General features: G+C 30.3%; 2 protein-coding genes and 3 pseudogenes across 2 annotated transcripts; 4 read left to right on the top strand and 1 right to left on the bottom strand.

The window, feature by feature from the left end:
• Positions 1–1,042: 1,042 nt before the first annotated feature.
• On the bottom strand, positions 1,043–2,114 carry LOC100803233 (nematode resistance protein-like HSPRO1; annotated as a pseudogene).
• A 2,866-nt stretch (positions 2,115–4,980) lies between these two features.
• Positions 4,981–12,002, top strand: LOC100802709 (2-oxoglutarate-dependent dioxygenase citB-like; annotated as a pseudogene).
• An 8,100-nt stretch (positions 12,003–20,102) lies between these two features.
• Positions 20,103–24,121, top strand: MYB180 (MYB transcription factor MYB180). Its single transcript, NM_001251693.2, has 3 exons — positions 20,103–20,629; positions 22,588–22,796; positions 23,254–24,121. The coding sequence occupies exons 1-3, from the start codon at positions 20,338–20,340 to the stop codon at positions 23,752–23,754; spliced, it is 1,002 nt and encodes a 333-aa protein (NP_001238622.2). The 5' UTR covers positions 20,103–20,337; the 3' UTR covers positions 23,755–24,121.
• A 3,905-nt stretch (positions 24,122–28,026) lies between these two features.
• LOC100802178 (peroxisomal acyl-coenzyme A oxidase 1-like) lies at positions 28,027–34,156 on the top strand (annotated as a pseudogene).
• A 14,509-nt stretch (positions 34,157–48,665) lies between these two features.
• Positions 48,666–50,067, top strand: LOC100812293 (ethylene-responsive transcription factor ERF039). Its single transcript, XM_003549877.5, has one exon. The coding sequence runs from the start codon at positions 48,967–48,969 to the stop codon at positions 49,663–49,665; it is 699 nt and encodes a 232-aa protein (XP_003549925.1). The 5' UTR covers positions 48,666–48,966; the 3' UTR covers positions 49,666–50,067.
• Positions 50,068–59,787: the final 9,720 nt, after the last annotated feature.

Here is a 59,787-nt window from a genome sequence, read left to right as displayed (position 1 = left end):
TTTTCAAATTTTGTGTTTGGATGAAATTACAAAACATAAAGAGACTAAATCTAATTAGCAAATAAAACAGCCAAAGTCCCAAAAAGAGCAAATCAACCAATCTACGTCACCTTCGCTACCTCAACAGGTTCAGCAAAAGGATCAAACAAGCCAAATACCAACATTCACACATCACCATCCACAACCCCCCCCCCCCCCCCCCACACACACAAACAAAAACAACTCCATCCGTAACTTATAATTCTAACATTTCATAGAAGAAGACAGAACATTCATTCATACCTCTAAGGGCAGCAACCTTAGATCTATAAGGCCGTTTGCAAACCTCAAGCACCAAGGCAACCTCTTTCCTGAAATTCGACGTCGTCACAAACTCATCTTGAATCTCCTCAACAACCTCGTGGAGATCCCTGGTGCCATGTGCGAACAAAGTGGTGACGCTGCTCTAAACGGAAGAGTCACTGTCCATTGTCGTAACGGTCGCTTCATCAATCTCGAAACTAACCCCTTTCTTCGCACCACGCTCTTCGGAAGCAATAGTGTCGGGGCTACGAAGAGAGAGATTGAGTGTTGTTGCAAGAGAGAGATTGAGCACACAAAGAGATTGAGGTCAGAGAGATTGAGCACAAAGAGAAAGAGAAGAGTGAGAAGCTACGAAGGAGTACGAAGGAGAACATGTTTCACAAAAGAATTTCAAATTCTTTCATTTTTGAAAGAATTTGAAATCCTAATATTTAAGTTAATTAAAATACCTGACCAAAATGCTAACATTTTAATTTTTTTATCCAAACACCTTATTTAACTGAAAAGCAATTAAAATACTTTAAAAAATTGAATTACTTTATTAAATTTCTCCATCAAAACATATTCTTAGAATCTATTTGGATGAAGTATTTAAAACAGGGGAAGTAATTTTTTAGAGGATTTAAAATTTCTAAGCCTAAAATTTTCTGTTTAGATGTCCTGTTCACTGAAATTTGAAATTTCAGTATTTTAATAGATAATTCTTAATTAACTAAAATTTTGAAATTCTAAATTCTGTCTATAGAGAGGGAATTCTAAAATGCATTGCATGCAACAAGTGAACCTTCTCGAACCCGTTCTTCGAAACATAGAGCTTCATTGCCGCCTCTTGAATCCTTGGTCCTCCCTTTGGATCCACCTCCACCTCCAATATCTCTGGCACCTTGTGCCTCAGATCTTTGCACATCTTTGTCGGTTCAACCAACTCCTTCGACCTGAAGCAGAACGAAGCCGTTTCACCGTTGGAGGATTTCACCGAGAGCTAATTCTTCAGCCTCCGCGAGAAGCTTCCAGATCCTTTCCACAATGAAGCAGTCCTCCCCCACTTTCTTGAAGGTTCTGAGAGGACTACATCTGTGATCCTCTCTAGAACCTTTCGCGATGCATGGATCCATGACTTGACGATCTGGTGCGTCGTGTGCAATGCATGGCTCTTGTGATTCTTCATGCGCTCATCGTACGATGTTGTCTTCAGCTCGTGGATCTTGTTCAGCTTGCACATGAGGTCGTAGAGCAGGCTCGATTTCCGGCTTGGTTCGGCTCACCCATACCTAGTGTGTAGGAACACTTCTTCATTTGGCATTCAATTGAGAGAAGGATCCTTTGCACTACGTCCTTGGATTTGTATCAAACACAAAATTTTGAAAATGAAAAAAATTAATTTCTTTATCCAAACACAATTTTAAAAATGAAGGGATTTCAATTGAAGCATTTGGAATTCTTTAATTTTAAATTCCCTCATCCTAACACACTTTTAGAGATTTATCTGAAAGACTTGCGATATAACTAGGAAGACGTTTCAAATACCACACATGAGTTACTAGGCATGCCAGTTTTATATAGCTCATTTGATATCTACGTATCCCGAGAATCAATAAATTCTACTTCACATTGTTCACAAATTTTTTTCGTCCTTTTTTATCTCTGATTACTCAATAATTTCCACAAGCACAAATCCTACTTTTTATAAGTCCAAAAATTCTTTCACAAAATAATCCATCCTTTTCGGGTTTATTGGTTTTGTAATAAAAAGTATAGGGTTTTGTTACCTCTCTCATTATCTCTCCATTAGGGCAAAAGTTAATTTTCATGTTTTGAACAATGATAATTTAAGGTATGATATTATATGAATGTATGATATATATGTTTAATTTCAAGAGAATGCTTGGGGTGAAGTTGTTGAGCACTAATGTTAAGGTGTGTCCAAGGCAATTAGAGACTTCAAAAGATGTGGTAGCTAAGTACACCACACGTTGAAGATATTTATTTTTTAATTTTTTAATTATGTGAAGTATCTATCGGCGTTATTACTTATCATCTTTATTAAGATTTTTTCTTTCAACCATATTTTGTCATGTACAAGAATCAAATCTAAAACTTTATTTAAGAGATATAATCTGAGTGTCATTTGAACTAACAATATATGTTGAAAGTATTTGACTTTATTTTATTTTTCATTTTTTATTATTGTTACTTTGTGAATTTAGTAACTCAATTTTTTTAAAATAAATAATATTTACTATTTTGACCCATTTGTAACATCAAAGTATTACATTAACTTGAATGTGCTAACATGATAATCAAACAATGTAATAGAGTGTAACATTGAAATGACAAGGAAAATAAACTGACAATATATGGAGAGAGGGAGAGAGAAAATGGACCTGTCACGCAAAAGCCCTAATACAATAAAACATGCACATGTAATAGCAAAAATAAATACTGATTTACAAGATATCATTTATTTAGATCAACAAGACAAAAAAACACACTCAATATGAAGTAACAGACAAAAAAACATGATCAAACATTTTTTTTCATTCAAGTATATTATTCCTATATGAAAATATAAATTAAAAAATAATATAAAAATATTTGAATATATAATACAATATAATTATTAAATTTGACTGTTTATTTTCTTTATTATCAATATGTAGTAATTTTAAATGCATTTATCATCAAAATTATTTTTTAAAAATAGTATAATTTTTATTAAATAGATATAGTTGTTAATTATTTGAAAATAATATTTTCAATGATTTTAGAGATATTAATTTTAATTATGTGATATTATTGAAGATTTCAATTAACTAACATCATTCCATCATAAGTTGAACACTCCTATTTATTATAATTAAAATTGTATAATATTATTATCATTATTGTTGTTATTGATGTTCAAAGAAATTAGCGGAATAAAATAGTATCAATGGAGAAATGAGAACAAATATTATTTTGTAATAGTTATATTATGCACTAACAATATAACAAGTTTTATACACTCATCCAATTAAAAAGACTATGCACTCACAATATATAATAAGTTTATTGACTTTTAAAATAATTATTTTAGAATAATTATTTTAATTATGTGATATTATTGAAGATTTCAATTAACTAACATCATTCCATCATAAGTTGAACACTCCTATTTAGTATAATTAAAATTTTATAATATTATTATCATTATTGTTGTTATTGGTGTTCAAAGAAGTGGGCGGAATAAAATAGTATCAATGGAGAAGTGAGAACAAATATTATTTTGTAATAGTTATATTATGCACTAACAATATATATGTACTCACAATATATAATATATAATAAGTTTATTGACTTTTAAAATAATTATTTTAGAACAATTTTAATAATGATTTGTGATTAGATGACGATATAAAACTATTTTATACCATCAATGCATAAATATTAAATTCTATTAATAAAAATAGTAAATCAAAATACACTGAATCATAATTATCTTCTATAAAAAAATATTTTAAGAAAATAATAATCTTTTATTAATATTTGATCACATTGAATCATATCAACTACCACTTAATATTCATGTGTATGTGCCATTTCAATGAAATAATATAGTCGGTGTGCCCATTTCAATCAAATAATATAGTCAATGACTTGTATTTATTTTAGGACTACTTATAAGACTCTATAATTTTGGTTGTTTGATTCTACTTCTTAATTAGCGACTTTTACTTATAATTTTAATAATTTCATTCCTCACATATTTTTTCAAACAATCTCATTGGAGAAATTATTAGCAATGTTTGCAATGTAAACACTATGAAGACTAATTCCGACCAATACTCCACCCAACCTCTACTGATGTGTGTTGCCAAGACTTCTTAACAGTAATAGTAATAATAAAAAAAATGAAGAGTAAGGTAAAAAAACAAACGATATGGAGATTGGGGAGAGGATCGACATACCTCGTCGGCCGTGAGTGTGTTGGGTAGCTGTTAAAGAATGATGACATTGACAACAATATATAATGCATGCCATAATATTTTTCAAAAGTTATAAAATTAATCTTTCAGACTTCTTAAAAAAAAAACAACCCTCGAGGCCTAAAAATTTTAGGAATGAATTTTATCTTTTTTAATAAAATCTTCTTCATACTTACCTTTGGTTTGGAAATCAAATATTTATCAATATGTTCAAGAAACTCAATTTAGTCCTTTACTAACTATATTGAATTTTATTGGTATACAATGTGATTATATATTTATGTTATATATTATTTTTAAATTAAATTTAATAAAATAATACTATAAAAAACGTGTAAATAAACACAATCGTACTTCTATTATTTCTATTATTTTGAATTATAAGATCATTTTTAAAAATTTATTAGTTTTTCTTATAATATTTTTTCTTATAAATCTTTATTTAATTATTTTTTTCTAAATATTAATAAAAAAATAAGTAAGTAAATAAAGAGAGAATAAAGATGTAATTTTGAAATAATAATATAAATAATTGATAAAATTAATATGATAATTATTTATCTGAAAAAGTATAAAATTAATTGAAAGAATTTTATTATCAAAGGAACAAACGACTATATGTCAATTGTATATGAAAGAGGAAAATCATAATATAAGATTTGCCAGTTGCCACCCCTTGATTTCTTTCGTATGATATATTATCAATATCAGTACCTTCCAATAATAATTAACTAATTATAGTGGCAGAAGCCAAGCTGAAGCTAAATAGAAGGCAAAGTTTTGAGTTGAACCGAAAATGGCTGCGACGTTGAGTCTTCCAATCATAGACCTCTCTTCTCCCCATCGTCTTTCCACACCCAACTCCATTCGTCAGGTCTTCAACTCACACCTTCCTCTTCTCTGTTTTTCTTTCTCACAAGTCAAAGATTATGTCACGAATTTCATCTGTTACTAGAGTATGTGTGTGTGTGTGTGTTAAATGTTAATGAATAATTGGTAACTATGAATAGGCATGTGTGGAGTATGGTTTCTTTTACCTCGTGAACCGCGGGGTGGACACCGAGATTGTGAGCAAAGTGTTCGACCAAAGTGGCAAGTTCTTCTCGCTTCCGGTTCAACGCAAACTGGACTTGGCCCGCAAGGAATATAGAAGCTACACCCCTCTCTATTCTGAGACTCTTGATCCTACTTCACTCTCCAACGGTATATTCTTCTTTTCTTTCTTCCTATAATCCTATTGTTTTGAAGGAAATATCTATAAAGCCAAATATATAATCAAGAATGAAAATGTTGAGCCTAAAAGGAAAAAGTATTCATCTTTTGGCACTGTGTGTGTTTGGATTCAGGTTGGATCATCCTAAATCACATCAAAATACCAGTGATTTTAGGGAAAATATTCATGCTTTTGGTTTCACGTTGAAAAGTTGACTTTGGATCTAAAACTAATTTTGACTTGAAGCGACTTTATTAGCTTTTGCATTATATATATAAAAAAATCTATACTGAATTTTGTAAGTAACTTGCTTTTAAAATAAAAATATTTGCCAAAATGGGTTGACACATCCGAGTGAGTCTTATTCTTACACAAATCACATTACTTTAAAATCAATTTGGTTTAAAATTAATTATGCAAACTCCACGAACACACACTAAGTGATGAGGTTTTCTCCAACACTATTGAATAAATAGCAGTGATGTATGGTATGTGTATGGTCAATGCTGAAAGAAAACCGTGTATGTCCTTATGCAACTGTTTATTTTCTACAATGGCAAAAACTTTGATCGTTCTTTATTAATAGGTGATCCAAAAGAGACCTATTACATTGGTCCTATAGAAGATACCTCTATTGCTCATTTGAATCAATGGCCTTCTGAAGGTATGGTTTTTCTTTGCATTCATTTCATTAGGAATAGGTACTGTATTCTAGTTTGTGTGGGGTTTGTTTTACACAAGCTTGACTTGAGATGTTTTTCTGACAAGGACACTTCAGAATTACTGCCAAACTGGAGACCTACAATGGAATCCTTATATTGGAAACTAATGTGAGTTTCATTAGCCTCTCAATGTGTTTTTCAATTCCTTGTTATCAAATGTGTACCATAAGTTGTTAACTTGTTATTTGCACATAAGCACATAAACTCACAATAAATTGTAATATCTGTTGTTCTTATAGGTTATGCTACAAAGAATGTCAATAGCATATTGGTTTTCTCCGTAAATTTAACTAAAATCTATAGGACATGAGGGATTTGTGGCCTGTGTATTTATTGAGAACCTTATTCTTGCACCTTTTCATTGTGAGTTTATGTGCTTTATGTGGCTATATGCTGAAGGAAAGGATGGCTGAGCCTGAGCATTCTTATCGTCTTATGCATGTTTTTCTTTTGTTCTTTCTATTGTTGTTAAATTTAGAATTTACATTTTCTTCTTATCTGTCCCAGGGCTGCTGGAAAAAATCTGCTGCTCTGATAGCCATGCCCTTGAATCTGGAAGAAGATTACTTTGAGAAGATAGGTGCCTTAAACAAAGCAGCAGCTTTTCTTCGCCTTCTGCACTATCCAGGTTTAGCATTTTTTTTTTTTGCTCTTCTGGAGCTTCTAACAAAATCACAAAGCTCCATATCCACTAATTTATGCCTGTTGTTAGCACACTTCAAATTTTATCTTCCATGTTGACTTCAACTTTATTTACTGCTATTTCCTCCTGTTCAATCTGCATGTTGGACATGGGAACATAATTTCTTTTTTTTCAAGTATTGATTTTTAGGCCTGAACTATAATGCACATGAATGTGGCAGTAGTCCATATAATGAAATGTATGTTATATTTATATTTATTTTATGCTTGTTTCTTTTTGTAAATACTCCTTTGCTAGTTGCTGAGTTGCAGCTAGATTTGAGTCAAAAACTGCTATTCTGGTGGCGATTAAAGTTTTTGTTTTATATTATATTCTAAAGTTCTTTCTGCTGTTTTATTAGTAGGGACTGGGTTTTCAAACCGATTATCCTGTGTAACCTTTTATTGTTGTTAATATGCCTTCCAAATATATTAGGTGAATAGGGATCTGATGAGCAGATATGTGGTGCCTCTCCTCATTCAGATTATGGCATGATCACTCTTCTAATGACTGAGGGTGTTCCTGGACTGCAGGTTCTCTTCTTCCCTATAGTACATTCTGTTCTATTATTATGGCATGCCCCTGGTATTAGAGAGGCGAAATGGAGTTGAACTCCTTACAGGCAGGGGATTCTATCTCCCTGTGTCAGGATTCCTATTGCATATCAGAATTTGAGTAGAAACAAATGAAAGGACCACCACCTGCCCAGTTTGTTGCTAACAGCCTCCTCAACCATTTTTTTGACGTGATGCTCCCCTAGTTTGTGAATCCCCTACTCTCCCCTTTATTTTACCTTCCATACACCCTCACTTCATGCTTCCTTTCTGACGTATACCTTATTCATTTGAGCTCTATGATCTGTGACAGGACCCTGGAAACCATAAGGCCAATGAGGCCTTTCCCTTAAGCCCCCAAGAGTTATTTTTTTTTTTTTTTTTTTTACATTTTTAATATTTTTTTGTCAATTTAAATTATTAAGTGGTAAATTTTGTTAAGATATGATTTAATATTTGTAATCATTTTTTCATTAATAAGATTACATAATCTTAAGTTATGAATGTAATGGTCATCATAAATCATTTATCTAAAATTTTAATTTTATTTCAAAATGTTAAAGAAAATTATTTTATATCTATTTTATATTTAACCTCTTCTTTACCTGAAAAAAATCTATTGAAATTAGTACAAAATTTAAATTTAATGTCTATGGTTGATATATAAAAAAAGATATTTTGGCGAAAAATATTGATTATAAGATCACACATTTAGTTAAAATTTTATTTCATGTTGATATTTTGTATACATAAATTAATTTAAATCTTTAATTGAGTCAATTTGAAATTTGAATAATATTCAAAATAGCAACTCACAATTTTTTTAAAAAAAATTAATGTATTAAATTAAAATTTGAAGTAAATTTTATTTTAGGTCTTATAATCTCTATATACGACTCTGACTAGAACATATATAGGCCAATGACCCTTCTGAACTATTTTGAGAGTGAATTGAACAATTTTTATAATATGGGACTATTTTTAAAATTTTTACAATATGAGACTATTTTTGGTTTTTTATTTGAGAATGAATTAAACATATATACGTATCTGAATACAACATATATAGGCCAACTGTTACACGATTTGAACAATTTTTACAATATGAGACTATTTTTGGTTTTTTATTTGATTCCAAAAAAAATTAAAGCTTTAGATGAGAATGAATTGAAAAAATATTGTATTAATCTTGAAAAGTTTTTAAGGTTTAATGAATACTCTGATATTGATGGTCTTGATTTATTTTCAGAATTGAAAGTATTAAGAGAAGTGTTAAGAGAAGAAATTAACACACCAATAGAAGTATTAAGTTATATTAAAACTTTAGATTCTTTTCCAAATGTTTATATTGCATATAGAATTTTATTGACAATCCCTTCAGAATTTTATATTGCATATAGAAGTTTTTCAAAATTAAAATTGCTTAAATCATATCTAAAATCAACAATGTTACAAGATAGATTGAATGTGTTAGTTATTTTATCTATCGAAAGTGAAGTGTTAGAATTGTTTGATTATAAAACTCTGATAAATGATTTTGCAGCTAAAAAAGCTAAAAGATTAATTTTTGATATTTTATATAATATACTAATTCTCTTTAAAATTCTTGTAAAAAAAAGACCCCTTTAACATTTTCAAAGCCCCCAAAATGTCTGTGCACAACCCTGATATTGATCTATAATTTGTATTTAATATTTTGAATTCACGATTTTATATAATTAAAGGCTTGCGATTTTACATTTATAGATCTGCAAGCATAAGGTCAACTAACTTCAAGTCTTGGAGGATGTGCCTCATGTAGAAGGGTGAGTTCTTGGTTAAGAAGTTTTATAAATAATATATTACTACTTTTGAGTCTATTTAATTCACAACTGCATTATATTATCTAGAGATTCTAGACTACAATTCCATTAAAAATTATGCACTTTATCTGCTGTTCTTTCCTAGTGTTGGGTGTTTTCAGTTTGTATCTGCAGGGCCTTAATAGTGAACATTGGAGAAATGATGGAGAGGTGAACAAATTGTTTATACAGGTATCCATCATCCAAAGGGTTTTTTCTTCTGTTTTTGAGTAATTAGAGCTGTTGAGCAACTCTGCGATCGATTTTTTTATACATATTAACCAAGGTTTTAGTCTACTGCCATACTGGTACATATCATTCTCAGCTTTTGTCATTACACTTGCAGGTCAACACTTCACAGGGTTATGCCAACAGGAAAAGAACGTTATTCTGTAATTACTAACCACTTCCTCAGTTTCTTTATTGTGTTATTATTGTTTTTGTCTTGAACGATTGCTTATTAGCTTATGATGGCTTTTAATTTCAAGGGTAGGAAATAATAGATGGAATTTATCTATACCTATATAATTTTCTTCATGCCAATCAAAAAGAAGTATGCCTCATAATTGTGACGTTTGGATAGTTGATTGGATTAGAATACTCATTATTGGACTTGGAAATTAAAGAATAGATATTTGCGTGATCCCACAAGCTCTATGGATCGACTGGTCGAGTTAGTTTTTAGACATGGGTGACAGAGCATGCCCCCCCTCAGTATCTCATTCACACACAGTGGAGAGAGGTGAAAAAGTCATGCAAATTCTGATGACAAAAAGATTCATGTTGTCGATGAACTATCATAAATATAATGGTGGTCTTGGGGGAATATTTGGTGGTTTCTCCAAATATTCTTAATTACTACCTCAGTTTCAAAATATTTATGTTTTAGTCGTTTTCTTTTTAGACTTTATTTTCTGTACACTATTAGTATAAATTTTTTACATTGTTGATAATTCAAAATTATGATAGGTATAAATTTTAAAGTAATTATTATAAAAACTAGTAAATTACCATATCTATCAATATTTGTAAGTCTCATTTTCACATATATTCTTATTTGAAATAACTAGATTTAATTTTTATATGCCTTCAACCTATTAAAAGCACTTCAACAAAAAACAAATTACATTTACATCTTATATTAAATAAAAGTATTTTTGACTAAATATATCAATACTTTACATTTATTAAATACTCTTTTATTTTGTGTGCATATCCTTAAATATCAATGGTTTTGGAAGTTAGTATAATGCTAGATGACACATCTAGATAAAGCCTCTGTCTCTGTCATTTTGGGTTGACCAAGGTGGTACTCTGCCCCAACATGACTTTCCTCTAAAGGATATGAAGAAATTTGAACTTAAAATAGTTGTTTTTAGCATGGATATTACTGAACGAGGTAGTTAGAGGTAGGAATTGCTTTATCCAGTGAAATACTGTATCAGAAGTTGATTATATCTTTTCAAAGAGTCTTAATGTTTAAGTTATATCTTAAAAAAATGGAACAAGGGAGTTGTCTGATGTCATAGATGGTGAAAATGTTCTTTCTACCTATTTACATTACAAATTCGGCTTTTTTTTAATTGCATTTTGATGAGGTCTTCTGGTTTGTTGGCATGATTTGCATATGCTTTCCCAGTAATTATGTTTTGCAATTTTGCAGGTGGCATTCTTCTTCGACCCGGCCTCAGACTGTGTGGTGGAATGCTTTGAAAGTTGCTGCAGTGAATCATCTCCTCCCAGGTAGGATAATAAAATTGTTCTCCAATTAGATTTTTTTTTACTAGTCAGACTGAAACTAAGATGTAAGCATTAAGTTTTTTTTTAAGAAAAATGATTTCAATTTTGATACAGCAAAGGAAAAAAACGTTGACTAATGACTATCATTTAATTATTCGCATTATTAAAAATTATAACTCTTGAGCTAGTTGTTTGTTTAAAGGTGATTGAGTTATAACATAAAAAATATTTTATATTTGATTAAAAGAAAAGTAAATTATGCATTGATAGTGCAAATTGTAAATTTTTGTTTACATTGTTATCCAATAAAAAAAAATTATCATGTATAATAAATATATTAACTTTTATAGAAGTTTTGGTATAAAACTTATCATTTATTAACTTTTATAATATCTCGTGCACCTTGGTTACTCAACTAAGTTAAACCTTTTGACAATTACATCTATTATGATTCTTTATTCATTGAGAGTGTAAATTAAATCCAATTATTTTTTGCACTGAAAGTGGAAAAAGAAGTGGAGTACTAATTTACGTAGAGTAAATTAAAACACGAGCACAGATAACCCCCCCTGGTGGAGGTCTTTATTAAAAGCTCATATGCGTACATTTCTTAAATTTTGCTTTTACACGCAAGATGAAGATGCTATGAACCTTTGTCAATGTTTGCTGCAGATTCCCTCCAATACGTAGTGGGGACTACTTGAATGAACGGTTCAGACTCACATATGGTTCCTAAAAGGATCTAAAATGTGCTCTATCCAGTTGAAGGACTAAAGGCCGTACTTATTATGGCTGCTAACACAAATGTGAAAATATATGCACTTCATAGACTTATCAGAAAAGTGGTCTATGATTGTCTGTGACTGTGTTTACATGGTTCTTGTCATATGAGATCGAACCTACTGTTATTGTTGTTGTTGATATTGTGGTTTGTAGAAAATATATTATTTAAGCTGCAAGTTTGCAATAAGTTGATAAAATATAACTCAAATTGCACTATATAAGCATACATTTTGGTTGAATTCTTCATTGGAAAAGTAAAATTTTTATGAGGGAAAAAATATATTTTTAAACCTTTCAATCATAATCGATATTCTTATACTTTTATATCGATGAATTTGAAAATTGAACTAATTATGAATAATTTGATTCAAATATGAAAGGAAAAGGAAGTACTCACAACTCAATGCCAACTACTTGAACCTATAAAATACTTGAACTCTTGTTTTTGTTTCTTTACTTTGATAAAATATTTCTTGAATTGTGTTGTAATTTTTGTAAAAGTCAACCGTTTATTTTCTAATTAACAATTGTACATTATAGAAAATATATTTTATCGTTTTAGAAGAGTTAAATCCTATCATTACCTATTGGTGTCGGTGTATTACTTCATTTTTTGGCAGTTTGTTGTTCCCGACTCAACAAGAGAAATTATTAGACGATTTAGGACGATCGCATCATTCATAGGTCCGACTAATAATCATGGACATTAAAATAAACCTACGGTCTCGTGAAAATAAATCATTATTTTTTCATAATACACACACCTGTTGAAAATATTGGAAACTTTTGTCACTCATATTTTTACTTAATGTCTTCATCACTATTTTCTCATAATATATAATATTTTTTAATTTGTAAAATGAAGTAATATATTATAGGGTTAAATATATTTTTTATACCTAGAAAATAAGTCATTTTCAATTTACTACCTAAAATTCACTTTTGGTCATTTACATACTTGAATTTTTTTTATGTTTTAATGTAATATCTATCGTTAATCTTATTTTATTAAGTGATGACGTGACAGACACAATATCACGTCATCAAACCTAATCAATTGACACGTTGACAAAAAATCATTATTCTCACATCTCACTTAACCTTCTTCTCTCCCCTCTTGTCAACTTTCTTTAGACGCCTCCACTTTCCACCATGATTGCCACTGCCATCACCATCAATAGCTTCCCCACCACTGCCTCCCTCCTCTCCTCCTCCTCCTTCACAATCCAGCCCATAATCCACCCCTGGCCCATCGCCTCACCCCGTTCACCACTCCCTTAACATTGCTCACCTTCCCTACGGGCCCCTCTCAACCTCACCTGCAACGAACTCTCCTTACCCCTAGCTTCCCCATGGGCCAAACCTTCCGCTGGATAAACACACCCCTTCACAATACATCGGCGTCATTGGGCTCCACCTTCTAAATGCCATCATTTCTCTTGCCGACTTGTGGCAAACATTTTTCACTTTTGACGCAAGGTTCGTCGAGCTTGGGCACCACTTAAGCGGCGCTAGAGAGCACAACGGTAGACTAGAGCACGGTGGCGGACTCAATCTTACCTAGGGGAAGTCACTGTTTTTTTTTTCAAAAAAAATATTAGTTAATAAAATATAATATTTAAATTTTTAAAATAAATTAAATAATAAATAATGATATGACTTCAATTTCCTGATGTGTTAAGTAATTAGATTTGATGATATAACATTTTATCTATCACATTATCACTTAATAGAATGAGGATAACAACAGATATTACATTAAAATATAATTTTTTTTCATACATATAGATGATCAAAAGTGAATTTTAGATAATAATTTAAAAATAACTTATTTTTCATGTATAAAAAATATATTTAAGTCTATATTATATATACTTGGGTAACAATATATTTAAACACTTAAAATTACCTAAACATTTTTTAACATATCTATCCAAACGCAAGTAGCATATTAAATTTTAAAATCTTACAACGCTATTACATAATAGGAACTTGTAGAATAAGATATTAATTAAGTTGTTTATCCAAACTGATACCGAACCTAAATTCAAAAAGTTAAGTGATAAACGAAAAAACATATGTTGTCCAAACTCTTAAAACATGTAATAGTACTTTTTTCTTGAAATAAAAAAAGCTACACTTCAAAAACAAATAATGACAAAGATTTACTTTGTACAAAAACTATCTTAAAATAGCACAATAAAATCATAAAGACGATAATTATGCAGATCCATTTACTCCTTATCCAAACTCTTCGCAAGTGGCCTGGCATAAAGTACTAAAAAATTCTATCTTACCCGTCTGGAAGTAATTACTGTCATTTGAATGCAACTTAAAATATTTGCAAATTGAAAATTCCTATATATAGTTTTTCTTTTTATGAGATTTGAAACGTAAGAGTGTAAGACCTTACACAAAGATTCGATCTCTATTGTTATCTCAATCTTTCCTTTTAAAAAAAACCGTCATCTCAATCTTAATAGTTTAATATAATAATGATAAAAAATCTCAAGTTTTTTTTTTAAGATATCTCAATAGTTTTTTATCATAAAAATCTCAATAGTTTAATAAATTAAACGTAAAAAAAACTTTTTTTTGGAATTTAATGATTTTTTATTTAATATCACCGTAATTAGAATCTTAAACTCTTCAATAATATTTGAAGATAGGTCACAAAATTAATGTGTATTGTAAACTGAATTATATGATAGAAACGAATAAATTAATGAACTTATTATATATAGAAAAAAATGAATCTATATCCAATAATGTATTTGTATATAGTAATTTACGTACAACTTTTACTACATTTAAGGGTGAATTATTGATAAAGAAGAAAATATTTTAAAAAAGTAAAATAAGTATTATTAATTACGAGTGAATTATTTTACTATATATTATTTTTAGGGTCAATGTAGATATGAGTTATAATTAATTGAATAAATCTATTTTAACAAATCACATATTCTTGAAATCGAACATAAATGATTAATGTATTGAAAGTAAGATTGAATTATTAAGATATTATTTGAATTTGATTATTGATGAAAATAATTTTTTTATTAAATTTTATTTACTATTTCATTGAACTTTAAATTAATCAAAATCTCTTTCTCTCGATGAATCAAAAAATTAAAATAAAAAAAATTACACATTCTTGGAAAACAATAAAGAGATTTAAGTGTGTTGATGTCTCCAACCAACTACCAATGCATAACCCCATTCAAATTCAAATAGCCAAAATTCATAAAAACGTATATTTCAGAGTCCTAGCAATAAACAGTGTATCGTATTTTAATGGTGAATATCGTTTTTTTTTCTGAATTAAATATTGTATCGTATTACTTTAAATCAGACTAGGTTAAAGAAACATGAGTTTTATAATTAAGAAGAAAAAAATTACAAAGCTTAAATTATATGATATATATTCTTTGCATCAGTGTTTTTAACTATGAGGTTGCTAAAGAGTCATAAACTAAAATAAAATAATAAGGTATATTAGAGAGACTATAATAAAAACGAGGTATTAAACGACATAAAAACTTTCGAACCATAGATGAAATAAATCTTTCAAGGGATTAAAATTGTATTTAAGTTTTTTTTTTAATTCTTTAAATTTTTTTTGCTTATTTTTAATTAATTACTTTAATTACCTTAATTGTTCTTTGTGATACGTCCCTTGATTAATAGAGTTTACACCAAAAATACTTTTTCAGAAAGAAAAACTATAGAAAGATTTATTTATTTATTTGTTAAAAAAGAAAGAAAGTGGCGATATGAAGCCTTGAAGGACAAGAAAAACAAGGGGGAGAAAAAAAAAAGGAAAATGCACTGAATAAGTTGTGACAAATCTAAGTGGTGCTACTTTACATGCTATTTTTTTAAACTAGAATTCCATTTGAGTTTTTGAATAATTTTAAACAAATCAAATTACTCACGTCTCTCACACCTAAAGGGGTCTTAAAATCTTATAATTCCAAGAAAATAATTTGATCTTTTTACCTATTATTTTCTATACTTACTAAATACTTTATATTTTTGTTTATTTCTCTCTTTGTTTTTGTTACACTATTTATTATGTTTATCACTTTATTTTTTGTTTCTCTTTTCAAGTGAGCATATATACGAATGCATATAGGACATATTTAGTGAGAGCTTGACAGGGTGATTTTTATGAGAAAGTGGAAGGAATAAATCTAGATGATATAGCTATACATTTATATATGGATGATTATTAGTAAAGATTTAATATATTTAATATTATATAATCACTTTCAAAAAATTTGAGATGACTTGCTGTATAAGTTTGACCATTCAAAATAATATCTAATAATCAAGTTTTATTTCTCTTCTTCTCGTGCTTCTCGTGTGTGTCTATATATATATATATATATATATATATATATATATATATATATATATATATATATATTATGCTCCCACATTATATGTGGAGATATATCTAGTGAGAGGATTATTTTTATATGAGAGTTACAGGAATAAATTTAGATCGACTATACAATCATACATAGATGATTTAATGTCATGTAATAATTTATAAAATTCATGAGACTTTTTAAAAGAAAAATTCACACAACTTGTGTATTTTAATATTGACCATTCAAAATAAGTTATAAGGGAATATTTGTTTTATGAAATCTTAATGGATTTCCCGTAATATGAAGACAAAAATATATATATTTTTATGTTTGTTATAAGCTTTTAAAAAATATTTTTGGATATTATTGATTCATGAGAATATTATATATATATATTTTTACCATGCTTTCATACATTCATATTTCCCTTAGGTGGGGTGGGAAAGTGATATTCCTATGAGAATGTCAAAATTTATTTTTTAATACACATGTAACTTTTTTTTATTTAAATTATTTTAAATTTTAAAACTATTCCCAAGAATAGTAACATGTAACCAAACATATTTTTTAAAAAATACTTAGAAATAATATTCTTATGTTACATTGTAGGAATGTAAGAACATTCGATAAAACAAACATTTTTTAATGGTCAAGTTTTATTCCTCTTACTCTCATATAAAGAATATCCTCATTATATATGCACTTATATATATGGGAACATATACGGTGAAAATGCTATTTTTATATGAGTGAAAGGAGTAAATCTAGATTATATAACCATATATAAATAATTAAGATTTAATGTCACATAATTACTAAAAATATCATTTTTTTAAAAAACTAGTGAGACTTATAGCATCTTTAATGCTAGATCCCATTATAAGATCTTAAGGCATTTTTCCATAGGTCCCCCAGTTTTTTGCTCTAACACTAAATCTTACTTTGAGTTCTTAAAGCACTTTTTGTATGTCATACTTTTTAGATAACTATGAATTATTTTTAAATTAAGTTTAAGTAATTAATTATTTAATTATGAAATAACTAATATTAAGAAATAAAAATACTAATAATTAGAATTTTTTATTTATAACTAAAAGTTAAACCAACAAAAAATACACAACTGTAAGTAACAAATTACAAAATATTGACATTTTGAGAAATGAAAATTAAAATTCATTATTTTTGTTACTAAAACATTTTCAAATATGCTTCATCAAATTTGTTTAAAGTTATTGATGAATTCTTCTTGTATGTATATATTGTCTCGTTTGCAAGTATGCAAAGCTAAGACGAGCACCATGAGATACCTCATCGGTTGAAATTTTATTGTTTGTATGATCATAATCAACATTAATATTATCCTTGTATATATCTCTTGTTCATTTTCAATAATGATCATGTTATGCAATATAATACATGTCAATATTATATCTATGTCTCAAGCACGTGATGTATAAAATATAATTGGAAATCAAGATTTAAACTCACCAAATGGTAGTTTAACATCCTTTCTTTCTAATTCCTAACATCTTGAATATCATTTTTTCTCTCTCCTTGTGACATTAATGTTATTGTTTTAACCTCCTACTCCAAATTATGCATGTTAAATTTATAAGTCTTATGACACAACGACTTTAAATATTATTGTGGATTTGTAATAATCACTTATAAGATATTATCATTGTCATACACAGGACAATTTTTTCATTCCTAATACATGCAATAGAATTCACAAATTCTCAAATACTTATCTACACTATTGACAAATAATTTGTATGTCAAGATACAAATAAATGTAATGATTTTTACAATAGTGAAAGAGACATATCTAGTAGGAGAATTATTTTTATAGTCTTCTGTATATTATTTTGAAATGTTAAATATTTTTTTATAATGAATCATTTTTTTTTTTGAAAAAATGAAATTTTTTCGTAAGGATAATCCACGTGGCAATGTTTCCAAGCAGGAAGCTTGGGCATAGCCTTCGTACAAAAGAGGACTGTTAATGCTTATCCACCTTATCTCGTTCCAAAGGCACCAATTCTTCAATTATTCTCATTCATAGAGCTCACTGAATTAAAAGTAAAACTTTCCACGAATGATCCATGGACATAGGTTAGATATGTTCTCATTTTCCTCTTTTTCTTTTTTCTTTTTTAATTCCGAGTAAGTCACACTCACCACAGTAAAAATTAGAGTAACATCTTATTTTTATACTTTAGAATTTAGATGTATAAATAAATTTCATCCTGATTCCAAGTATTTTGATGTGGATTGACCTTTGCTTGAGATGAATGATGGGCTGTTGAATGATAAATTATTAGGTGGTTCAAATTACATTATTTATAATTTCGATTAATAATCATTTAATATATAAATAATTTAATATTTTAGATTAAAAGATAATATAATTAATTTTTATTAAGTAGTTATTGAATATATCTTTAATTAATGAATATATTTTTGATTGTTTATATTTCACATGATTATTGATAAGATAATTGATGATGTGTTTATAGTCTTATAAGATGAATGTTGGATGAGCCAGGATCAATATTGGCTTTTTATAAAACACCGCATAAGCTGTTATCAAATTTATGAACAGCTTATTACAAGTTATTTGATAATCCGTGAATATAAGGAGATACCTGTTCTTTATTCCTAGATCTTTTGGATTACAATAAAAATCGTGGGATGTAGATGCATTGTAATAAAAAATTTAAAGTCGACATAACTTTGTTACTGTTGTAATAAAAAGACAAAAACAAAGTTTTGAATTTTTTTTTTTTTTGGGTGTGAAAAAACAAAATCTTGATAAGCAGCCTTCAAAGCGTGCCGATTAATGTACAAAAAAAGTACCGATTAATACTGATTATTCTGTCACTTTTTTTCCCTGAATATTTATAATATTCATAAATAAATATTTTCAAAATGTCTATATATTATGTTATTAAATACGTTATGATATATACACCATTTTTATTAATTATTTAATATCTTAAAAAATCTCATCAATAAATTCCTAAAAAGCTACGTTAAATAAAAAATATTACACGTAAATAAGACTTTTTATAAACACAAAGTAATGTCGTATTAAGGTGATCTATAAGCAAAACTGCCTCATCATTTTCCCTATACAAACTATTTTAAGTTTTTGTTTAGATTCAAATAGAATTAATTTGAAATTAGTAAATACCCAACTATGCTATATATTTAAATAATTTATCCAGAATATATTAATAGTATAATTTTTATATAGTATTATTCAATTATAAATTATCACGTCCGCAAAAATCATTGACTTTTATAAAAAAAATATTTAAAAAACCATAATTGAAATCATTTTTAATTGATTGAGAAGTACGAATATTTACACTACTCATAAAAATTCTCAATGAAGAATAATGGTTAAAATTACTCTTATTTAAGAATATCTTCTAAAAATGTTTTGGGAACTCATATTTTAATACAAAAATAAATTAATTAGCCGTATAAAAATATTTTACCCTAAAAATAAGAATATCAACTTTATTAGCTATGTGGGCATGAGTTTGATGATTTATGGTATAAAAAATATTCGTTAAGACTTCAGAGATATTAATTTCTTAAATGAATATTATCTGGAAAAGGATTAGACTTTAAATATCTTGTTAAAACATGCGTCATCCCCTAAAAAAAAAAAAAGTAATTTCAGGTCGCGGCCACAACATAATTATCTAATAACTTGATGATTAATTAACTTGATAAGCAAACCCTATCATCAGCAGCACAAAGCGTCCGAATCTCCGCCACGTCAAATCCCACCTACTAAAGACACGGTGATCAAGGAAGGACCACGGTTCCGTAAAAAAGCCGCGAAGCAGCGTAACTCCGCCTCTTTATTATCCACGACAAGATAAATGGATAGTGTTGTGTTGTGTTGTTAGCCATCTCTCTTTCCTCTCCCATATGCGAAAGCCGAGGGAGACCAAAAAACAAACCAAAAACCATCATCATAACCCAAACCCAACACACCATAGCACAGCACCACCTCGTATCACATAATAACAACCTTAAACCCCCAAACTTTCATGTCTCGGATCCCGTGATTCGGATCCCCAACAACAACAACGCCAAAAACAAAAAACAACCTAGTATTATTTGGATCCGGTTCCCATGACGCGGCGTTGCTCGCATTGCAGCCACAATGGGCACAACTCAAGAACTTGCCCTAACCGCGGGGTGAAGCTCTTCGGGGTCCGATTAACCGATGGGTCGATCCGGAAGAGTGCTAGCATGGGCAATCTAACCCACTATGCCGGTTCCGGGTCGGGTCCACTCCATACCGGGTTGAATAACCCCGGTTCGCCCGGGGAAACCCCCGATCATGCCGCCGCAGTCGCCGACGGTTACTTGTCCGAGGACTTCGTTCCCGGGTCTTCTTCTAGCTCCCGTGAAAGAAAGAAGGGTTGGATTACTTTATCTAATAAAATAAGAATAAAAATGTGTGCTTTTTTTTATTATTATTTTACTTGACTGTGGGAATTGCATGTTGGATTTTTTTCGTGGTGTTTTGTGTACTGGTTGATTGAGGTAGGTGAAGTTGATTAAGTTGGGTTAATTGTGTTTGGACAAAAAACCTTTCTGTTTTTGGGTGGTGTCACTGTTGGGGATAGATAACTAGACAAGAAAGGAGCATATAAGTTAGCTTTATTAGGGGTTGTCTTTTTATTTTTTATTTTTTATGAGTGAGTTCTTTGAATTGTGCTTGACTGCTTAGATTTTGAATCTGTGAAATACTGAGAAATGGATTCGGTGTGTTTGTAAATCTCAACTCATGTTCTTTGAGAAGAAGTTGCTTGTGTGGCTCACTTAAGGTTCTAATCAGCAAGCAGCCTTGTCTGTATGAGTTTTTACTAGTTTGACCCTTGACAAAGTGAAGGTTTTTGAGTCCTTTTAGCCTGGGAGACATCTTATGTAGCGAGAGAAAAGTTCATTATGCTTGATTTCTATTGAATTACTGTTTGTTTACTTCGGAAGTGTACTGTGATTATGGGGGTGTGCTATGTTCATGTATTTCACTATTTCAGCTACGTGGAAAGTGCTGCTATAGTTTTTGGACTTATAATTTATAATAAAAAAGATAGTCACCAAATAGTTCAAAGAGGTCTTTGTAAGTTTAACAAGCATTGATGCTGACTCTATACTGATTGATGCTCATGCTATCATTCTTATGTATTGGAAAATAGGTGACAAGCGCACTTGTAAGTCAGATTTACAATTGTTGCTACCAATTGCAAATAGGATATTGTTCTGTATATAAATCAGGCGGAGTATGTGAGGGCGCAAATGGGATAATACAGTTCTATGTTTCGTTCACACTATAAACATGGTTGATATCTTGACTAGGTGGGGTACATACTCCCGGTTGGGGGGGCTCACATTCTTGTTTAGATATTATAGTTTCATTTTCCACCTTATTCTAGAAGGTGGCTGATACATTTTGTAACATCTAGGTCGTTGTTTGGTGTGTACATGGAATGTAGGGGTGTGAATAGGTCAATCGATTTATCATGGGCCTTTTACTAGCCCTCCATAAGTTTGGAGCTTGTAAAGTGGCTTATTTATACAATATTTAGACAGAAATTTATTGAGCATGCATTATTTATTGTTATCTCTTTTTTCATATTACACAATACACATAGCTTCAATCAGATGTGGGATTCATCTTAATTATTGATAATTAAGATGTGGGTGATGTTGGATTCGAGTGGGGTGGATGAAATGGAGGAGTGCCTCAGGTGTTATTTGTGACGCCAAGTTATTCAAACTTAAGAAAAATTTACTCCACAACTATAAAATATGTGGTGTTGTAGGAAATCTAGTGTTAGGCGATTAAAACCAAAAGGAAAATAAGCTCAATGTATTAGAGATGCGAATGTTGCAGTGGATGTGTGGACATACTAGACAAGATAAGATTGGGAATTAATGCATTAGAGAGAAAATTGGGATAGCACCTGTAGCAGAAGATATATTAGAATCTCCCCTTAGGTGGTTTTGACATGGATAGAGAAGACCTGTAGAAGCCTTAGCAAGAAGAGTATATTAGATGGTGTGTAGCCCTATGATTAGAGGTAGAAGGAGGCCAAGAAAAATTATAGGGAAACTAAACCATTAAGGGGGATTTGAGGGTCAATTCTTTGTTTATAGATATTATTCACCATAAAACATTGTGGTATCCTTTGATCCATGTAATTGACCCCACATAATGGGAAAAAGCTTGGTTTGTTGTTGTAAGCATAGCTTTGATGAGGCTTATAGGTCTTAAATGATGAGAAGCCTAAAATATCTTAATTAGTGATTCATTTATATCCAAAAAATTTTTAAGCTGTTCTTAAGGTTTAATTTATAATTTCTTTTATGCAGGTGTTCCATGGACTGAGGAGGAACATAGAATGTTTTTACTCGGATTGCAGAAGCTGGGCAAAGGTGATTGGCGTGGAATTGCAAGGACCTATGTTATATCAAGGACACCTACTCAAGTGGCTAGCCATGCTCAGAAATATTTCATCAGGCAGAGCAATGTGTCCAGGCGGAAAAGACGGTCCAGCTTGTTTGATATTGTTGCAGATGAAGTTTGTACCCTTATTTGCAAATTACATCAAAATGTTGCTGCTTAATTTGTTCCCGACTTTGTGACCGTTGATTAAATTATCTAAAATGCGTTTCTTTCTTTGAAGATATTGTGTGACTTGTTCTGGCTTCTGTGATAAATAAGTTAGTTAATCTCGTACACCATTTATTAGTTAGATATATTGGTGGTCCACCATCTGTAATTTATGACAATTGTCCATTTCCTTTCTTCTGCAGTGGATTTGACAATTTTTTTTTATCTTGACTGGCTTTCTGTGCATTAATAATTTTTGTTTAGATTGTATATGAAATCATGGTTCTAGGGTGGAAGTTTGGAGATATTGCATTTTCTCATGTGATGCTTTTTCGAATTCCAATATTATAAATATGTAACTTGCCCTTTGTCCTTGGAACCTTCTCATTTTTCTAGGTTTCTTGTATTTATGTTGTGACTTGCAGGCAGCTGACACTGCAATGGTACAGCAAGACTTCTTGTCTGCTAATCAGTTACCCACTGAAACAGAAGGCAATAACCCCTTGCCAGCTCCTCCTCCCCTCGACGAAGAGTGCGAATCCATGGATTCCACAAACTCAAATGATGGAGAGCCTGCCCCATCAAAGCCAGAAAACACACAGTCATCTTATCCAATGTTATATCCTGCATATTATTCTCCGGTGTTCCCGTTTCCTCTGCCCTATTGGTCAGGATACAGTCCAGAGTCCACCAAGAAGGAGGAGACACATGAAGTACTGAAGCCAACTGCAGTTCATTCTAAAAGCCCTATCAATGTTGATGAACTGGTTGGCATTTCAAAATTGAGTTTAGGGGAGTCTATTGGTGACTCTGGTCCCTCCTCTCTGTCTCGAAAACTTATCGAAGAAGGACCCTCTAGACAGTCAGCTTTTCATGCAACACCGACATGTGGCAGTTCAAATGGCAGTGCCATCCATGCAGTTTAAGCGTGTGCCTCATGTTCCGAGGAAGGGATTGTTATGTGAGCATTGTTGATTGATGGGCGCGCATGAATGTGGTCTTGTGTTCATCAATACATCTGTTTGTGGGGTAACCTAAATAATTTTTTTTTTTGGCCCATTCACAGTGATTAACCTAGTTTGTTTATTTGCTGGTAGGCAGTAGCGTCTAGGAGTTACTTTGGGTCTAAAGTAAAACTTTTATGTTTGTTCAGTGATTTTATTTGTCAGGGTTATGTAAAGTTAATGTTAATTGTGCAGTTTGACAATCTACCAAGTTGTGCTTCATGTTTGAACTTTGAAGTGCCGTGGATTAGAATGTTTTAAGTGCTTTACCCGCTCAAACCCGGGTCTCCTGAATTAATCCAGTGAGACAGGAAATCAAAAGCACAAACTGTAGCTGCTTGTTAGGGTTTGAAATGGGTTTAGTTTTTTTTTTTTTTCCAGGTTTGGTTAGTTTTTATAAAAATCTTATTTTGGGCTTGAATTTTTTTTCATGGTACCAAGGGTTTTATAGAACTCACATCCTATTCAACCAACTTAACTAGACTTCTTTGCTGGGCTTGAAATTTATTTAAAGCTTAATTAATAGTTCAGAATTTAAAGATATCAATAAACATATCTCGAAATAAACCAATGGGTGTCCAAGCTTTATATAGTTGGACTTAAATCTTAGATTAATAAATATATAATTGGGATAATATTGAAGGAAAGAAAAATATGGGATGATATGATTAGTAGATGATTTTATTCCTTAAGTATGTGATCATGAGTTTGATATCTGATTTATGTATATGAGAAAATATCTATTGAGAGAGGTCCCGGTACCTTAAGAAATTAATCTTTGGCTTTTCATGGAGGAATGTCCTACTTCACCAGAAACATTGGAGGAAAGATAAAAATGGAAAATAGATTTTAATTCTCATTATTTTCTTTTCTTTTATTTTTTAATTAAATAAAGATAAAATAAAAGAAAATCTCTCTTTTCTTCTATATTTCTTTCTAACCATAGTTAATGTGAATTAGGCTAGTCGGCTCCAAACAATTCATCCATCAGTCACATTTTCATCTTCGCTGCCTGCATAGTATTTTGAATAGATTGATCGTTGTCGAAGTAAATATTTACTTAATTCATTGCTGTGTGGAAAGTCCTGTGGTTGCACGTTCTATTTTGAATGGTCCACGCGAAAAGGATTTAGAAATTAGTAGTTAATAAAAGCTTAATATAATTCACGCAAAATTTTGAACTATTAGTATATATTATTATTATTTTACTTGTACTCAATTATCTATTTTACATCATAAAGGAAGTTCAGTTTTTAAAATAACTATTTTACAAGTTACAATTTTTTTATACTATGGTAATGCAGAATAGAATAACAATAATTTGAAAATATATTAATAGCGAATTAAAATTCTTAAAATTAAAATCAAATTTGTGTAATAAAAAGTTGCTAGGAAAGTAAACTGATTTTAATCTAAACTTTACAAGGTCTTATGTATGGGCACTCAAATGGGAGAAAGTTCTCTTACAATCAAGACAAAATAATGACACAAAATTTATTGTGGGGTAATGGCAAGCATTCAACTAATAAATCAATACAATCTACATAAAATAATTATTCAAATATGATCAAATATTATCTTGAAAATAAATCGACTAGAGGTGGAGATCATGAGAGATCATGAGAAAGGAATTCAAATAGGCAAGTCAGGTAATGCAAAGAGTTGACAGAGTGGTGCAAAGTCCCGTTATATTCACATGAACGAGAATTATCTATTTAGCAGAAAAATCCATGTTTGATTCTCACCTTGTACAAAATTTTCTTGGGCTAACAACAATCATATACTGCAAGTGAGATTAATCTTTAATCTAATGATTTGGGGAACACCGTGATCTCTGGACTAAGACAAAAAAAAAAACAAATGAAGGAGCATACAATGGATCTCATGTGTCATGTGGGATCCATCTTGGTAAAGGGAACTAGAGCATGTGTTGTGTCAACAAGTCATGCTAATTTTGGTGGCAAGTGCACGAAGGAGGTGTTAAAAGTTCTCTACCAAATGAAAAATATGGAGAAAAAGCAACATGAGGATTTAAAATTAAAAATAGAGGAAAAATCAATATTTGAAAGCCATGCTATGTAGATAAACCAATAGGATTTGGAGTTTACTATGAAACAATAATCTTCCAAGAATCTTGTGTCCGCTCTCCCTCGGAAAATAAGTTGTGGTCAAGTTAAGGTGGTTATTGCAAATAAGAATTTTCATAATGGTCTAGACACCATGATGGATAGTGGATTGACAATAAATTGCTGACCATTTTTAAATGAATGTGTTAAGTTGGAATTGCTAAGGTGTGGGAAGTAAAGACTTTGTAGGCATTATTAAAGATATTATTTGAGAAAATAAACTGTATTTCCTCATTCTATCGGAGACCCATATGAGTGGGTAATGAACATGTGAAGTCGTTAGAATAATGACTTTTGACAGTGTCCATATTTAGGATTCTCATGATCATTTAGGGGGATTTGATGCCTTTGGAATAGCTACAGTGGTTTGTGAAGGTTATTGGCTCTTCCAGTCAAGTGGTTTAGATAAAGGTTTGTAAGGAACGAGGTGTTAGATGAGTGTTTTTTGTTGTGTATGAGAGCCTTCAAATTGCGAATCGAGGTGACCTTTGGCAAAATTTCAAGCTTTTTAGGGAAGATTATGATGGTCTTTGGAGTGTGTTGGCCTGTTGGGAGATTTCAATACAATTCTCATGTCATATGAGCGTTAGGGAGGGTCCTTTACTTTAAATGATCAAAATGTTGTGAATTTTCAATCTACCATTTAGTATTGTGATTTGCATGATAAAGGTTTCCAAAGGTGTCTATTTATTTAGAAGTGCAGTCAACTATAGGAGAGGATGGACTGTGGATTATTCAACCTGCGTTTATCAATAGAGAATTGTTTTCCATTTGCCTTGTTTTAAATTTGACCATCACCCTTTTTTTCTTCTTTAATCTAGGTGTCAGGATCAATCATTATAGTCTCCCCTTCAGATTTGAAATCACTTACTCGTTAGGACTTCCCTAATATCATGTAAAGCAATTTGTGTGATGTCCCAACATGGAATACTAGAATCAATTCTTTTCACACAACACTCGAAGACTGGAACAATAGTCTGTTTGGCCATATTTTTCACAAGAAAAAAGTATCGATCAAGAGATTGAATGGCAGAGTAAGGAGAATGAGAATTAATAATAACCCTCACCTGTAGCATCTCCTGTCTAAGCTTTGGAAGGAGTATGATAAGGGTTGCCTTAGAAGCAAATTCTTTGGTTTAGAAGTCATGTTGAGGTGGCTCTAGTTTGGTGATAAAAGTTCATGCTTCTTCCACTACACTATAAGGTTTGAAGGAGACAAAATAATCTTGATATGTTGTAGGATTCTCCCAGGAAGTTAGAGGTTGGCGACAAATTATTTTAAGGGGTTATTTACTACTGAGGTTGGTTTCACCCCCTTTTATTTAGAAGGTTCTTTTTCTCAATGACTCTGCCTCTAGATTGTTAGACAATAGAGATACTAATGAAGAAATCCAGAGTGTCTTAAAGTGCACAGGTAGTTATAAAGCTCTAGGTTGTGATGTTTTATCAAACTCAATAGGGAAAGAGTTGGTTTCACCTTCTGTGAGATGATTAAACATGTTTTTGAGGACCCAATCAAAGTGAAAATTTTGTATGAAAAACTTATTACTCTAGCTCCTAAGATAAAAAATATAGTAAAAATAAAGATAAATAATGCAATATCTCTGAAACACTTCAAATCGATTAGTCTGTGTAATATGTCGTATAAAGTGATTACTAAGATTATTGCTTATAATTTATGAAAAATAATTAAAATATAAAACTGATAATTTATTATAACATTTGACGATAATATTAGGTATGCGAGCATTATTTGATAGATGTTTATTTTATATCATTAAAATTTATGATAAATATTTTCAACACATTTATTTGGTTTCATGCTGAATTAATCACGTTGAAATACCTTAGGTGATTTTAGATACCTGCTGTGATTTTTATGGGTGGAAGCAATTATAGGTAGTTTTTGTCAAAAAAAAAAATTATAGATAATTTTTGCATTAAATAAAAAAATTCAAACATAAATCAATAAATAATATTATTTTAAAATCAATTTTATAATTTAATTTTATTTATTTCAAAATTAATGATTAACTAAACTCAACTTTAGAAAATGAATTTCATTGAAAATCAAATTTGCCAACTGAATCAAACACGCACTTTACACGCGACACCGTAATTGAAAATCCAACACAAGAGAAAAGGGCGTTAGGGTTTCGAAGAAGAAGAAGATGGAAGACATTGTTGATCACTTGGCTTTCGAGCGGAACAAGACGCAGTTCGATGTCGACGAGATGAAGATCGCCGGTTCTCTTCACGCTTTTGAAGTTTCTGACAAAATGGCTCGCCTCGTCGCCAGCGATCCGGTTGATTCCTCATTCTCTCTCTCTCTCTCTCTCTTCAATTTCGTTCATTCTGTTGTGACGTTTTTTGAAATGCTCGAGCTTCGCGTCTATGCAGATTTGGAACAGAAACTAACTGCATTATATCACCATCACAGTTCTTATTTTGTTGCATATTTTAATTGTTTTCTTCTTTGCTGTGTTTGTCGCGCTTTGTACTTGATGTGATAACTTTGGTGTGGTGTAATGTACTATATGTATTGGATCTAACTAGCTTTTCAGTTTTCAATGTCTTGCAAATTTGTTCATCGGAGAAGTAATTATTTATTTTGCTTTTGTTTTTGAAAAGATCGATGCACTAAATTTTAATTGCGAAGTTAAAAAACAAAAAAGAGCTAGTTTTGTGAATCGTGAAGAGATTGTTTAAAAAATTGGGAAATTGATTTTGCTCGGGAATTGTTTGTCGATGAGAATTGGATTGTTATGGCTATGCAGTTTGAGAATTAGATGGTTAGTTAATGTTTCACGGATGAACTTAAAATCCCTATATGTGTAGCTGCCTGGTGCCTGTTCCTGGCTTCCTGCACTTTTTCTTTTATGGTAGTTTGGTGGTACATGATGATTTTGACTTCCGGATGCCTGAAATCTTGATTGGTTGTCTGCTGTCTCTAGGCATTCAGAAAGGATGACAGAGTTGTGCTTGATAGGAAGGCGTTATTTATGAACACTTTGAGGAAAACAGCTTATGCATGGAAAAGGATTATTGAGCTCCGTCTTAGTGGTTTGTCTATCTTCTATTCTGTTGTGCATAGTTTGCAATTGGTATCTTGTTATTGTCATAAATGGGAGGTTTCCGTTTGTTGTTACAGAAGAGGAAGCTGCTATGCTCAGATCCTTTGTGGACCAACCTGCTTTTACGGATCTACATTGGGTACAATTCAGTCAATTGTCCTGATGGCATTCTTTTCTTTGATATACTACCTATAAATATATATATGGATGAAAATACTGATGAGATAGGTCTAGCTCATAAATTATTTTGCAGGGAATGTTTGTTCCTACTATCAAAGGACAAGGAACTGAGGAACAGCAGCAGAAGTGGTTGCCTTTGGCTCATAAGATGCAAATAATTGGTTGCTATGCCCAAACTGAACTTGGCCACGGATCTAATGTTCAAGGGCTAGAAAAAACTGCAACCTTTGATCCCAAAACAGACGAGTTTGTAATTCATAGCCCCACATTGACTTCCAGCAAAGTGAGTACAATGAGAGAAGGCTTATGGAAGCCTTTACTGGTCCTTTAAGATGTGCGTTGTCATGATATGATATTCTAGAATATGAAATTGTATTCATACATTCATATGAACAATCAGGGAAAAACAGTTTGTACCTTTTATTTAGTTATTTTTGTATTTACTGTGTTTTAAAGGGTATTTGGCTAACAGGATATCTTCTTGCGATTACTGAATATGATTTTAACTCCTTTGATGCTGATTTAAACAGTGGTGGCCTGGTGGATTGGGTAAAGTGTCAACACATGCCGTTGTTTAGGCCCGACTAATTACTGATGGTCAAGATCATGGAGTGCATGGTAGTTACATACTTTAAACACCCAAAGTTCTGCTATTATATTCAGACTAAAATTAATTAACATTATGCTCAATTTGGAGGTTTCATTGTCCAGCTGTGAGCGGAGCTTGGATGATCACTTACCTCTTCCAGGCATAACTGTTGGCGATATTGGAATGAAATTTGGAAATGGAGCATATAACTCCATGGATAATGGGGTGCTAAGGTTTGACTGTGTATGGATTCCAAGAAATCAAATGTTAATGAGGTTAGTTTCTTTTTACCTGTTTTTACCTACTCTCGTCAGAGGAAAATCCAATAATCATAGTTGGGGTTTTATGGTATTCAATTCATACATGGTCCATGATAAACATATAGTCTAGTCCCCTACATCCTCCATCCACAAATAATAATGATGATGATGACCATAACAACAATGGATTCTAGTCAAATTTCTTCATTGAATTCTCTGTTGGAAGATGGATTGATGAAGGAATTTATTTTAAGAATTGAGGCAGTGAATTGAAAGGGAGGATATGTGGAAAACTGAACATATAGTAACCTGACTCTTTTTTTTCCACTCATAAATTGCAGTGTGCTTATCTTTTTATGGTGATAGATTCAGGGGATGACTCTTTTTAATCTACCAGGGTTTCACAGGTAACAAGGGAAGGAAAATATGTACAATCCAGTGTTCCACGACAATTAGTTTATGGTACTATGGTAAATGTAAGACAAACAATTGTATCTGATGCATCAATTGCTTTGTCGCGAGCAGTTTGCATTGCTACAAGATATAGTGCTGTTCGAAGACAGTTTGGGTCAAAAAAGGGAGGTCTTGAGACACAGGTAAGTTGTAAAATGCCTTTGTATATGCACGTTTGCAGTTTGCTGCTGGAGCATTCTTATTTTATCAATAAATGCTACTGGGATTTTTCAATCTTCTTTTTTACTAAAAATGAATTTGTGGAATGTGAAACTAGTTTGCTTTAATGTGATGTTATTTATTATTTATTATGTACTTAGATTTGCATATTTTGATTTTGAGACCAAAAAAAGTTTTTCTTTTTAACTTCCAGAGAAAGCTTTTAAAATAAAAAGCAGTTTTTTTCTGTGGAAGAAAAATCTTAACCTAACATGAACTAGTGCTAAAATTTTAATCTTCATTGTCTAGATTCAAAGCTGCTTTGCATTCCACCAACATAGTAAAGTTATGTCTTGGTCTGAGTGGGAATAGCATTTCTCTTCTGCTTGTCCATGGAGTTTTAAAAAATCCAAACATCTCAGAAATAGTATGTAATTTGTGATGGGGAGGCTGATGAGTTTCCTACACATCTTTGACATGAAACACATGGTGTTAAAATGTATATATGGAAATAATAATTGGGTGGCTAGGCTTGCAACATTGTCTTCATAAAAGTTTTAAGAGCAATGAGATGATGGACTATTGGACTGGTATATGCATTTTGCTGTCAATGTGTTCTCCATCTATAGTGTTATATCTCTCCTATCTATTTTATAATGTGTCTGACTTTCTGTTATCATTTTTTTTTTGTCTAGGTAATTGATTATAAAACGCAGCAAGCTAGGCTCATCCCTTTGTTAGCTTCTGCCTATGCCTTCAGATTTGTTGGTGAATGGTTGAAATGGCTTTATATGGATGTGATGAAAAGATTGCAAACCAGTGATTTTTCAACATTACCTGAGGCTCATGCATGCACTGCAGGGTTGAAGTCCTTCACTACTTCAGCAACTGCTGTATGTGATTACTCATTGCTAATGCTCGTTAGATTACCATTTGATTATAGTTGCTGAATTTAATTGATTAATAAAGCAGCTTTATATGCGATGTAATTTTTTTGTTTTTTGGGAGGGGGTTCCTTTGTTTACTCCTCTTTGCATGTTGAACCTCATTTTCTCCCATTTCTGTAATGGTTGCCCCATGCCCAATCAGACTTCTGACTTTTGCCTACATTTCTTGTTCAGGAGTTTTGTTTTGTTATTTGAAATATTCTGTTTTGTTGATTTGTCTTTTTTGTGCATTTTTCATTGTAGTACATTACAATCCATTATGCCACCTATATGTATGTCAGATAACAAATTGTATCAGTAATATTCTCCTCATTTAAATGGTCCAAATGTCTTTGATGTTATCGTTGTGCTTTTATTACTATTTTATAGTATCCTATTATATGGTGTTCACTTTGCAACTTTTAATTCTTTGAAGTTCAAATTAAATTAAGTTTACTTAAATTTGCAGGATGGAATTGAGGAATGCCGCAAACTATGCGGTGGCCATGGTTACCTTTGCAGCAGTGGTCTGCCTGAGTTATTTGCAGTCTACATTCCTTCCTGCACATACGAAGGAGACAACACTGTGCTGCTTTTACAGGTTTTTTAAATGTTATATATAGCTTGTACCATTATATTGTGTTATTTGTTGATAAATTTTTTTAATGAAATTTCTCATCTGCAAATTGGTTTGTGCATCATGATAACTTGCCTATTTGTGGAGGGGTGATATTTTATTTTCTTGTATTTACTGTGTTCTCATGTGTTATTGTAAACATCTGCATTTTTAGTGTATACCTTTGTAGTTTTTTATATTAAAAAAAATACTGATCCTTGTTTTTAGTTTAAAATTTTACGGGTATCAATTCTAATAGTATTTGGAACAGGGAGAAACTTGCAAAAAGATTGAAATAATTAAAATAATCATCATTTATTTTTCTTATATACTCTGGTGTTGCTGTATCTTCATGCTTTGCCCAAGTATTCTCATGTGCCCCTTTGACATTTATGCTCTTCATACATCCTAGTGCTGTCTGATTTGTGAGGTTTTATCAGATATTGTTAACCGAGAATGGTCTTGAGTTGTTTGATAACTTCCTAGAAAATCCATTGTAGGTGGCTAGGCATCTCATCAAGACTATTTCTCAGTTGGGCTCCAGGAAAAAGCCTGTTGGTACAACATCTTATATTGGACGAGTGGAACAGCTGATGCAATATCATTCTGATTTTCAGAAAGGTATAACTGTATAAAGAAATTGGATTTGCTCGAGAATTTGCAAATTCTAACCTTTCCAATCTATTGATGTCCCAAATCTAAGACAATTTGAGATAGCATTATTAACTATGCCTCTATTTTTCAGGAGTTATAATGCATTAAAATATCTTAGATATTTATGGCACTACGGTAGCATATATGTTATAATCAATTAGGGCTAATCTTAGAAACTAATTTTGGGGCTGTATATCTTTATAATTGGGATTGAATCATTATAATTAACGTATCAGTTGCTGCACACTTTGATACTTCACTCAGTCTTTCTGGTTAGCCCCTTCAAAGGTAGCCTTTTTCAGAACACTAGCAACTAACTCTGATAGGCGACGATTAAGGTGTGTTAAGAGTGACTGCTATTAAGGTGGATTGTTAGAGTGACAGGTGAGTAAAGAGTTTTCACATTGGGTAAGAATGAGCAAGTTAAGCAATATATAAGTGAGAAAGACTCATAAACCTAATGCCTTAAGGTTTTGAGTTAGATGTATGTAGTGTTAAGTTCATTATGTGATTTGCTCATGGTTCATTGATGGAGATATATAATGTATAATATGGCAGAATCAATTAGTAGTAATCTTAGGAACTAACTTAGGATTGTTTATCTTTATAACTCATACCAACACTACTAGACTATCGTTGGATGGTCTAGACACATTATTTATCCCTAATAAGATGATTTATAGAATTCATAAGTTAATTATATTATTATGTTGATTTTTGCAGCGGAGGATGGGTTGAAGCCTAATGCAGTGCTGGGAGCATTTGAAGCTAGGGCTGCTAAGAAGGTGATTGGTTGTGCTCAAAATCTTAGCAAGTTTACCAATCCCGAAGAAGGTAAATGATTTATCACTTAAACTCACAAGCTATATGCTCATGTTGATTTGTTTTTCTTGGTGTGGTGGGGGAGACTGATGAACAACACTTTAACAACCACAGTTGGCTGGGTAGTGGTTACCTTAACTGATTCTACTGATGTTTGAGTGCGTATGTGTATGATGTTGTAATTAGATATGATCTCAAATGCTGATGATTTTCTCGATGGCAGGTTTCCAAGAATTCTCTGTCGATCTAGTTGAGGCAGCTGTTGCTCATTGCCAGTTAATTGTGGTTTCCAAGGGAGCCCGGTCCCGCAACAACTTCGTAATGCACTCTAAAATAACTTATAACTGCACTGTTGATCCTGGAGAAAGTTATGAATTGCTTTCAATTTAAAGACGGTAATAAAGTTCTACGAAAGTGAAACGAAGTTGACATCAATAAAATTATGTCATGGAAGTTATAAATTTATTTATAATTATCTGTGGATAAAAATATTTTTATGTCGATAACCCTGTCTAGAAATAAGAAGAAAATGAGTATAACAAAAAAATATAGTTTAATTAGAATATACTAATAAAGGTTTTACATATGGTCATCAATTATTATTTTTGTAATAATTTCTTTAAAAGTAATTTGGAATATTTTTTAATTAATTGACAATGTAAATTTTTACAGTAATATGCAATTAAATTCTAGTAACATTTGCCCGGCATAATGTTTACTGCAAAAAGTAGTCATTTATGATGCTAATTGCAAATAATGTATTTTATGTGATGTTTTAAATCCTCTACATAGTAAGGACTGGAATTTATGTTACTAGATTCATCGTTAGTGTTTTAAATTTTTATTTATAGTGGTAGGTTGGCTGTCACCTTATTTATTTATTTATTTATCCAACCAATCAGAAATTCTGGATACCTCTTGGTTAAAAAAAAATCATTCACAAAAACTATGAATGGAAAAACTACTGTTTTTATTCAAGTTATTTCTCAGTCTTAAAGTTAATTATTGTGAAATATAATCATTACTATTCTATCGAGGTGCTCATTGATTTTTTCAAGGCAATAACATTATTTTTTTTTTTTATTGAATAGACCCTGCTTTTGTTTCCAGAAATTGTAAGAATCATTTGCTTTGGTTTTTGAGATATGTAAAATAAGATATCGTTCCTTGTTCCTAAAATTATTTTTTGTTTCAGATGTTAAAAAATGTTGAAAGTTAGTAACCAAACGTTAAGTGACAACTTGAATGCTACAATGGACTTAAAATGACCTTGACTCATTTTGAGATTTTTTGTTGTAAAAATAAGGTATCTCCGTGGCACATGAGACTAACTCTTATGTAAAAATCATCAAAATGAATTTTTTCTCTCACAAAAAAATCTTTTTTATATACACCATCAAAAAATTGAAAAGAAAAAAATCTATAAATTTCTCATTGTTCATGGCTGATGCAATCTATCTTCTTCTTATGGCCATGGGCTCATTTATATGCCACTTCTCCTTTTCCCTCTCTTGACATCCTCTTTGACAAAATAGAAACTTTGGTTTTAGATGAAATGATATGTGGGAAGGAGAAGTAGAGGGCACGAAGGAAAAAGGTGAAAACCCTAAAGTGAGATGAACCAGTGGTAGGTTGGCTAAAAAAAGGATGAGGGTGAAAAATCTGAATGGATCATCAACATCAATTTAGGAGTTTCCAAAATGGTAGTGGTAGTGATGGACCAGTCGTGGGTTCTATCCAACTTCACATATAACACAACTTTGTTCCTTGTTCAGCTGTAGCAAAAGTTTGGTTGGGAAGGACATTTATGGCCATGCCTTGGTAGTTGCTGAGATGCATGGATAAAGAAAAAGACACGCAAAGATCCCTTAACAAATTAACACCCCTTAAAAAACAACGTCGTTTTGGATCCACTGTAGCATCTCTAAGGTGTAACTTAGCACTACGTGAACAAGCTGACAACATTTTGTGATTGAATTTTAACATTCATTAATTAACGTCATGGATAAAATTAAAGATTGTAGTTCTATAGATAAATAATAAAAAAAAAACGAGTAAATGCTTACTTTTGTTTATGAAAATCAAATTACAGGAATTGTTCACTTTAGTTCTTGAGATTTGTAAAATATGAAATAAGAATGAATTTATTTTTTATGAATTGTGAATACAGTTAGTAATTATAATATGTATATAATTTTAAATTAGTTATCATAAAATTTAATAAATTTATTTTATATAATAATTTATTATCAAATAACACTGTCAGATTATATATATACCGTACAAAGAATTTACTCATAAAAAAATAATAAATTACATTAGATAAAATTTTCCATTTTTTTTTTTTGTAAAAACATCAAAACTTTAGTCTAGAGTCCGGACCATCCTCCTGGTCCATAGACATGTGATTTTGAAGCAGGGACCGTGTGTGTACCCTAAACAAGAAAACAAAACAAGAAAACAAAACGTAAAGGCATGCCGGGGATATCACGTCGTAGTAGTACAAGATTTGATGGTCATCATTATTAAGGGTTCTTCTCGCTACCAACTATTGAGCATATATACAGTGTTATATACCAGAAAATAGCATATGACTTTATAAAAAAAATAAAAAAAAAAGAAACTAGTATAGGAAGTTTGACCAGACAAAATTACTATAACGGTTAGTGGTGTCGACCAAGAGTCTGACGCAGTGTCACCAGTTTGAATCAGATAAAAAAGTGTTTTAACTTTTAAGGGTGTCAATAATAGAATTTGTTTGGATGAATTTTATGCAAGTTTGATTAGATTTAGATTTGAAATCTTTAGATACTTCTATTATTTAATTTTTTATGATATATAATATTATGGACTTTGATGATAATTTAGTAGCATTTAATTTTTAGTTGAATGATATGTGAATGACTCAACCAGAAAACTTTAATTCAATATTTTGATTAATCAATTAAATTCTATTTGTCCAAGATATAGTCGAATATGTTAACTTGTGATTTTGAAAAGTCAGCAAAAAAAAAAAAAAAAAACTTTGTGATTGAACAAGTATAAAAAGTTATGTACAAAACATTAATTTCAATTTAACCTTGATGTAAATCGAAATTTGAATGTCAACTTGATCGAATTTGACAATATTTTGACTAAGTATTACAGAATGTAGAGTTTTAATACTCATTAACTGAAATTGAAAATGTATCTTGAACGAAATAAAATCAAAGTTAAATCACAAGATATAATACAGTGCAATTTCATAAAATATAAATGAACTTTAAATTAAATGCAACATTAATATAAAGAAAGCATTTAATTTGAAAGCAATTTAGAGAGAAAAATATAATAGATTGCAAAGAACTAACGCTCATTCAAAAATATATTTTAACCATAAAAAAAATAAAGTACTATATAAATATCTGAAATGTAAATCGAAGCTTAAAGAAAAATGGGTTTAAGAAACAACAAATACATGTTTTGAAATCAAATAACAAAATTAGTAAAATGAGAAGTTGTTCCCAGCGGCTTTTTAAAAACAATTCATTTCTATATTGATTTTTCTAAAACAATTTGAAACCAATTCGAATAATTTGGATATAAAATTAATCTAATTAGAATAATTTAAAATCAATTTGATTTAATTTTTTTACTAAACCAACTTTTACACATTCCTATCACTAGCCACCTTAAGTTGTTCATGTCTCTCCTGTAAAAATGTGTTTTTCATCCGTAAGGTTCAAATCAAGAAAGGATTACTACACACAACAATTTTTATACTAATTTATCCTTAGACTTGGACTACACTTACCTTTTACAAGAGGGTACTCATTAAATAGTAATTATAGTAAAATTACTTAAATGCTTTTATTTAAATAATTTTGTTTGGATTTATGCTATTGAATTTTTTTTAATAATTCTTGTTTGGACTTACGAGATTGAAGCATTTTAAATTTTGTTTCTAAACTGAATAATCTTGATTAGTATAATTATATAGAGTAATTGTGTATAATATTTGAATTATTTTAATGTGGCCTTTAAACTGTTTTTTTAAGAAAATGTTAGAATAGATAAAAAAATTATAGTTAAATTGTCTTTTAAAATATTATTAAAGGATTTTAATTTTTCGGTAAATACGAGTATCCGCAAATACATGCTGATATTAAGAAAATCCACAAATATTTGTTTAATAGGTACTTGTGCATGTACCAGACAACAATGGTTTTAAAATTGATTAGGTTATGACCCGATTGAGACACCAAGTTGATGAATTATGATCAAATTAGAGGGTCACTTATTGAATCGATTAACTCAGGTAAACAATAATGTTAAATAAAAGAAAGTTGAGCCTGAAGGAGAATTGTACACATTATAATTTATATAATTATTTATTATTATAAATTATTTTGTTGAATATTATCATTAAATTATTAAAAAAAATATTATTTTTCACGACATACAAATTTTTTTGGAGGGTTATAAATAAGTCCATGAAAAATATATAAAATACATAAATATTAAATTATATTAAAATCAAGATAATAATAATGAACTATTATATATTGTTATTAAGATTAAAATAACATTATAGGGGCTTATTATTATATACTACGGTCGATCCTTTTTATAAGAAATAAATTGTGTAAAATAACTAAAACTTATTTCTTATAAAAAAATAGCAACTATTTAATTATTATATAACAATTTAACATGTTATAAAAAGATATTATTATATTATTATATATTATTCAACAGTTAGCTATTAATAATTCAGAAATATATTATTATATTATTATATTATTATATATTATTATTATATATTATTATATTATTATATATTTCAGATATTATTACATAGTTAGCTATTAATAATTCAGAAATATATTATTATTATTATATTATTAATATATTATTATATTATTATTCAACAGTTAGCTATTAATAGTTCAGAAATAATTCAGATATTATTATATTATTATATATTATTCAACAGTCACCTTTCTGTTTTATAAAAAGCTTAGCGGATAATAGTATGGATACTTAGCATTCAACATTTGAATTATCAAGCTTCTGTCATGAATTCCAATTTTCAAAGGCAACCATGAAAAAAAAATTAAATTACTATGTTGTTCCAAGAATAATATATATTAAGAAAAAATTGGTTTAGGTTGATCACTTGAGTAATCGATCTGATGAGGAGTTTCGAGTAATCTTATCACTTACTCGAGCTAATTTTAACAACACTGTGAGATATAAACACTGGACGGATATTTATCTAAGAAGATAGATATCGGTCGGTAACGACTACTCATGTTTATAAGTCTGTTTGAATACAAGCCATAAAGCTCTTTTGAGTCATATACTCTATATTTTCAGTATAGAAGCTCTCTAAAGAGCTTATGGCCTATATCCAAACAGACATTATCCCATCCCATTATCTCACCCATTCACATAACTAGTTAATTTCCTCCAGAAAATACCTATAAGTTATACATGGCCTTTTAAAAATGTCCATAAGCTCTAATGTATATTATTTGGAGATATTCTAAAGTAGATTATTACAATTTTAAATATCTAATATTGACTCCTTTTAAAGCATGATAGAATGTTAAAGTTTAATTAGTTCGATAATGCAATTTAAAATTTCTGAAGATTTGACTAATAGGTTTTTATTTAAAAACTTCCTAACTTATAACCTTTTGCCTAACCACGTCCAAATTAATTTTAAGAATCAAATAAAAAAATTGGACTTATAGATATTAATTATAAGCTTTTAAAATAAATGAATTAACTAAAAATATTCCAAGAATATAAGAATCTACTGGTTAACGTCTATTATACCATTGAGATATATTTCTTCAGAAAAAAAAAACGTTATGATATATTCTACGAAACAAGTAATCCTAATAAAACAAAATCTACGAAACAACATCAGATCTGTCCATTAACTGAAACAATTTTGTTTCATTATTGGTCAGTATTCGTTAATGAACCTACACTATACCGACCAATAAAACAAATTTGTTGATACATACCAAATTTTATGTTCAATATAAATCAAATTTTATGGTCAACATGTCTTTAAATATTTTCACTTTCATATTCCCAGCAACATCACACTTTCCCGTTCCATCCTTACTATTTATACAAAAGTTTTAGTTTAAGCCAAATGGTTTACATAAAGACAACCAAAGTGGTTAGAATATGGGTGAATGACGTCCAGTTTGTGAACAATCTGATATTGTTACTAATAATGATAATAATAATATTTTTGTTAATTGCTACTACTATCATTATTTATTTAGTATAAAATTATACTTTAAATAGTAAATATGCAATTAGATAAAAAGTTTATCATGATTTAATACTATCGATATCCTATAACTAATTAATTGTCCATTTGTCCTTCACACATCAAGTCATCGACCAGATAAGGGAGTTTGAAAAAGTCCATGTACTCATTATTGTGGGGCAGCAAGGTTTTATAAATGGGTAGGTAGATTATGAGATATAATAAGGGGATCACTGAACAAAAAAAAAGACTTTTTCTATAATGAATTTGGGCTGTATTAGCTTTCAAGTGAAAATAATCTTTTGTGAAAAATATGATATAACTACAACTAAATTAAATTCTGTGAAAAAACAACGACTAAATTAAACTGTGCGGGTCATAAACTTAAAACTATAGCTAAATCAAATAAAAATAAGGAACAACGGGGTTTTATGATTAAAAAAATATAGAAGTTTAGTGATACAAATAAAATATAATGGTAAGTGGAGAAGGTGTAAGACTGTAATGATGAGGTCAAGTATAATTAATCTAAAAAATATTTTTAAAAGAAAGTCCACAACCTTTTAGTTTTGCTGATGTATCCTCTAGTCATCAAATCAAATTTAATATATTAAATTTAAGTACTCGTGTTTAATTTTTAGAATCTCTCTCTTTTTAAATTAAGATATATGTCTTTTTTTTTTTTTTTACTTATCAAGTGTCTCGTATGTGTGTCTATATGTCCGAGCGTTGTTAACATCTTATACCCTATTCGATTTTTATGGATAAACAAATATCCTATTATACTTTTTACTTTCTTGAGATATTTGTTTTTTTTTAACAATAACAACAATAAAATCAAACTTAAAACCTCATGCATCTACTTCAACCCTCCGCCATGCGACCAACCCTTAGAATATTTGTTTAATATACAAAAAATGTGTTAATTAATACTACTTATATCAAGCCTTGCAAAACGTGGGTGCTTTAAATGGTTGGTGAAACATCTTGAACATTGATAAGGATAGGAGGTGATCGTTGATTGTTGAATGAATTGGCAAACATACAAAGTTTTCGTAATAGATAGTAGTAAGTGGGTTGTTGTATTCACAAGGATTGGTAGATATTATGATAATTTCTACTATTCTAACGAAAACTCCTAAACAAATTAATTACAAATGTACAAAAGTTTATTTTGCAAGTTTTCATAACGGAAACTATTAATAACAATATTCAAGAACAACTAAACAAAGCGAACAAGTTGCATAAGTGAGAAACTATTAATAACAATATTCAAGAACAACTAAACAAAGCGAACAAGTTGCATAAGTGAGAAATCGGTGGAAAGAAGTATTGGGATCAGATTTCATCTATTTAATAATCCTACAATCTTTAGATTACACATACATGATTTCTATATATTCAATGTTATTGGATTCATTGGTTCATTTCATGTTAATTCCTTAAGTATGAAAATTCTTAGGATTTCGAGATCAACAACCAATTCCTTGATCATCAACTCAAAACCCCTGCATTAAAATCAAGAATCTTAACAACCAATAGTTCTAATTATATTCCTAGCAATTATAATCATTGGGTGACTTGATTTAGATCTGCATTTGGATAACACTTTCCAAATAGAATCAAAACCTTGAATCATGAAATGAGTGATTAATTCATCTCAAGCATTAAATTCAAAATCAAATCACTAACATTGAATAATAGGAAATCATATACATATATATAAAAAAGATTGATTACATCCAATCCCAATAGCAAGAGGATTAACTACTCATGATGATGAGAACGATCCTATACAATGAATGAGAGAAAGTCTTGGAAAATGATCGTATATTCTTAGATTCTCGATCCTTGCACTTTCTCCTATGAAGTTCTCTATTCTTCAAGCTCTATTTTTCTTTCCTTTGCTCTTTCTTTCTCTCTTTCTCTTTCCTTTTTTCTATTTAATCAAGTAAAGGAGGTGCAAAAATGAGGCAATCTACTCAATGGATAGAAATTTCGCTCAACAAAACAACATTCTTCAACATGAAGGAAACTCATTTCACTAGACTAAATTATATTTAGCTCAACGGATTCATTATCTTCACTTCCTCCTATTCTGCCTCCAATTCACTAAGCTAAATTGCATTTCGCTTAGTGGATTCAACCTGGATGAGTTCCCTTATTTTCTTTCTTTTTCTAGCCTTATTTCACTAAGCTAAATTTGATTAGCTCAACGGATTTCATCCAGAGTTAGCACTTATATCTTTCTTGGATCCAAAAACTGAGATTTCTCATAAAAATGCTTGTTGAATCTTCCATATACAAAAATACTTACAAATGCCTATCTATGGGGATTTTTACAAGCATATTCTTTTAAAACTCAAGTAAATAAGTGTCATGAAAGAAGTATTAACACTTAAAATTGACACCTATCATCAATGCAAAAGAGAAGAGGCACAAATAAGCAATGACTCCTAGAAGGTTCTAGCAAGAGAAACACATGAATGAATCGAGTACATACAAAAATGAGAGGGATCTAAAGGCTGAGCATGTATAAGACTGTACAATTGAATATATCTTAAAGGAATTAATTAGTATTCTTATACCAACAAGATGCATATACTTTTTGATAGTTTTTACTTAAGAACTGCACAATTAAGCGGACTTCACTATGAGTAATTTTGGGGTGTGTGACCTTCTAAGAACTTTGCTTGAAAACATGTGAATGAGGAAAAAATACGTTAAAAAATCTTATGTTGATTTGTAGGGACAAATGTCGATCCTGAAAGCAACTAGGCTTTACAAACATCCTTCCTTCGTGGTATTTGTTGGCCACCTTAGTCGAGCATATTACAATTTTTCTACGCCAAGTATACAAAGTTTGGATGCTTGTCCTTCCTTCGTGGTATTTGATGGTTATTCTACCCATAGAAAACATATTCCTTCTAGCACCAAGCCTAAAAGGCACAAGGGCTTCAAATAGTTATTCTTCTTTCTTGTTATTTGTCCGACATTAGGGCATAATAGTCTATCCAACTTTATATTGTATTGTCAACAATAACATCATTGAAAAAGTTGAAAATTCTTATGGTTAAGCAAGATGAAAAATATATATTAAAAATATAGTAAAATATGGGCTTCACTATGAGTAATTTTGGGGGGTGTGACCTTATGAGAACTATTTAAATGGTATTACTTGATATTTTGTGTTATTAATTTTGATTATAACTTCACAATCTTTATAAAAATATACAAATTATATTTAAAATATTTCTTATAAGAAATAATTTACAATAAGCTGCCAATTGATATTTTTTATTTCTTAACATATTTTTTATACATTGAAATTATTTTTTCATATTTAAATAAATCTATGTAACATCGTATTCACTAGGACTAAGCATCGGTTGGTTGCGGACGATTTCAGGCTCAAAAGTTCCAAACCCATGCTAACCAATATAGAAAAAATTAGGACTGAATCAAACCGTTTAGCCTGTTGGTTAAATCGGCTGAGGGGTTTTTGGTTCTTGAATGTATCTGAGTGGATTGATTTTGATTTCTTACTATTTGCTACTAGAAGAACAATCACACCACGATGGAGTTGTGACCTTGTTTTTCCGATCTAGGGAACGATGAATTGCTTGAAAACATGCATAGGTCACGGTATAAAGTAGTTGCAAGTATGCAACATCTTCAACACAACCACAAATGAAAATAGGGAAACAAAGGAAAAGGAAAAGTGAGTGTCTTTATAGTAAGCAAATATCATAAGTATAAAAGAAAAACATGTAGAGGAAGAGATGCTTTGTGAAAGAAGTGAATGAGTTCCAAATCAAATGAGTAACACTTTGGAAAGAGAAAAGTGTGTCGCAATTTTTTTAATCATTTATTTTTTGGTTCAAATTTGTAAAAGGAAAGAGAAATGGAGTGGAGAAAAATCCCTCCTCATCTAATTTTTGCTCCCCTTCAGGTTCCAATATTGGGGGATTTGTAGGGGAAGAAAATGACATTTTAAACATTTAAATTAAAATGGTTAAGATATCTTTACTTATGTTTAGAAATTTAGAATTATAAGCATACAAAAGTAAAATTATTTTAAAACCATTCCCCTCCCCTTTTAAACCAAACAAAATAATGACTACCTACCATCCATTAAAATTGTTTCCTTATTCTATTCTCAACCAAACATAATATTCAATCAAAATTTCTCCCCTCCTTTCCTTTCCCTCCCTTAGGAATGGAAACAAGTCAGACCAAATCAACTTTGATAAGTCTGAGTCTGACTTACATTATAACTATTAAGCTTGGGTCTAACCCATTTACCTAATGTAGGTATTTTTTAAGGTTTGGCCAGACCTGAAAGGCTATTTATTTGGCTTATTTTATATGCAAAGCTTAAAAGATCTACAAATCTCACAATTATCAAATAGTTGTCCCAACTCATTTTCATTTAAAATATCTATTTTTTTATTAATAAAAGAAAAGGAAAGAGCAGAACTACAAGCGTACAAAAACTATGTCAAGTGCATCAATAGTTACACAAGGTGAAACATCATTAAGGCAAAGTTTCAATGTGACCAATGGCACACTGGTGGATGCTCCTTTCTTCGCGAGAATATCTACACAGACATTAATTTCCCACAAAGTGTGGATGATACATATCTCCCATTGAAAGGCTAATAGTGACTTAATAGATGCAACTATCGACACAAAAGGATGAAACGAAGGTGACTGCTACTCAATCAGGTGGATAGCAACTAAGGAGTCTGTCTCTATGATGATATGTCTAAACCCATTATTCCATGCATGACGCATCCCATTGAGGATGGCAAGGAGCTCCACATGTATGTTCGTAGTGTGATCAAAGTGACCATAGAACCCAGAGAACCAAAATCCCCGAGAGTCTCGCACTATACCTCCAAAACCCAATGACCCTGGGTTACCCAAAGAACTTCCATCAATATTCAACTTGACGAAAGGAGAAATAGGTGCAGACCATATTATGTTATGTGGGTCTCTTGTGGAGGAAGATCCCTTGAAGTAAGTCTGAATGAACTGACATTGACTTGTGATCTGGTTAACAATGTAAATTTGCATTCATTCCTCACCCTAGAAACAATGGTGGTTATGGGCTTTCCAAATGATCTAGCATGCAGTCCCAAAGAGTTAAGAATTATTTTCCATGGCATTATGGTGTAACCATAGAGCATCATTTCCACAAAAGTGATTAAGAAAAGAAAGAACATGGAGCTAATGCCAAATGGATTTAGCTCTGGGGAACTCTCTCAATGTGTGAGTCCACATCCCTTCCACTCCATTACACTTGCAACAAAAAGAAAAGAAAGACAAATGCCTCCTTCAACGAAAAGCAATAGTAGGAAGGCTACCTCTATAGGTAAACCATAAAAAATATTTTATATTTTTTGGTAGTCTAAAGTTTTAGACCCAGGTCAAGCTTTCTTCACATGTACTTAGAATGGTAGGTGCCCGACAAAGCCACCTAAAAGAAGATTTCGCTCTGAGTAGCAACCCAAAGGAAATGGGTCCCAAATGAATGTGTCTACAACCTCCTCATGCAAGACTATTCTTTGAACTAATTTTCGATCCTCCAAAGGAACATAGTATAGAGTGTAGATTTGTTCCAATAATCATTTACATACATATCAAAGAGTTTCAACTAGGTATCAACAATATGCATAAACAAAACCTCATCACACAATTTTTTTCCCATGAAACCACGAACAAAACCAAAAACATACATCCCCACACCTCACATAAAACTTAAAACCCTCTCAAAGACAGTCAACAACTTTCAGAATAGATCCTAAGTGTAAGAATTCTCATTTTAAGATATGACCATTATGAAGGTAGTCCAAAAATAGGATTTGCATAACTTATTAGAGTTCGTTCATGAGAGCCTACACATGCTTGCAAAGGAGGGAGATATTCTACTCCCTTGCTCTATGAATTCCCAGATCTTATTTCTTCTTAGGCTTTGAAATAGTTCAAGAATAGCCCTGCTTAGGAGCTTGAACTTGGAGCCCACCAACTTTCCTTGAATGCATCCAGAATGAAGTTGAATTCCCTCTTAGTGACACGACCAATGAAGATAGAGAACCCTAGGTACTTGCCCAGATTAGAGATGTAGGGGAAATTAATGATGCTGGCTATTTGACTCCTCTTGGTATTGACCACATTCTTGGATGCATAAAATCTTGATTTACCAATACTTACCCTTAAACCCGAGACTGTACAAAATCTCTCAAGCACCTTCTTGACCAATCTAACTTGGGATACACAGGTTTTGGTAAATAGGAGGCAATCATTCGTCTTAAAAGAACAGATGACTCACTTTAGATCCATTCCTCTTAAAATGATCTATTTTAGTTTAATATGTTGTGTATTCGGGACAAGCTGTATTATTTTTTAAATTAATATTTTTTTGTTACAATATTTTTTAATATCACTTCCTCCTGCACTTATATAAATTGCTTTGGCACTCATAAAAAAATTTATAAATGACTTTGACATTGCTATATTAAAGAACGTAATGAAAAAAATATTACAAATAAAGAATTGATTATAACTTTTTGCACATAGTCATCGACGTTTCCCGACGCTTCTCGTCACTGTAAAAAACTAAAAATCAATTCACATGTGTTATAGTCATCAACCTTCATATCATTGAAACAGCCCTTTATATCATCTGCATTCATCAAATAATGAAGACGAGACTTTGTCTACGTAAGACTAAAGATTACGTTTCAACTTTCAAAATAAAATGATTTTATTACAAAAGTATCATAGTTATATATAATAAATATAATATATATATATATATATATACTATTATATATATAAATTCACTGACCTATCAAGTCCAATAAACTTCTTACAAAACCAAAAGCACGGTCTTTCAATAATAAAAAAAACCTTTAAAAAAATTTAAGTCTAATTTTTTTAATAAACATGTCAGGTTAGATTGGACTTTATCTAATTAGACCATAAGTCTCTAACATGCGATTTGATCTATTTTTATTCCTATTCTCTCTTTTATTAAAACCCTGCATCTCTCCCATCCTTTGATCCAAATGTGAGTTCAACATAATTAATGTAGTTTTATGGAATTGATTATAAGTAAACGTGAGTTTGTAATAACATGATTTTTGTTAGACAATAAATAATAGAAAATTGATTTTGACATGCAATTTTATATGGAAACTTATAATATACCAAAATTGATTTTGAATGTCAAATTACCACAATGCCTTGAGTCTAATCAAGAATATACGTTGAATAAATAATATGTCGCAAGTCAGGATTGATGCAAAAATTATTTCTAATAATTCCAATCAGACTTGAGTCTAGAACTAAGATTTTTTTTTCAACACAGCCAAGCACATTATCAATGAAAAAAATCATGTTTAGTTCATTGTCAGTTAAACATGGATCCAATCACACCCTATTATTATTTAATTTTTTAAAAGAGGTTTCTTATTTTATTGAAGTAAAAAAAACTGTGAAAGAATAAAGAAAATTAATTATTTTTTTTATTTAATTAACAAGGTGTATCTGAAATTTCTTATCTAATAATCAACTAATCATCTTTCACCAGAGTGACCCATTTTCAGAATCTAGTACCTTCAATTACGACTTCATATTCATATTCATATTCAAATTAAAAATTAAAATCAAAACTTTAATTAAAGGACTCAAGACTCAAATATTAAATCATTGTGTCAACAAATTTCAATAAAGAAAACCAAATCGGACTCTACTCTCGCCTGCTACACTTATTTAACACACCAACACACAGTTTACATTAAGAATAATAAAACACCTTAAAAAAAAAAAAAAGGCAAGCAAAAGGAAATGAATGTTCTATAGCAGGGACATAGTGGAACAATATGAAATTTAATGATGTCATTTGCAGTCACTATTGACACAGAGCCACCCCCTTCACCCATTGTATTCAAATTGACTATAACAGTCACAGGTGGATTGTGAAAAATGAATACCGGTTTGGACAGGGAAAGGGAATAGATGAGTAGATGACATCTAGATCATATAATAATTCCTTTTTTATTCATATGAAAAGGGTTTCCCTGTATAAAGGGTGTATAAGATTAAGGATATGATTTTGCAATAAACAATTTTACATGGGTCCACCAACTTCGGTACGTACCAAAAATACCCTCACCTGTGACTAAAAAACAAATAGGTGAAATTGAATATCTCATGACCATTGCGGTCCATTTTTTTATTATCTTTTCTCCACTTTTGATTTGTGATTAAGGATAACTACATAGATGCGGACAGAGTGACACCTAATCTCTCACGTAATGATCAATTATGTTATGATGATGATGATACACAAGAGATGCCACTTATGATCCAAGAGCCCACCAGCGAGGGATTAAAATTAGCCCCTAATTAATCAGGCCGTTCAATGAGTATGAAATGACATACCGCCAAGAATTGAATTAAAAATAAATCAGTCCATAAAAGTAGCTTTAATAATTAGCATAAAATTAAAAAAGGTTAAAAACAAAACCAAAAAAAAAAATAGTAGTATGATACTTACAGTTACCATTGTCGTGCAAATGACTTGATTGGACGTAACTATATATACAATTAAATTTAACACCTGTCTTATCGCGATTTTAATAAACTAATTCATTCAGAAGAAACATTAACACATTTCCTTGGGTAGTTTAAGAATACGGCCATTAATCATTAAGGCAAAGCTGTAAGGATTTATACCTTTGAATCAAAATGCCAAAAAGAAAGAAAAGAGAAAGGGAAAGGAGTGAGAGATTATAGAAGAATATAGTGCTAAGTGCAAACAATGCAACTGTTTTTCTCTTTTTCCCTTGGACCCATTTCTTTAATATGCGCAAGAATTATAAGTACTAAGTAGTTCACAGCTCAACCCACCCTTATTTCAAAAGCTCTATTCACCACATTTTTCCTTCACTCACTCCCATCACAATAATTTCTTCCCTCCTTCCTTCCCACAATGGTCATGGAAGAATCTAACCCTTTAGACAATGAAGTTCAACCAACCACTTCATCATCCTCTTTCACCATTACTACTCCCTCTACCTCCTCTTCCTCCTCCATAGAAGAAGCCACTAACACTACTACTAAGGAGAAAAAGAAGAAGAGAGCCATTAGTAATATTGAAGGGAAGCACCCTACGTATAGAGGAGTACGTATGCGTCAATGGGGCAAATGGGTATCCGAAATTAGAGAGCCAAGGAAGAAATCAAGAATTTGGCTTGGAACTTTTCCCACTCCCGATATGGCGGCTCGAGCCCATGATGTGGCGGCTCTCACGATCAAAGGCAGCTCGGCTTACCTCAATTTCCCCGAATTAGCCGCCAAGCTGCCCCGCCCCGCCAGCACCTCCCCCAAGGACATCCAAGCTGCGGCGGCTAAAGCCTCCGCCTTGGATTTCGGTCACCAAAGCCATGAAGCCGAATCCGAGCTGAGCCAAGCCGTTTCCTCCTCAATCCAAACACAATCATCATCATCATCATCCAATTCATCGTTGAAGGGTGTGGATGACACATTCTTGGACCTTCCTGATCTCTCTCTTGACTTGAGCCATGGAGCCGATGAGTTTCATTATTCATCGGCTTGGCTTGTAGCCGGAGCCGAACATATAGAGCTGGGTTTCCGGCTTGAGGAACCTTTTCTTTGGGAATCATATTAAGTTACCTTCCTCAAGTAGGCCAATTTCCCTTTTTTTGATGTTTGTGCTGCCTCTCTTTTTTCTTTGTTCCTTTCACTTTTGAGCTACTTGCAAGAACCTTGAAGAATCCAATATGCTCTATGGCAGCATGACGTGGGGGTGTCAAACTTCAGTGTCCATGACAAATAAAGAAGTTTTACTAAACCCACTCCATAGCTTTTTTTATTCAAGAATTTATGTAAATATTAAAATATCATCTGTCATTTTCAGATAAGGTAATTAATTAAGTTGCCTTGCATCATATTCCTCAATTTGTTGTAAATTTCCTCGCTTGTCATCTGTATATCCTCCCCTTTGTCAAAATTCAGTTTAATTTGTGTATGGGTGAATGTGGAATAAAGTTCAGCTGGGTAAATTTGATTATTTTTTTTATTGTTTTGATTACTACCTTTTGTCTTTATGTCCTAATTTTGTTGGCAGCCTTTCTAGATTTAATATTTATTAATTTTTAATTAAGTTCACCTGCTTTATAAAATTGGCAGTGGCAGAGGCACATCATGAGGTGATGATATAAAATCATGCCAACTTGCCTCTCTTAAATTTAACCTTTTTCTTTTTCCTTCATATGCTTATTGACCAAAGCTGATGTTGCACATGAAGGAGCATGGTTTGGCCGGCAGAATAACCGTTTCTTTGAATCAGAATAAAGATACCAATGACACAAATTAGGGTTTTAACACTGTAATAACGTACACAAAAAGCATATGTACGTTTTCTTGCAAAATGGGTAACATTAGACGCATATTTTCTTTCGAGTATTAATTGCTGAAATAAGTTGGTTTAACAAAAAAGTTTTCTTAGCAAAAAAAAAAAAAAACAGCGAAACTTGAATATATTACTTATTTATGGATAGAAAAAAATGACTATGAATAAACATATCGACCTTTATTAATAAATTCAAAAGTTGAGAAAAACATTAAATATCTATATAGGACCGTGAAGTTCAATTAAAAACTTAGACAAACAAAGTGACCTAAGGTGTTCATGGTTTCATTTTGGGGAAAATGTTATATTTTCTTTGAATCTTGATGCAAAGTAAATTCACACTCGTAATATCAAAATTGACATTATATATGTACTTATAAATATATTTTAAAGCATGAACATACATTTTGTTCCACTTGTAGTCAATTGTAAAAACTCTTCATTTTTCTAATTTTTATACTAATATATACATAAAGGAATTGGGTTATATAACAAGCGCACACACATACAAAGTACATTGCTACAAAATGAAATAAAATAAGCTAAAATAATATATTTTTAGTTCTTTATATTTTAAAGTGAGTGAAAATGATCATTTTAAAATGATGGTTGCTTAAATTTTGGGATTCAATTTTAAATCATTTTTTTGATAAATCTGAGATGTAAACTTTGTCCTATTATATTTATTATATTTACTTACATGAAAACTATTAAACTCAAGTGATGTTCCAATCAAAATGGACCATAAATATGATAAAAAATGCATAAAAAAATGTGTCTCACAAACAATAAAAAGAATATGTCATTATTTTTTTAAAATTTTTGGTTGCTCTAAGATTCACTTTTCACGTGAATTTTATTGTGTTTGTGACCTTTTTTGTTCAAATATTAGGTTCTATAATTTTTATGCATGTAAATTTAATGAGACAAATTTTACATATTAAATATGTAAAAAAAATCAAAATTGTGTCCCAAATTTAAAAATAATCATTATTTTAAAATGACTATTTTGACCAACTATAAAAATATAAAAAAATTAAGTTGAACTTTTTTTTTTAAAAAAAAAAGAGATTAAATTAAATATAATAAAAACATAAAAGAGTAAAAGTGTATTTTAGTTAATAAAATATTATCAAGATTTTTTTTATATATATAAACCATATCTTCTTTTGCAGAAGACAATCTTGTTAGATAAGACTACCGAGACTAAGATTTATTCTTATAGTATTTAAAAATATTTGTTTATATTTTAACCTGTGAGATAATTATCATTAAAAGCAAGAAATATATAAATAAGACACGCATAGATATAAGGCATATATTGAATATTAAAAAAATTAATTCTGAGCTCTAAATATATTAATAAGTGAATTAATCGTGACTTAATTTATTAAAATGGACATTTTTTAAAATATGATTCTATAAAAATAAATCCTGACTTAAAATCTATATGAAAATAAATTTGACATAATAAATTAAACGGTTCATTAGGTCATAATTTGTATGTGAAACACTAAAACCATAGAAAATAATTGAAGTGTCTCACTAATTAATGGACATTAATTAACGAATTAAAAAGAAAAGAAATATTTAATATAGAGAATTATAGAAGAATAAAAAAAAATTACCAACAACATAATTTTTTATTTTTCAATAAAAAAAATTATTTAAGTTTTTTTAAAAAATACCCTAGGATACTAATTAACCTTCTCCATAATACCACTGGTTTTGGACTTTGGTACTTAAAAACCGTACGGATAAACTTTCAAGTTCCAATACTCATGCTTACAATGACCCAATGAGGTTACCTCCCATCACAAGAAAAGGAGGAACCAAGGGAGAAACGTATCAAATCAATGCTAAATACTCCTATCACTTTCGTATTTATGGCAATTATTATTTTATTTATGCACACAACAGGGACAAATTTGCAGCAGGGGGACTTTCGGCATTTCTCATAGATGGTCTGAGAAAAAACAAAGTAAGTCGTGATGACACATGTACGTGGACCTATTATTGACTAAAAAGCCCATGTTGATTGGGGAGAGGGCAAAATATTATTTAAAAATGGTGCCAATTATTGGTTTCATTGTCTACACTTTGGTACATATATTGTCCCCCACAAATTCATTGGGGCATCATGTAGAAAGATACGGAAGATTTCAACACTAGATTGATTTTACAGGTCCAAAAGAATAAGGGTGAATTTATCCCATAAAAGTAGAAACACGTTATGTCTCATGAACTTGACCGTGGCTACTCCGACTGGAAGCATCCTAGGCAATGTCCTAGGAAAATTGAGCTCTTGGTCTTTTTCATTTTATCCGCAACAGTTAAAAATAAAACTATTTCTTTCTAACTTGAGAATATAAACAAAACTTTTTTGCTATCTTCTCTCTTATACCCCAGGTTCAAACAATCATTCCTAAAAATAATTTTTGGGCATGACAAAAAGAAAATGAAAATCTTTATAGATTGTAACCAAGTTACTATATTTTTGTGAGCTGCCATGGTGTTTTGTTGTCTTGGTTATATCTAAAATCTCTTTATCAATATTGTCTTGAGCATAGTCACAGAATTCGCTTACTCCATTAGAGAATCGCGAACTGGTTCGTACTTACTAATTTGTGATACATTTTTTAATCGGTTTCTTGAAATTCAGTATTAAATTCGTGAAAAGGAAGGAACAAAGAAAACACTATTAGCAATTAATTAAGCTCGGTAGAAAGGAAGAACTTTTCCATCCAAGAAAAGAGAAAAACAATGAAAAAGAATATGGAAGAGGGAAAAATTAAGAAGAGGGAGATGAAATTAGTTATATTTTTTTTTTGTTGTTTTTAAGAAACGTTGTTTTGGTTTCAATAAAGGAGTTGTCATGCACTGTTGTTGGTAAGAGAAGTGCATTGATAATTGCAACCAAAATTAAAACAATATTTATAATTATATTTAAATACTTTTTAAGACTTACCTCCCTAATTCATCAAGATTTAAAAAGATAATTAATTTAGTTGATGATAATAAATTTATCTTAAATTTATAATTTTTAAAATTATTATTGTCATTAATATTTTTCACTCTTCTAATTATTTATCAATATATATATATATATATATATATATATATATATATATATATTATCTTCTTTTAATTAGAAATATTTATAGCGTAAAAATAATTAATGCAAATAACCTTATAGAAGTTCTTATAAAAAAGTAAACACCGTTTAAAATTAGGAGTACATAAACGATATTTAAGGCTAAAGCGCTATTCTTGAAAAGAGAGTGACGTCGTAATTGCCCACAGAATTAGAAGAGTATTTATAATCATTTAAACAAAAAACTTTAAAATATTTTTCACTTTATTTGCGGATGGATAATATTGATAATAATTTATAATATTTCATAGTAAAATTAATATAAGTTACAAATGTCATATACATAACAATTATAAGATTCACTTAGTGGTTAAAAAAAGAAAAAGGAAAAAATTATGGTTTTGATTATCACTAATAAAAAAATAATTAATTAATAGTTAATATTTGTCGATAAAAAATAAATGATTTATAAATTATAATTTATATTCATAATTAATTTATAAAATAATTATTATATTTCAAAATACTCAGTTTATAATTTTATCTAAATAGCAGACTGAAGCAAATTAATTAGGTATATACCTCCTGCGTATCAATTCTTTACAAGGTCACGTACCACGTACTTGTAGCTGTACCACGTACCGGAGTGAATGACAAATTATGTGACTATGGTCTTGAGCTTACATTATTAAGCCCAAGCAATATAGAATGTGGCAAAAGTGAATCATTACATCTAAATTATTATTGTTGTCAGATTGAAGGGTTATTCAAGGTCTCCTAAGTAATTGTCAAATTGTTGGACTTACACTTCATCGTATTTTCTATGCCTGATGTAGAATATCTCTATCAGTTCATGGTACTATCTATAATATTTCACAGTTAGAGATGTTAAACATGACCTTTCACTGTTGAAGTTCAAATTGTTTTTATGAAGCTAAAGCCAAACACTAATCTTAGCTAAGTTTGGCTCATGGGGTTAAAATGAGTATTGCACATTAAATAAGGTTTTCTAAAAGAGTAAAAATAATTAAAAACAAAAAAGAGTTTAAGTCAAGTCTCGAAAAAGCTAGAGTCAAGGAATCGATTCTCCTATATATGTATGAATCAATTTTATGCAAAAGAATCAAGTCTTGAAATCTGGAATCAATTTTTGAACATTGATTTCTCGCAAGGAATCGGTTCCCAAGAAAATGAATCAATTCCCAACAACCAAACTAGGACATGTTTAATTTGGATTTTAAAAAAAATCTTATCTTGTATCTATTATGATTTGTGAAATTGATAGACCTTATATATAAAGCTCTTATAAAAGAGCAAAGTTTTTCATTAACAAACTAACAAGAAAGTGAAAATATGGGCATTTGTGTTTTCTCTTAAGTCAGTGCTTAGTTAAGGATGTGAGTCATAGAGCACTATAAGAGTGATTAAGGCCTTTGACTTGCTTATTTGTGATATAGAGTAGTTTTCCCTTGGTGGTTCTAGGAAAAAGGTTTTTCCTACTTTCTGCGAGTTAGGGTTCTCTCAGTTTGCAAGGTGAGGAGCATACGGGATTGGGTTCCTTGAGTGTCAAAGGCTTGATGTGTTATATCTTTGATCAAATAGTGAAAAACTCTCAATTACAACTTAGGTATATACTGGACGTAGGTCGCAGTCGGCGACCGCAAATCTTGGTGCATTTTATTTAATTTCACAGTTAGATTTGATTAAGTAAATATCATGTCAAGGGACAACATGAGAACTTTTTCAAGGTGCTTCTTGAATCGGCCAACAAGAAAAGAGGTTATCTAACAAAATAAGGGTATCCTCTAATAGATAGCCTAAGAATGCACGACAATATAGTTTCTCATTCTTAGCCTTCATGGCATGGCTTCAAACAACATCTCTTTCACATCCAACTAATGATCTTTATTTAGTTGTTTCCTTTGGAATGCTATATTTTTAAGGCTTTGCAAAACATTGCCCTTGTTCAAGTATAGTACAGAAAAAAGGCTCAAAAGTCTTTAGCTTAAGCTAGAAAAGGACTACACATGGATGAGCTACAACTTTAAAGAATTCATTACGCAAAATAATGTCACACTTATAAGAATGTGCATAAGACTCCAAGAAGATCTACTAGTCCCAATTTTTTAGGGATTTTCAACTTTGTTTGTGGTTAGGGACCATGAAGGTCAACTTGCACTACCCGTTAATAAACATGGGTAAGACAGAAATCAAGCAAGTACCCCTTAAATATCCATTATAATTAAATTACTCAAATATCATTATTTTAAATATATGTATTTGAGTTTATTGAATTTTGTTTGGATTTATTAGATTAAAATGTTGTACCTTATTAAAAAAATTATACTTACAGGATTGAATTATGGTTTTTAAACTTTTGTTTCGACTTATGGGACTGAAGTATTTTATCATTAAAATTTAGTTTTTAAATTGAAGTATCTTAATTGACCCGTCTAAATATTTGAATAATTTTAGTTTTAACCTTTAAACTTAAAAAAAGAAATAAAAAATACACAAAAATGAGTTAAAGTGTTTTGTTAAGAGATTTTAAAGATTTTTTTGTTAAATTCATGTATACCTCCATATATTAGTTTTGATACCAATTGTTGAAAAATAAAAACATAAAATATGAGAATTTTTTTTTATTAATAGACATCAAGCAAATCACACTATTAGATTTGATTACATGTCTTAATTCAAATTCTTAAGACATTAAATTTATGGGTCTTTCTCACTTATATGTTGGTCAATTTTTTTATTTTTATCTAATTTAGTATGACTTCACCTTCAGAATTATATTCCAAACACCAAGTTATGAAGGATGAATTTCATCTAGTTTGCTCACATTCCTCTCCATGCTTTTTTTTATGTGCCCAATCACCAACTTTATCATCATCTTATTATAGGTGATGTTTGATGGTATTAAGATACACAAGTCTCCATGTAGAAATCATAATACTTTTGTAAATTATTAATATAATTGTATATTTTAAAATTTATATAAAAAAATAATGTAATTGATAACTGCAAAATTTGAGTTAATCTGATAGTCAATCTTGATTAAGAATGGTTATAAGTTCTTTACTTTACTGTTGTTTTTAATGAAATAATAAAGAAATTAATATATTTGCAGTTATTTATTAGCAGAATTTAAAAGAAGAAGATTTCAAGTCTTTTAAAAGAAAACTGATGTAAAAACTTAAGAAAAAAATCTTGAAGAAAAAGTTGAAGAACGAGACAGCTCATTTAGCGCAGAAGACAGGCTTAGCGTGTCTCCTCGCTTAGCGATCAACTCACACTTAGCGCAAAGAAGGTACACAAAGAAGTCCAAAGACGCGCTTAGCGCGAAAGTCTGCGTTAAGTGTAAGGTCGTGTGAAAATTAAGTTACCTTAGACCTGTAAAAGGAGTAAGAAGCAGAAGGAAAGACACAACCGACACACCCGAATACCAATCCCTAAACTACCCCGGAGACTCATGCATCAAAGCAAACATCTATAGTTAGAATTTCATGTATTTTATCTATTGAGTCTTTGAAAAGATAATTGGGAGATAGATAGGTAAGATAGGTTTGTCATCGTGAGACATCATGGGCAAGTATTCTAATACAATAGATGTGGGTGGGGAAAACTCACCAAATTGATAGAGAAAAATCTAAAATAATGCATATTAGACAAATAAGACACGTTAGGTCTCAACATTGTCATATTCTGCATTCATCTTTTTTATCATTATTTTTATCTTTTACTTTTCTTATCTTATCTATTTTATCTTCTACATTTCTTATCTTTTATTTTAATGTCTTGTCTCTTTAATTTTTTTTATCTTATCTCCTAATCTTTTATTTTAAATTTCTTATAATTACTGTATCTTACTTTCTTTAAATTTCATCTAAATTTCTTATCTCTTGCTTGTAAATTAGATTTGCATTAATCAAGTACAAACAAAGCCTGAATTCAACACTGCTTATAAATTAGTACACTTGTCAACAAGTTAACAATGATATATTAAATTAGTATCACTATTCATTTTATGGATCCATGATGTTAAAAAAAAGTCAGTTTAGTCCTAATAATTTTGACCCAGTGCAATTAATTTAATTCCTAAAATTGTATTATTGTTGAATTTGGTCTCTAAAATTATAAAATAAATAAATAAATAAATAAATAAAATTTCAACTTTTGTCCATTGTTAGTTAATTAAGTTCTTCTTCGCACTAGCATGGTGGGACAAATTGACTATTCCGTCAACATAAAAAAAAAATGACTAATCCGCATTAACGTTAAAGATTTAATTGATTTATAATTTTTTTTTACGGAAGTTGATTTATAATTATATTATTAAAGTACTCATTTTTTTCTAATAATGACAAGGACCAATTTCAGTGGCGGGGCAAACTAAATTTTTTTATATAATATTAAGGATTAAATTAATCAGAACGAAAGTAATACTAGTTTACTAGTACAAATTCTATTCATTTTCAGTCTTTCCATTAATTTTTTTAGATTTATCGACTCTGAATTTTGTATAAATATTATATCTAACAAAAAAATACGTTAAAAAGGATACTTGAAATTTGAAAATGTATGTTAGTAGTATTATTTATTAACATTAACATTCCTGAATTAAATTATTAAATTTGCGCGTGCATGAATATTGAATGCAATAAATTACAGTACATATGTGGTGAATATATTCACAGCTGAATTATCATATATCCCCTTGGATACCCAAAAGTCCAAAACAAATTCAGATGCATTGTCCAAGTAATCCAAGTTAAGATAAAAGTCACATACTTAATTGCATATTAGACACTTAATCTTTTACTTAATAGCGCGCCAGACCAACAACCCCTATCGCCTCCAAAATGTTTACGTATGACAAAACATAATGACCCACTGCCGAGGATATTCAAAAGTTTTGAATGTCTGAGAAGGAATAGAGAACGAGAGAAGTCACTGTGAGGGCTCTCATTTTCCTTTTTGTTTAAGTAGAATTCCTTTATTTTCTTAATTTCAAAATATTAAATTAGTTTTTATCAGCATATTTTATTTTGACATAATAGATTTATATATATAAAAAAAAAAAACAAGGAAGAGTGGAAGACTACTAATAATTCATATTTTATTATAGTGTAATTGCAAGTTATGAAACTCGCACATTCACAATTTATGTCTTACAACTTATTTAAAGAGACACTTATAAAGCAAAGTAAATATGGTATACAATATTCCTTCAGGTATTAAATATTATTAGTAAAAAAAAGTCTTAAGTTTTGTCCTTCAACTATAAATAAATTTCAATTAATTTTACCTCATTTAATGAAATAATTTATAATATATCATGTATCCAAAAAAATGAGATGTACCAAAAATAATTTCATATATATATAGCCCAAGGTTAGGGTTTGATTTTCAAATTTTGGTAAGCAATAATCATAATTTTTCACATGCTTCAAACGTTGATATACCTATTAATTTTTTTTTCTGTTTTTTCAAAAACATTTAAATATTATTTTTTTGGGAAAAGAGTACTCAAATCCCCTTAGTTTTACCATTTTGCAAATAAACACTCTAAACCTTATTGATCTTAATATTGATATTTGAAATTTATTCTCTCTTTTGCAAATAGACACCAAGATATTCAAACGAGCAATTAATCCTTGATCCTTAAATTTTACGTCTTTTGCAAAGATCTTAAAGATTTAAATGGATATTTATACATGAAATATTTGAGTAGATATTTAACATCTCTTAAATTCGGTTCAATTTTGATTTTGGTAACAATTTAAGTTAAATTGCTAGCGGTTGAATTTTAACCCCAACAATGACAAAATAATAATTAAAGATGATGGAGTATTTAAAAGGCCAGTCAAGTTAATTTTTTTTATGCATATTTTAGTGATTGAGATAATATATTATTATAGATATAATCTTTTTCTATATTTTACTAAAAAGTTATATTTAAATAATATATTTTCAATTAACCTTTTTTAATGCATTTATATTATATAAAACATATTTATATTTATGTAGAAGTGTATTAATATATAATCGTTTATAGTTATTAATATGTTCAAATAATAATTTTTTTTAATAAATATATCATTGAATTAATATCTATAAATATAAATTAATATTAATAAATATAATATCATTTACTTAAATATGCAATGAAAATATAAAAAAAGATAAATTAAGAAATATACAAATTTAGTAAAGAGTAAAATATAGTTTTGCGACCTCTAAAATTTTCAAAGTTGAGTTTAGTCCGTCTAATAAAAATA

The sequence above is a fragment of the Glycine max genome, chromosome 17 (genome assembly GCF_000004515.6).
Source record: "Glycine max cultivar Williams 82 chromosome 17, Glycine_max_v4.0, whole genome shotgun sequence".
NCBI classification, from domain to species: Eukaryota; Viridiplantae; Streptophyta; class Magnoliopsida; order Fabales; family Fabaceae; genus Glycine; species Glycine max.
Note: the sequence above shows the minus strand (reverse complement) of the source record. Positions and strands in the feature narration are given on the sequence as shown.

What these genes read in the sequence shown, in the direction of transcription:
- LOC100812293 (XM_003549877.5), top strand. Translation starts at nt 48,967, where the DNA reads ATGGTCATGGAAGAATCTAACCCTTTAGACAATGAAGTTCAACCAACC.
- MYB180 (NM_001251693.2), top strand. Translation starts at nt 20,338, where the DNA reads ATGACGCGGCGTTGCTCGCATTGCAGCCACAATGGGCACAACTCAAGA. An exon ending in CTCCCGTGAAAGAAAGAAGG is followed by an intron (nt 20,630 to 22,587) that starts GTTGGATTACTT and finishes TCTTTTATGCAG; the next exon opens with GTGTTCCATGGACTGAGGAG. An exon ending in TTGATATTGTTGCAGATGAA is followed by an intron (nt 22,797 to 23,253) that starts GTTTGTACCCTT and finishes TGTGACTTGCAG; the next exon opens with GCAGCTGACACTGCAATGGT.